This window comes from Nicotiana tomentosiformis, chromosome 4, assembly GCF_000390325.3.
Source record: "Nicotiana tomentosiformis chromosome 4, ASM39032v3, whole genome shotgun sequence".
In the NCBI taxonomy this organism is placed as follows: domain Eukaryota; kingdom Viridiplantae; phylum Streptophyta; class Magnoliopsida; order Solanales; family Solanaceae; genus Nicotiana; species Nicotiana tomentosiformis.
In genome coordinates this window covers 68,140,614-68,212,702 of record NC_090815.1, presented here as the reverse complement: position 1 = coordinate 68,212,702, position 72,089 = coordinate 68,140,614, and the positions used below count along the sequence as shown (strand labels likewise).

General features: G+C 40.3%; 5 protein-coding genes across 5 annotated transcripts; all 5 read left to right on the top strand.

The window, feature by feature from the left end:
• The first annotated feature begins 18,996 nt into the window (after positions 1 to 18,996).
• Positions 18,997 to 19,629, top strand: LOC138909871 (uncharacterized). The gene is made up of 2 exons (XM_070201087.1): positions 18,997 to 19,268; positions 19,341 to 19,629. The coding sequence occupies exons 1-2, from the start codon at positions 18,997 to 18,999 to the stop codon at positions 19,627 to 19,629; spliced, it is 561 nt and encodes a 186-aa protein (XP_070057188.1).
• A 13,988-nt stretch (positions 19,630 to 33,617) lies between these two features.
• LOC138909870 (uncharacterized) lies at positions 33,618 to 34,529 on the top strand. The gene has a single exon (XM_070201086.1). The coding sequence runs from the start codon at positions 33,618 to 33,620 to the stop codon at positions 34,527 to 34,529; it is 912 nt and encodes a 303-aa protein (XP_070057187.1).
• A 404-nt stretch (positions 34,530 to 34,933) lies between these two features.
• LOC138909869 (uncharacterized) lies at positions 34,934 to 35,566 on the top strand. Its single transcript, XM_070201085.1, has one exon. It carries the CDS (start codon positions 34,934 to 34,936, stop codon positions 35,564 to 35,566), a length of 633 nt encoding a protein of 210 aa, XP_070057186.1.
• Positions 35,567 to 42,948: 7,382 nt separating this feature from the next.
• On the top strand, positions 42,949 to 44,021 carry LOC138909868 (uncharacterized). Its single transcript, XM_070201084.1, has 3 exons — positions 42,949 to 43,277; positions 43,589 to 43,682; positions 43,785 to 44,021. Exons 1-3 carry the CDS (start codon positions 42,949 to 42,951, stop codon positions 44,019 to 44,021), a joined length of 660 nt encoding a protein of 219 aa, XP_070057185.1.
• Positions 44,022 to 44,075: 54 nt separating this feature from the next.
• On the top strand, positions 44,076 to 44,408 carry LOC138909867 (uncharacterized). Its single transcript, XM_070201083.1, has one exon. It carries the CDS (start codon positions 44,076 to 44,078, stop codon positions 44,406 to 44,408), a length of 333 nt encoding a protein of 110 aa, XP_070057184.1.
• Positions 44,409 to 72,089: the final 27,681 nt, after the last annotated feature.

Below are 72,089 nucleotides of genomic sequence, written 5' to 3'. Positions count from 1 at the left end.
GATTCTCGAATAATTCCAGCCAAACCTCGAACCTCGTTGTTCCTCCTTGTATTAAATCTATCGGGGTTGAAGGTTCAAACATGTCAAAGAAGAAGCATCATCCCGTGATCAAATATATGGGATAGGAAATTTTATCGTCATATTCATGCTAGCACATCTTAGAGAAATTGTTGGAGGACGCCAAAGGTTTAATTTGGGTGTTTGGCGTAGAGATTCAGAGTTGAAGAAAGTGAATGAGTTATTCTCAATATTCTCTCCATGAGGATGCTATGTGAATTGTTAATAAAGGTAAAGTATGTGTGGTCACATTAGGCCTTATGTAATCATGAAAGGAAAAAGGCCAAACTATGAGTATGATATTTCCCGATTATTGTTCTTCGTGTACTTGGTGTTTCATGTGTCTATGTGTAAGAAGATGAAGTTAATGTATAATTGGATTTCGAGAGGTACCTATTTGCCATCCTTGTTAGATAAGTTCGAGAGTTGAGATTGACTTAATTAATGTGTTATGACAAAGTCTGTAAGTCGAGGAGGCCACCTTGAGGGCCAAGAGTGCTAATGAAATAAAATGTTCTCACTTGAGTGTATAGTCAAATGATTGTGATTTGAAAGGTACTTTCTAGGTGTTATGATTTAGAAATATGCAGTTCCTGTCCAGATATCATTTTGATAATGCTGAGATTAGTGTTATTGATATATACATTTTGGTTCTTTATTGGGTTGTGGATGTATTGTTAGGAGTTGTTTTGGTGTTACTCTGACAGGTGGATGGGCCTAGTTACAAAGGAAACTCTGGCAAAATTTTTGGAAACTTGGGGAGTTTGTTAAATTTGGGGCTGCTGGTGTGGGGTATGAAAAAATTGAGTTGCATAAGGGGCTAATAGTGGACCCTGACCCTCATTTGAGGATGAAAGATCTTAAGTGGGAGAGGATTTAGGGCCCCGTAAAGTTTTTCCTAAAAACCCGAATTTTATGATACCGAAGTAGGCGTAGAGGTTAATAATAGTAGAAAGCGAACCATGGTTCAGACTTTTTGGATTGAACAGTGTCTGGGGAGTTGAAGGAAAATGTTGGGCATAAGTAGGCATTTCTTCGGCCCGTTCTGCGGCCGTAGAACCACACTACAGACTGCAAAATGGGCGCAGAGTGAGGTAGTTTTTTGGGGCGTTTTTGAAATCAATTTCGCAGCCAATTATGCGACCGCATAATAGTTTTGCGGGCTGCACTTTGGTCACATAGTCATCCTTAGACTTTTGCGGAGGGAGGTTCTGCGGCGCATTATGCGACCACAGAACAGGTCTGCGGGCCGCATAACGGCCGCAGAGTGAAGCAGGCCAACCCATCCCAGGGCCACCTTTTGTGGTCATTTTGCGGACTGCATAATTATTATGCGGTCGCATATGCCACCGCAGAACCTGTTCCGGAGCTTCATTTTTTGTATTTTTAAACCTGACCCTATTCCATTAAAACACATCCCATAGACCATTTTGAGCTTATTTCTTATATCTTTAGAGTGAGAGAACGAGTCTTGGAGGGAGAAAGTGATCTTCATCAAAAATAATTTCTCTTCAATTCTTGCTTAAACCTTTGATGATTATCAAGAGAAGCACCCTAGGACTTCATCCTAAGAGGTAAGATTCTATCACCAAGCTCTTAATTTCGAAATATAACAAGAATGGGCAATTAGTAAGGTAGTTCATGGAGATGGGAGTGCTTACCTTGCATGCATGTATTCTAAAGGTACGTGGGGAGGTTGTGAGTTAAAGATAGAAAAGAATGGGGTGTGGGATGGTGAAGTCTTTCATAAAAGGGCCATGAAACCTTAATACAAAAATAGTGTTTGATAAAATGCTCAAATGAGCTAGAACCATGATCATCCTCCTATGTTTGATTCAATTTGTTACATTTTCAAAATAGATTGACGTTTCTAAGATTTTCTGAATATTTGAGAGTGTAAGGAAGCTCAATTGAGGTATTTTGGCTAAACTTTCTCTCTTAGAATCGAATTCCATAATGTTCCCGTGAGTTTCAAGGTGTTGTTTGCGTATTAGAATGTTATGGCTTTGAATCATATTTCAAATGAAAGCTAGTATGCCTAATTGTGTGAGAAAATCTAAATATTCTTAGGACTCTTAGTTGCTCATATGTGTACCTAAAGTCTTGATTGGAAATGTCTTAATATTGATAACCTATAAAGATGGTTGGAAATGAAATAATTGAATTGGGCGTATAGTGTATGGCCAACGTGCCAAGAATTTAAGTTATGATTGTGGCTAGTAGAGCAAATGATTTGAAAAGATGCGATAAAGAATATGAAATGAGCCTCGACTCAATTGTTTAAAAATGATTTTGAAAATAGATTTGCCTAAAAGCTTTTGTACTCAATTCATGCTCATGAGTGGCTACTTTAACTAATGCTTTGCTTTACAAATATATCCAGTGTTATTTGAGTTCTTACATACTCAGGTGTTAAAGTTGTATATTGTCATTTCCGGGAAAGAGTATTGCAATAATAAATGGTGTATTGATTGCTTATGATTTTGATGTGTGCTTATATTGCTGGTCGGTATGCCCCATTAGTTGGGAAGAAACCTTATGTGTTTAAAGCTTCCATTACTAATAAATTTGAGTTATATGATTGCTGAAATATTCTATATGTTGATATTTGATGGTGATCTTTGAAATTGAAAGAGGTGAAAGTGTGAAATATGAAATACGGCCACCGTGCCACGAATAAAGAATCTTGTGAATGGCCAAATGAGCCAAGGAAATATTGTTGTTGTGAGTGACTGGAAATACTAATAAGAATTTATACAATGTGAAAATGTTGAGGTGAGTACAATTGTATTTATGTTACCTTTGTGTGCAAATCAAATAAAAACAAATGTTTTTGGGAGCATCATTCGCAAAACCGAGGAAGGGTGGGTCATAAGGCCCACACCTAAAACTACCCGTGCCGGTGAAGGAGTGGATTGTGAGTATTCTCCTTATTTGGGATGAAATTGAAATATTGGAGAAATTATGATATTATTTTTTCTTAATTGGGATAAAATGGTAACAATTGTGGTTTGAAAAAGTCAACCCACACAGCATATGTGGGAAAGCGACATAACTGATCGGGTGAAAATCGGACGCCATGTTACGCACATGGTGGTACTACTCTTTGTAACAACTTTCTTTCGCATCACTCATCAAACCACATTGTTCGTGGGGAGATGGCCTAGCCGATCGGGCGTGATCGGTCTCCATGCTAACAAAGACGGTGGTATATCGGTGCTAATGATCCTCCAACCAAATATTGTATATGAAGTTCGTATTTTAAAATTTTTTATGTTTTAACTAGACATTTGGATATTGTTGATTGTGGCTTGCTGTTTCTATGTGTTGTCTTTTGTTATATGGTCATTCTATTTTGAAAGTGGACTTTTAGCTTTACATACTAGTACTATTCGACAGTACTAACGTCTTTTTTGCCAGGGGCGCTGCATCTTTAATGGATGTAGGTGGATCCACAGTAGGCAGCATTGATCGGTGATAGTAGTATACTTTCTTCAGCTGACTTGGTGAGCCCCACTTCATCCCGGGGTCGCATATTGTATCTTCTGTTCATATTATTATCATGTCTCAAGGTATAGCCGGGACTTAGAGGCTATGTAGATAGGTTGTGGGTTATGGTAGCTGTTGGGAATTGAACTAGAAATGTTGGTAATTGGAAATCATGTGTTCATTAATTCAATAAACTCGTAATATTTGTTTTTGAAATTATGTATAAAGCTGCTAATGGGAATGAAATGTAAGTTGTTAATAAAATATTTTCAGGGTTTTATTAATGGAGTATATCTCCTCCTTATTCATAGATGAGTTTGGGTAAAAGGTAATCTAAGAGGCTTGCTCATCCGAGTTATCTCGGTTAAGCGCTGGTTGCGCTCCCCTAGTTAGGGGCGTGACAGCGAGACTGGCACCCGGTGCCTCACTTAACCGAGCGTACCAACCCGAGACTGAGGGACTCACAACATACAATGTTTTACTTTGACCATAGGGCCACACTACAAAAACAATTTGTAAAAGAAATTATAAAACTGAACGGAGACTAGCTATGACTGAACATCAAGATAAAGATGGGCCAAAAAGGCCGTCATAACTGCTACAACTAACAAACCCAAAAAATATACATACAAGGCCTACAAGCCCAACATACTACACTGACTAATAGGATATGTCTACAAGCCTCTACTGATGGATATACTGTGGTCGGAACAGGGCCCCGACATACCCACAATATATATATATATATATATATATATATATATATATATATATATATATACTCGATATACATATGTATACTAGACACGACAGCTCCGAAGGATATGGAGCTTAGTGATGAAGCTAAACTCGGACAACACCTACTGAGGAGGTCTACCTGTATGTCTATCTGGACTTGCATGCATGAAATGTTGCGTCCCCAGAAAAGGGATGATAGTACGAAATAATATACCGAGTATGTAAGGTAATAGAATAACTGAAAGCTGAAACTGAAATGATAATATAATAACTCCAAGTAACTGGGAGTCATAAATGATCTAGAGATATTCTTATCTATTGATACTGACTCAACTCTCACAATATAGTAAGTAAAATAATTATCCGGCCCTATAAGGCTCGGTACGTGTAACTGCTCGGCCGTAGAAGGCTCGTTCATAGGCGCTTGGCCATACTAGGCTTGGTATCTCAGCCATTTTGGTCTCGCTCATAGGATCTTGGCCACAGGAGACTCGGTATATAACTTACCATATGATCAGAGGTTGCCCAACCGGGGCCTGCCCACCTATTATAGCTCGATGGTGGTGAAAATACTGTAATACTGTATATATATAGACTCTCTGCTCTCTTGGCTGAAAGAAGACAATACTAAACTGAATATAAAGTCCCGATAAGGGAGAATATAGTAACTCATGAGACTAGGATAATCTACATATGTTCAGGAATATGAACTTCTCTTTGTCTCGTTATCAAACGCATGTAGTTACGGGATCATGCCAAAATGAAGGAAACGTTTAGCCTTAACATGCCTTATTACAATCTTTCCAATAACCACGTTGAACTCGTCCCTTCTCACCTTAATCTATAATAATGATAATAATACTATCATTAAGTTACGAAAGGTATAACTATCACACAACGAACGACATGCTTATTTTATATTAAAACGGGCAGCATCTCCCCGATAATCTTTACTTCATCCCAATTCGAGACAACACCAAAAATACAAGAACACAACAATAACAACATATATACATCATTTTCCAACCGTATATCCATCACAAAATACCACAAAATAGCCCAACATACCCTATCACTTCAAACACAAAACGACAACCATAGTAGTGTCAAACAATCCAAAAATGTTACGAAGAACGACCTACCCACCACCCGCATTTGTGTGGTGTTTCTCCATACCCTTTCTCTTCCAAAACTCCATAAAACAGTAGAAAAATACATAATCCAACAAAAACATGAAACAACCTACAAAGCAGTCCACTACAATTTGAATAACTCAAACTCATGGCTTCCGATCATCGTCCCGTGAGTTCTTACAATTATAGACCGAGTTTCTATAATTTTCCAGAAGAAAAAATGGTTGAAAGATAGCAAAATAGTTACCTTATTTGGTGAATATCTCAGCTCCTATCTTGGTCCTTCAACCCTTAGGTTTTCCTCCAACTAGAACTTGAAAAGAAGAGAAAATCATTTAGGGTTTGTGTTGAATTTTTGGGAGACTTTTGCAGGAGCTTATCTCTAGTTTTTAAGCTCTATAATGAGTGTGAAATATGAAGGAAATAATCCATTAAAAGGGCTCTCTAGCCGACCCAAAATAGCCAATTTTTTTGACATATTTAGTCCTCTCATTTAAGCAAGTAGGTGACACACCTGCTTGTCGCATATGCATTCTGCGCAGTCTCGCCAAAACACATATATCTCTATACTTCAATGTCGTATTCACAAACAGTTTAATGAATTAGAAACTAGACTCGTAGATCTTTAATTTGATGGTGGATCACCCCATAACTCTAAGTATATTGGGATAAAAGCTCAGTGACATTTGACAAAACTTTCAGTAAAACTTATGAACGTAACTTGTGATGACTTTCATCGACGTTTGTTCCATAACTCGCTTGACTTCAAAACTTAACACGTGACTATCGTACGATTAAAATAACTCATAACATAACCCTTTTATTATGTTAATATGTCACAACCCAAAACTTAACATGTCATGATGGCACCTATCATGGTACTAGGCAAGCCGAGTACTCAAACATTTCCAACACTTTCAAATTTAAAATATACTTAAACATGTTTAGATAAGTTAAAATCTCATGACAACTGATAAAAACCATCACAACTCGATACAGAAGTTTCCCAAAACAATGGTGTCCCTAAGTTCATGAGCATCTTTAAAAATACAAAGTCTAATACTCTGTCTAAGAAAGTAGAAACTGAATAAATAAAACTGAGGGATAGGGGAGCAGAGTCAAGGTCTGAGGACACAAGAGCAACTACCTCGAAAATCTATGAATGACTGAACAACTCTGAAAATCAACAACCACCGTGTCCGGAAACACCTGGACCTGCACATGAAATGCAGGGTGTAGCATAAGTACAACCAACTCAGTAAGTAACAAGTCTAACTATTGGGCTAAAAGTAGTGATGAGCTTCACATGGTACAGTTCAATTACAGAAATACGATACTGAAAGGTAGACATGCTTCAAAATTTAACAGATAAAGCCCTAACATGTAGGATATGCCAAATTCAACTGAGATAAGAAACGATGTATCTCGATATCTATATGTCAGTTACGTATGCCAACTGGAGTAAAAAACAGGGATGAAATCATATGCATACTCTCAGAGTATCAATCAATGAGTCATCTCATTCACTGCATCCTCACAGTCACTCATTCCTCACAGTCACTGAGCCCTCACAATCACTCAATCCTCCCAATCACTTGTTACTTGCACTCGGCACTCGCACACAGTAGGTACCTACGCTCACTGTGGGTGTGCAGAATCCACAGGGGCAAATCCAGCCCAAGCGCTATAATAAGCTAATCATGGCATGAATAAATAAAACATGTTGCGCCTTGCAGCCCAATCCCATAAATATCCTCACAATCAGGCCCTCGGCCTCACTCAGTGATCAATCTCTCACGTCTCTTGGGTTCACAAAAATCATGATAGTCAGCCCAAACAATGAGGATATGATGTATAAATAAATGGTAACAGAGACTGAGATATGATATGCAATAATAGCTATGACTGAGTACATAATTTCAAATTAAGAAAATAATTCAACATGTAACAAGACCTCTGTGGGTCCCAACAATACCAACATCCAGCCTAAGCATGATTTCTAACATGACTTGCAGCTCAATTTCTCTTACACATGGAGAATATACGGATAACGACAAGATTATACAACTATACAATTCCACGGAATCAACTAAGTCACAATTCCTACGGTGCACGCCCACACGCCTGTCACCTAGCACGTGCGTCACCTCAACACCAATCTTATAACACGTAATTCGGGGTTGCATACCCTCAGAACCAAGTTTAGAAGTATTACTTACCTCAAACCGTGCAAATCTCTACTCCAATAAGCCCTTTCCTCTTGAGTCGCCCTCTGAATATCTCGAATCTAGCCACAAACAATTCGATACAATCAACACGAGCTAAAGGAATCTATTTCATAAGAAAATACTATGTTCTTAATCAAAAGTCGACCCCCGGGCCCATATCTCGGAATCTAATAAAAGTTATCAAATTTGGAAGCCCACTCGACTACGATTCCAACCATACCAAATTTATAGAAATCCAACATCAAATCGTCACTCAAATCCCCAAATTACATTTTCCAAATCCCTAGCCTCAAACTCCCAAAATTCTTACTCAAAAACAAATAAACTAGGTGGGAAATTCAATAGGGAGATAATATTATTGAATAAAAATGATTACAAATGACTTACCTCAAGAAACCCCTCGAAATTCCTCTCAAATATTACCTCAGCCCGAGCTTGAAATGTCCAAAAATGATAAAAATCACGAAACCCTCGAGTTTTAAGCATCTGAAGTAATCCACCCGGTCTCTGATACTCATACTTCACCTACTGACAATTTAGACCTCGAGCTACAAACCCCACTATATCCTTCTCCATCCTCCTCCACCAATAGTGCTGCCTCAAGTCTTGGTATATCTTCACGGCACCCGGATGAATGGAATACCGCAAACTTTAGTCCTCCTCGAGAATCAACTCATGTAGCCCATTGACATTAGGCCCACAAATCCGAACCTGCATCCTCAACACCCCATCATATCCAATAGTAACATCCTTGGCATCACCGTGATGGACCGTGTCCTTAAGGACAAGAAAATGGGGTTCATCATACTGGCGCTCTTTGATGCGATCATATAAGGAAGACCGAGAAACCACACAAGCTAGAACTCGACTGGGCTGAGAAACATCTAATCTCACGAACTGGTTGGCCAAGGCCTGAACATCAACAGCAAGCGGTCTCTCACCAACAAGAATAAATGCAAGGCTACCCATACTCACCCCCTTTATACTCTATGTATCGGCCACCACATTGGCCTTCCCGGGATGTTACAAAATAGTGATATGATAGTCCTTTAGCATCTCCAACCATCTCCGCTGCCTCAAATTTAGATCTTTTTGTTTGAACAAGTGATGGAGACTCCGATGATCCGTAAATAACTTACAAGACACACCGTAGATATAGTACCTCCAAATGTTCAACGCATGAACGATGGCTGCCAACTCCAAATCATGAACAAGGTAGTTCTACTCATGAGGCTTCAACTGGCACGAAGCATAAGCAATCACTCTATCATCCTGCATCAAGACACACCAAATACAAATCCGAGAAACATCACAATACATTGTATAGAGCCGGAAGTTGAAGGCAAAACTAGAACTAGAGATATGGTCAAGGCAGTCTTGAGCTTTTGAAAGCTCTCCTCACACTCATCCGACTACCTGAATGGAGCACCCTTCTAGGTTAATTTGGTCAAGGTGATGCAATAGACGAGAAACCCTCCACGAAGCGATGATAATAACTGTCCAAGCCGAGAAAGCTCCGAATCTCAGTAGTTGAGGACGGTTTGGGCCAACTCTGAACCACATCTATCTTTTTTGGATCCACCTTCATCCCCTCACTAGACACCACGTGCCCCAAGAACGCCACCGAACTAAGCCAAAACTCACACTTGGAGAACTTGGCATAGAGTTTCTTCTCCCTCGACCACTGTAATACAATCCTCAAATGCTTGGAATGCTCATCCTGACTATGTGAGTACACCAGGATATCATCAATGAATACTACGACAAGCGTGTCGAGATAGAGCTGAAATACACTATTCATAAGATACATGAATGCTGCTAGGGCGTTGGTCAGCCCAAAAGACATCAGAAGGAGCTCATAGTGACCATAACGAGTCCTAAATACCGTATTTAGAATATCTGAGTCCTGAATATTCAACTAGTGATACCCAGACTTCAAATCAATATTGGAGAACACCCTCGCTCCCTGAAGCTGGTCAAATAGATCATCAATGTGCATCAAAGGATACTTGTTTTTGATTGTAACTTTGTTTAACTGCCTATAGTCTATGCACACCCACATAATACCATCCTTCTTCTTCACAAACAGAACTGGTGCAGCTTGCGGCGAAACACTAGGCCTAATAAACCCCTTTTTAAGAAGTTCCTGAAGCTGCTCTTTCAATTCATTCGACTCACCTGGTGCCATACGAAACGGAGGATTAGAAATGGGCTGGGTGCCCGGCACTAAGTCAATACCAAAGTCAATATTCCTGTCAGGCGGCATGCCCGACAGGTCTGCAGGAAACACATCCGGAAAGTCTCGCACCACCGGAACAGAATCAATAGTAGGGGTATCAACACAAACATCCCTCACAAAGGACAAATATGACAGACACCCCTTCCCAACCATCTATTGGGCCTTCAAATAAGAAATTACCCTGCTGGGAACATAATTTAGAGAACCTCTCCACTCGATCCTTGGCAACCCTGGCATCGCCAATGTCACGGTCTTAGCGTGACATTCCAGAATAGCATGACATGGAGACAACCAATCCATCCCCAAAATCACGTCGAAATCAATCATACTAAGAAATAAGAGATCAATTATAGTCTCTAATCCCCTAATAGTCACTACACACGACCGATATCCACGGTCCATGATAATAGTATCGCCCACCGATGTAGATACATGAACAGGTGAAACTAAGGACTCACGAGGCATATCCAAATGACGAGTAAAATAGGATAATACATATGAATAAGTAGAACCAGGGTCAAATAATGTGGAAGCATCTTTGTATCTATGGAATTTGGGATAGAACCGGAATAACTTCATGAGCCGTTCTCTGTATCTACTCCGGTTGGCGAGTCTATTATGGCCGCAAGGGTGTATAGGGGTTGTGTTGTCACGGTGCGTGGTCGGGACACCGGGGCCGATCTCACTGAATTGGGGATGGTCAATTTTGATGTAATTATGGGGATGGATTGGCTTTATTCATGTTTCCCTAAGCTCGACTGCCGAGCTAGAACTGTGAGGTTTGAATTTCCTAATGAGCCAGTTGTTGAGTGGAAGAGGGATAATGTGGTGTCGAAGGGTAGGTTTATTTCTTACCTTAAGGCCACGAACATGATTAACAAAGGGTATATCTATCACGTGGTCCGAGTTACGGACACCGCTACTGAGTCACCTACACTCGAATTTGTGCCTGTTGTGAATCAATTTCCAGAGGTCTTTCCTGATGAACTCCTTGGGATTCCGCCAGATAGGGAGATTGATTTTGTGATTGATGTGATTCCAGGCACGCGGCCTATATCTATTCCGCCCTATAGGATGGCACCAGCAGAATTGAAGGAACTAAATGAGAAATTTGAAGGATTTGTTAGAAAAGGGTTTCATCCGACCGAGTGTGTCACCACGGGGCGCACCGGTCCTCTTTGTGAGGAAGAAAGATGGATCACTGAGGATGTGTATTGACTACCGGCAGCTCAACAAAGTCACAATCAAAAACAAGTACCCGTTGCCAAGAATAGATGATTTGTTTGATCAGTTACACGGTACTAGATACTTCTCCAAATTGATTTATGATCCAGGTGTTGATATCCAATTTTGCCCTCATATTTTTCAAATAAGTGTATATACTTTCAAAAAATATCATTTTGCATCACTATTTAATGTACAAGATTTATGCAAGCATTTTCTACAATTTTCATAATTTTAAGGTTTTAAAATCAATTTTCTTGCATTTAAATTGTTCAAATATTTATTAATTACCCTTTAAATTATTTTGTGATGACTCAATCATTCAATTTATTATTTTGCACCCATATATATGCTTCATGATATTTTACTTTGTTTTACATAATTATATTTTGTATTTTTAGGCAATTTACATATTTTGCAATAATAGCCTATGCGCTATGCATAATTATATTTTTTACATTACTTGGGCTAAAATCACATTTTTATTTTTTCATAATGTTAAGTTATTATTGTTAATAATTTTATTGCATAAGTAGTATTTTATTATCTATTAATTATTTTTATAAATTATTTAAAAAATAATAATTTTCGTGTATTTAATTTATAGCCTAGTGTAAGGCCAATTCCGGACCAATTCAATGGCCCAAGCACCCAAATTCTGGCCCAACCCCCCTAAGCCCATTCCAAATGACCCTTTATGCCTCACCTAGTCCAATAACCCGCCTCAGCCTTTTCTTTCCTGGCCGTTGATCGTAAGAGAACAACGACCCATAATCAACCCCTCTTTTTAATTACCCTAGACCTGAAACCCTAACCCCATTATCCCTGAGACGCCGCCTATGTATCCTCACTCCACCCTCCCCTAGTAAAACCCTAGCCACCCTCTCGTTCTTCTCCGAATCTCTCTCAGTCATGGATTCCTTTCATGATTTTCTTGCCTTTTATGTATTATTTCAGTATTACCTGCAAGACCATAGTATCACTTAGTACTTGCCTAAACATGGCAAGTACTATCTCTCAGAATCTGGTCGTTCAACCTTAATCGCTTGAATCTGGATGATATCTCGTCCATGTGCATCATGGCCATGCTATATGAGTCCGATTAGCCAAGATTGCCTGCCAATCTTCGATTTCTGTCAACTAGTGTTTACCTTTTTTTTTTCCCCAATCTGATTTTTTATTGATTCTGTATGTTAATCACTTCCTTATTTGTGTTTAATTTTACAGTTTTCCTTGCTTACTTGTTCAATTTCTGTCAATATATAAACCCCTCCCCATTCCCCTTTGAGACAGACTTTGAATCGCTATTTTTTCACTAAAACTTGGAGCTTTGTTCTGTTATTCCCTCATTCTCTTGTTCTGTATTCTGTTTATGGCCAGCTGAAAGCCAAGGCCACAAAGATTTTATTATTCAACCTTTTCTTGGTGCGAGCATTGCCCGGGGTTCCCTTGAAGCTCTTGGGAAGTTTGACGCATTAAGATTCTGGGTTCTTGTGGAATTTTATTCTTTATTATTGTCCGTTTAACTAGTAAGTCACTTGACCTTTCGCAATTTCGTTTTTATATGTCCGTGATTTGCATATGTTCTCACTTTTGCAATTCATAGTTTAATGTGTTTCTGGGCTACTCTTGTGTGCAACTCTGCTAGCTTTACATTAGTTTTAAATCTCTTTAGCATTTAATTTCACATAATATTGGTAGCTCTAAAACATTCTTATGCCTAATTTGAATAATTTAGATTCTCTTAAGCTCATTTAGCCAATGTGTTCTGAGCTACTTCTGTGTGTGACCTTTACACTTATTTGAACCTCTTTAGTATTTAAGTCTACCTAAAATTGTCAATTCTGTTATTTGAATGTGCTTCTTCTAAATTATTTGGACTTTCTTTAGTTAATTAGTCTATTGTGTCAATACCTGAATGCCTACATTTACTATCTAACATGAATCTCTGTAATGGTAATCTTGCATATGTAGTGTATTCTAATCTGTGTTAAGACAAGTTTCTATCAACCATGACTGGCTCCCTTGTTAATATGTCCATCAACATGTTTTTGGCTCATTTGATTCACTATCTCTTCAGTAGTAATTGTCCTAATCTGTGCTTCCCTGCGATGTCTGATGCTATTTCTTAATGTGAGTTAACATGGCTATCTTGTAACATTAGGATGTATGCTTAGCATAATTTCCAACCATGTTTCAACTTGTTTGGTATCATGCACCTATGTATGGTAATCTTTTGTAATCATGCAAACTTGTTTCTCCCTTAACTCTTTCAATATGATTCTGCCTATGTGTTGTTTTGCTAAGTGATGAACCTGTTTCTAAGCCTTGTTGGCCTTTTGATTAACTGTTCTGTGTTTTAAAATTTGCTATGTCTGCTTCCTAAAACTAAATACAATTTTGTCCCTTAACCATTGTCCACTCTCCCTCACTTTTTACCTTTGCTATCTTGAATTTTTCATTCTTAGTTGGCTGAAAGCCAAGGCTACCAAGGCTCTTACTACTGACCTCCCTAGTGTGAGCACTACTCGGGGCCCATTTGAGACCCTTGTGAACTCTGACACGTTAGGATTTGGGTCTTTAGTCACTCTCTGAAACTTGAACTACCCCACTCAACCCTTTCTCCCTATTATCTACTAAATATCTAAGCTGGTTGGTTTAAGTGATTCCATGCTAGGTAATATGGTTATATGATTTGGCTTTGGGCTCTTCTATGGATTCTGGGTTGTGTTGATGAATAGGGCTCCTTGTCGGATGACTAGGTATGCTGCATGTAAATTGTTGAAGGTCTAAACAGTGCTGGGTATTCCTTTGGGCCTACTGTGGGCCCACTGTCATTATTTGTATATATTTGTAATCATATTCATTATTGGGCCTCTAATAACTTTGTATAAAAAGTTGGGGTGTTAGTAAAAATGGGGAATGGGTAGACTCTTAATATTTGCGTACAAAAGAGTAGACAATATGCCTATAGGACTCAATGATTTACTTTCTATATATGTTATTCAATCACTATGTGCACTATAGAAATCATGTCATTAGGGGAAGCACACACACACCTACTGTCTTCTAGCAAACGTGAATTCAAAGAATGCTGCAATTATGCTCACTGCTACGTGCTACTAGAAAATCTGCCTATAGGAATAAATGTCACTGATTTCAATTCGAATCAGCACATTCACTAGAAATCATGCCTATAGGATTCTGATTATCCTGTTTTCCACTGTTTACCTAGAAAATATGCCTATAGGGTTAAGGTTTGACAATAAAATTGGCTTTAAGTGCTAATCGTTAGAGATACTGCCTATAGGGTATAATTACTCGCCCTAATTTATTAATGTTGAATTGCTCAAACACTGTTTATTGCTTATTCATGCTATTGTTAGAAAGCATAAGTAATTATGGGGCTTTTTCTCCAATACATTTTACTGTCCTTTACTGCGTAGATCACTTAGGCATAGCACCTATAGGTTTAATAACTTGAAACCTGCGATCTCAATGATCAGCTTGTAACAACTGTATAATCTTGTCTATGGGCAGCACCTTGCATCTGAAATGGCCTGTATGTTTTAATTCAAAGTCACCAAGAAATCATATCTATAGGGCCTAAGGTTCTTAATTCTGAACTTCCTTACCTGAACATTTGTTTCTTGTGCATTTGTTGCTCAATTGTTGAGGCTAACTTGAGCCCTTAACTGCCCATATTTGAAGTCCAATGTGTTTTGTATGTCGCCTAGTTTTAACATTTTGAGCAGCGTAGGTAAAGTCTAGAACTACCTAAATAGAGGTCCAAAACCTCCTAGACCATAGGTATGGGACGAGTAATGCATGCATAGGGCTCGACTTAGAATTGAATTAGAGTGCTTTTAGGTAAACAACTTTAACATAGTAATCGCGTAGCAGGAGATGATAGTCTGTGCCCGCTGAATAATATGAGTAACTCCCTACCCCAAGGGAGTTGAGAAATATTATTTATGTTGCACAGGATGATCCTTTAGGCTAAAAAACTTAGGACCCCCTCTTTCCTTTCTAAGTTTGCTATTAGAATTGGAATGGTTGTATCTCTATATTCGTATTAAGATTTTTGTAATACAATTCTTTGACCTTTATATTCTCTTTCCTTATTTGATCACTTAGCCTAATACACATAATTTTATGTTCATCCGGGGCCCACGGTTGTGGACCTCGAAGAGTACCTAAAACCTTTTCTTTGAGGTAATTTGAGTCCTTACCCGATCTTTGGTGGCGTTGACTAGTTAAAATAGAGTTATCTTCACAATAGGTGCCCTAACGCACCTTAAAAATCATTTGGTGGTGACTCTTCTTTTAGCACTCTATCTCCCACTCTAAAAAAAGGAGTTATCACGACGTCGAAAACCGCTTTCGCGAGAAAACGGGGCACGACAACATGGCGACTCTACTGGGAATTTACACTTAGGCTCTTACCATAATGAACTTGGCTTATAGAGATTAGTTTTTTTTGTTATAAAACGCATATTCCTTTTCCATCTTTATTTGTTAAATTTTGCTATTACATGCACATCCCTTTCCCGTTCACCTTTACTTGTTTAAACCTGTTATAACATGCACATCCCTTCCCTTCTCCACCTTTATTTGCTTAAATTTGTTATAACATGCACATCCCTTTCACTATTCGCCCTTGTTTTCTCTAACTTCTCTTCATTTGTTTAAAGACTGCTATATCATGCCTCTCCAGTCCCTACTCCCTTGCTTGCATTATTATATTCTCATATATTCCACGAACTAATTTCTTCCCTTGTCTTTCTTTTATGCATTTCATGTTTGACCTTAATATTGTATTTACCGCTTTTACCTATTTACAATGCAAATACTTGACAATGTGTTATTATCTACGCATAAAGCATGCTCCACATCATACTCCACTAATGCCAATTATCAACGCGGCACTTGATGAGTGTCCGCGCTTTTCTAAAATTACCTTTTTAAATTGGAAAGGCTTATTTGCGGTAGACTAGTCGATCAGCGGTGTAGTCAACGGTCCCGTATGTTTCCCTCTCAAGTTGTCCACTTGAGAGTACCGGTCTAGGCCATCCTAGAAACCTTAGTCCAATATCAAATGTACATGCATCATGTTACACCTAGTACGGGTTAGAACATTGTTAACAAGATATTCTGCTAAGATAAGACTTTTCCAAAGTCCGATAGGATTTCCACAATCCCAATGGACACCGTCATATTATATGCATTACTTGGAGAAAATAGGCCAATATATTGATCATTAGTGTGTAAATAGTCGAATCCGGAGGGGGAAAGGGCTAACTTTATTTCTTTGCATAGAATGAAGCATGATGTCCCCAGGTTCGACATGGTCCAAAACATCCCACCTCTGTTGCTTGACTAGTGGAAAAATCTTGCGCTTAGCGACAAAAATCACATGAGAAGGGTGCTTGGTAATTTACCATCTTTGCTAGACATCCGGCTGAATAGAGTATTGATTGAGGCCGCCACAATGATTTGGGATGAGAAAAGGGTCGTCTTCCGCTTTGGTGACATAGAAATGACTCCTCTCCTAGAAGAAATAGGAGGCTTCGCTATGCTTCATGTGATAGTCCAGGTTTATTAGTGCCAGAGAATCGCACTCCCCGCAGTTTTCTGAAAATGTTGGGTTTCAAGAAAAATGATGAGTTGCTTTGTTTGAAGAAGTCATACATCCCATTTGAATTCCTTTATGAGCGTTATGGGCACATCGAGTCATATCACCTTCATCATGATGAACTTGTCATTACTTCCTTGGGTTGGATGCACCATCGAGTTTATGTATTCATTATCTGCTTCTTGGGGTTGCTAATATTTCCGATGAAAGGGGGAAGGATCCACACTCTCTTAGCCATGGTCGTCAGGACTCTAATGGAAGGAATCGAGGGAAAAACTTATACCATCATACCCACGATCCTAGCCGAAATGTACCGCGCTCTAGATCGATGCAAGCAGGGGTTTGGACACTTCGAGGGTTGTAATATGTTACTGCAGGTTTGGTTATTGGAACATTTTCAGAGGGGAGAGTATCGTCAGGGACTTCTACGACGACCATTAAACGGCTACATAGCTTACTATCAGCCAAAGAGAATGACATTTATCCCAGACAAGTTTGCACAACCAGGAAATGCAGTGAGCTGGGTGCTTTTCTTCTGCAATCTGACAGACGAGAAGGTACATTGGATGTTTGAATAGTTCCCTAGTAGTGAATTTATTATCAGGTCAAGAGAGACTACTCATCTAGTATTGATCGGGTTGAGGGGACTTTATCCTTATGCTCCTATAAGGGTAATGAGGCAAGTGGGAAGAAAACAGGTAATACCTCGGGTTTCCAACACAAAGCAGATTTTAAAGGGGACGTCATCCCATTCAAGTTCGAGGCACAACACATGTGGAACCAGAAGGTCATTGTGGAAAAGGATACTATCGAGCTAGACAGGTATCATGCCGTCCATGTGTACTTCTACCCATCATGGTTGGTAGATGACATAGCAGGAGACGTCAAGCCAGGGATCAATTTGGAAATTAGGATAATTGATGATGATGCCGAGGCACAAGTCAAGTATAGAAGGCTTCACAAAAGGGATTTTGAGTCTGAAGCTAGACATCTGGAATAACATAAAGTGTACATGGAGGCAATTAATGAATGGAAGGAAATCGCCACTAAGTCCACCTAGAGATTGGAATATTTGGAGCAAGGGTTGATGGAATTTGAGGGAAATACGAGGAAGAGGCTTTCAGGTTGTCAGAACACGGATGACAATGAAGGAAGGCATCTAGCAAAGGCTTACTTACTTTTGGATATGCGCGACCTGAGAAACCTGATTGATGGATCTAAAAGAGCCTGGCATAGGGAAGGTCCTTCTGGGGCCAAGTAGATTAGGAAACAATGTTCTTTACTGCTTTTCTAGATTTGTTTTAGATTTCGATTGTAATAAAGCAAATACCATTAGTAAATCTCTTATTAGTATCGATTTAGTAAGGATTTGATTCATTTTTTAGAGGACGCAATTATTGGTATCAATTTTCTCCAAGTCTATGTGTTGCTTAGGCCTACCTCGGGCACAACGAGATCCCCGAAATTAGGACGCAAATTTATTACATAATCTTGCAAAGCATGTTCAATATTGCAAGAATTATTTCAATATCCCTTACTGACTTGGTTACCTTTTGTTTTTCTTTCTTTTGATTATTCTCATCCCCCGAGGTTGGTTCGTGCATACTGGCATCATCAGCATATTACACTAGATCCAGAGGTCCTCCACCTCCTCCTCCACCAAGTGATCCTAAAGGCAGAAGCAAAGGGAAAGGAAAGATGGACAATTTAAGTGGTATCAGAAAGGTCAATGCAGAGAACGTTGAAACTTCGGATGGTCGGAGTACTCCAGCACAGAATGAATTGGTCCTACGCCTGGAACAGAAAATACTTGAGCTACAAGGAGAAGTAGAGCAGGTCCGGAACTTGGCAAACCTTTCCCTCACCCTAAACGTCCCTTATATCAACCAACAAAACACATACGCCCAAAACCCAGCGCCTCCCCAAAACACACAGAACCAAAATCCACCGCCAAAACCTCCCGCGCTACACCAATATGCCACAATTCCTCAGAACCATAACCCTCCACCGGTGCCTACTCCTCCACAACACCATCACCATCCAACTCAATATCCACAAACCACCACTTACCACACTCCTCGAAATGCACCGCAACCTACTCCAAATCCCCAAAACTCAACCAATGACCACCATTATGCCCAAATTCCTAGAGTCCACCAAACCAATCCCATATATGTGGAAACTTTACCCCACACCCCACAATAAACCCTATATATACCGGAATCCACCGAGAAGGACCTTCTCCTCAAGAACATGGCGGAAGAACTCAAGAAGCTCACTAGCAGAGTTCAAAGTGTCGAAGGTGGCAAGGGCATCAAAGGTTTGAATTATGAGGACTTGTGCATTCAACCAGATGTAGAACTGCCGGAGGGTTACAAACCTCTCAAATTCAAAATGTTCGACGGAACTGGTGATCCGAAAGTGCATCTAAGAAACTACTGTGACAAACTTGTAGGGGTTTGCAAAGATGAACGAATTCGTATGAAGCTGTTCATGAGGAGCATCACTGGAGATACTTTGTCTTGGTACATCAGTCAAAACCCAAAGACGGGGGTTAACTAGGTGAGCATGACATCAGATTTCATGGATCGGTTCAGGTTCAACATAGAAAATGCACCAGACCTTTTCTACATTCAAAATCTCAAGAAGAAACCAACAGAAACCTTCCGCGAGTATGCTACTCGATGGAGGTCTGAAGCCGTGAAAGTAAGGCAGGCACCTGAAGAAGAACATATGAATAAGTTCTTCGTCAGAGCTCAAGACCCGCAATACTATGAAAGGTTGATGGTTATTGAAAACCATCAATTTTCTGACATCATCAAGCTGGGAAAAAGAATAGAAGAAGGGATCAAAAGTGGAATGGTGACAAATTTCGAAGCACTCTAGGCCACAAATAAAGCTTTGCAGTGAGGAGGTATCTCCAAGAAGAAAGTAGTGGGTGCAGTAATGGTAGCCCAAGGTCCAAAGTCTCCTCTCACATACCAAACACCTCCACCCACATACCAGCCTTCACCCCCCATATACCAACAACCTGCCGCCACCTACCGCACTTATAAAACCCAACCTACATATTACCACTCACCACCAGCCCGCCAAAATTACCAAAAACCAAGACCAAATTTCGACCACAGACCACCCAGACAATACACTCTGATTGCTGAACCCATAGACCAACTATACGAGAGACTGAAGGCTGCTGGTTATGTCATTCTCATTCCCGTTGTTTCTATGGAAAACTTTTCTCAGTGGGTTAACCAAATAAAGACATGTGCCTATCACTCAGGCATTAAGGGTCATACCATTTATGAATGTCGCACTTTGAAGGACAAGATTCAGACATTAATTGACACCAAAGTCATACAGGCAAAGGAGACTACACCCAATGTTCCTAACAATCCTTTCCTAGATCACAGAGGTGAGTGAGTAAATGTGATAGAAACCGATGAAGAATAGGATTCGGAAGGTTCAATTGGACTCATTCGGACGGGGGATGATCCTAAAACATCTCCAGTCACCCTTACGCCGATTGTAGTCCAAACCCAGTCACCGATTAAAGTTGAGGTACCCGCACCAGTGCCATTTGAAGTTGAGGTGACCATACCCTTCATTGTAATGGTAACACCTATGCCATCTTATAAGTCTAATGCCATACCATGGGATTATGTTGCGGAATCAAGAAGGAAGGAAAAACGAAGATGGAAGAAACAGGTGCAGCACAAGGCATGACTAGAACCGGTAGGGTTTACACACCCGAGCACTTGGGAAGAACAAGCAAATAAGCTGCATCTAAGCCGCCTGTCATTGAGATCAGCCCGAACAGCCTTTGGAGAACGGTGCAAGCGAGAGAATACTCTATGGTTGACCATCTGAACAAAACTCCTACTCAGATATCCATTTTATCACTGCTACAAAACTCCGAGACACATAGGAATGCCCTGATGAAGGTGCTGAGTGAAGCCTATGTACCTACTAACATCACCAGTGGGGAAATGGCTAACATTGTGGGGCAGGTATTGGAAAGCCAAAAAATCACTTTTCATGAAGACGAGCTGCCACCGGAAGGACTAAGTCACAACAGGGCACTACATATCATAGTGCAATTTGAGGATAAATTCATCGCCAAAGTCCTGATAGATGGGGGCTCGAGTCTTAACATATGTCCATTAACTACTCTGAAGAGGCTGTTTAAAGGCCTGCAAGAGATACGAGCAGGAAGTATGAATGTGAAGCTGTTTGATGGATCTCAAAGGTCCACAATTGGAGAGGTCAACCTCAGCCTACAGATGGGCGCAACCTGGTTTGATGTCTAGTTTCAAGTGTTGGATATATCTTCTACCTACAATCTATTGTTGGGGCGACCCTGGATACATGTCACTGAGGCCGCAACTTCTACTCTACATCAGGCTGTGAAGTTTGAATGGAATTATCAAGAAGTGATCTGTCACGCCCCAAAACCGAGGAGCGCGACTGGTGCTCAATCGAGTGAACCCGACCGAACAAGCCTGTTAGATTTCATTCTACCCAAACTCATTCACGAATAGAGATATACATATTTTCATTAATTAGACGAAAATGTGTTCAGGTCTACAATACCAATTCATTTCCAATAGTTTCATCATTTTTAAAGTCTCAAATGGACAAGTAAAACAACCACAACATAACATAGTTTGTCTTTCCCCAGCACCAATACACAACCCACACTATGTCTACGGAGCCTCTATAGATAAAGAAGAGTACAATGATAATGCCGGTAACAAGGCCCCGGCTATACCTCAAACCGAATACACAAAGTACAAAAGATACATGATCCCGAAATGAAGTGGGGCTCACCAAGTCAGCTGGGAAGAAGGTGTACTGCTATCACTGATCAATATCTCCTGCTGTGGAACCACCTGCATCTATTTAAAGATACAGCACCCCCGGCAAAAGGGACGTTAGTACTGTCGAATAGCACTAGTATGTATAACTAAACAGCCTCTTAATAGAATGACAAATAATATAAACAAGATTATCATAAATATCAATGAAAGCCTTAATTAACATCAAATCTCAATTTACGATCAAGATACTGTTCAAATTAATTTTTATATCTCACATTGGGAGATTTTTAGTATCGATATTACCATTGTCCACAATACCATTATTCACAAAACCAGTACCACCGTACTCTTAGCACGGAGTCCGATCACGACCCGATCGGCTAGGCCATCTCATTAGAGAAGTCAACCACAATTTCTCTCAATATCAATACCACCGTCGTTAACACGGAGTTCGATCACGACCCGATCGGCTAGGCTATCCATTAGGGACATCCACCACAATTACCATCAATTACAATTTCCCGAAGAATCACCACCATGTGTGCGGCATGGTGTCCGATCACGACCCGACCGGCTAGGCAGTCTTATTTGTGACATCAACCTTTTTATATCAATCATCGCATTTCATAATACTTTCACATCTTTTCATTTCATTGGCACTAGTGGCCATATTTAGTATGTCATGCTCACATTATCAATTTCAAATATCATCCTCATCATCAACAACAAACATAATTCAAATCAAAGTGTGTAGTACACATGTGAGCAATTTAGAGTCTAAGGGATATAGAGATATTTCACAAAACTTGGCATAATAGCCTTCATTTGAACTTGACTTAAAGTCGAAATATTATTAATGCACAACCCATATTTTAACACATCCTCAATTGGTAACACAACATGAATAAAGCATCAGGGATGATTGTTGAACATATTTCTTTCAACCCAATCTTACTCGGAATAGCCAATTTCATAATGAATCACTCGGGACTAACATAATTTACATGAATATCGTCAGATTCAATTCTAAGAGAAGAGTTTAGCCAACATACCTCACTTGAGCTTCCTTACACTCTAAATGTTCTGAAATTCTTTGCAACTTCAATCTATTGTAGAAATATAACAAATTGAATAAAAATTAGGAAGATGATCATGGTTCTAGCTTACTTGAGCATTTTATCAAACACTAGGTGTGCATATAGTTTCAATGCCCTTTTTATGAAGGATTCAATCATCCCACAACCCAATCTTTACAATTTTTAGCTCAACAATTTTCCTACACCCTTTGATAACACATGCATGTAAAATAAGCAACTCTCATGCCCAAAAATTATCTTGCTAATTACCCATTTTCAGATGATTTCTAAATTAGGGTTTAAGGTGTAGAATCTTACCTCTAGGATGAAGACCTAGTGAGCTTCCCTTCTTAATCTTCCAAAACTTGAGAAAGAATTGAAGAAAAATTATTGCAGAACACCTTCTTACTCTAGGGCACTCTCTCTCACTCTAAAATATCAGATTATGTCTCAAAAATGGCCCAAAGAGTGTATTTGACAAAATAGGGTAGGGTTTTAAAAAAACCCAAAAATAAAGATCCGGAACAGTTTTGCGGTCATATATGCGACCGCATATCAGTCGCATAATTGCTGATAAAATGATCAAAAACGTTGTCTGTGTATGCGGTCACTATGCGATCCGCATAACTGTTATGCGATCGCATAATGCACCGCATAACATTTATGCGGTCGCATAGTCGACCGCATAATTGCTTCCAACTGACCCAATTAACTGCCTCACTCTGTGGCCATTATGCGTTCCACAGAGTGATTCTGCGGTCGCATAGTGGACCACAAAAATGCACATTTTTGCCAAAAAATTTCTTTTACTTTCCGGTGCATTGTTCAACCCAAAAAGTCCGAGCTGCGGCTCGCAAGCACGCCACGAAGAATTTCTACAATCCTCAAACACGCAAGCCTAGTCTGGCACCATGAAAAATTATTTTCTTTGCATATTTTACCGGGCTTTACACTTAAGTACTTCAAAATTTTTCGGGGTGTTACATGATCATCCGCTTAGGATCATTCATCCTTGAATGAGGGTAAAAATCCATCAATAGCATCTTATGCAACTCAGTTTGTTTCATACCACATTCGAGCAGCCCCAAATTTGACTAACTCCCAAGATTTCCAAAACTTTTGCCAGAGTTTCCCTTATAACTAGGCCTATCCACCTGTTAGAGAGCCCCAGAAACACATCCTAACAACATATATGTATGCCAACGACGTAACATAATACAAAACAACACCAACTGTGACCTCACAAGCAATTATATTACTAGCACAGAACACCCTTAACATCAAATGTACAAATCATACATAATTTATAGAAAGCAACTCTTAGATTTTTTCATAGATCACAACTTTATAAATACATGGTTATTCAAAAAAATAAGGATACTTTTTCTTCATTTCTTCCTCGGCCTCCCAAGTAGCCTCTTCAACCTGTTGTTTTCGCCACAACACTTTCACTGAGGCAATTTCTTTATTTCTTAATTTTCGGACTTGCCGATCAATAATAGAACAGAATATATTCGTAAGTCAATCTCTCATTTACCACAATAGTCTCGACCAGAACAATGAGTGTCGGATCTCCAACTACTTTTTTCAACATAGACACATAAAACACCGGGTGTACTAATGACATCTCAGGTGGTAGCTCAAGCTTGTACGCCACCACACCGATCCTCTGAATGATTTTGTACGGTCCGACATACCTCGAACTCAATTTCCCTTTCTTACCAAACCGCATTACACCCTTCATGGGGGAAATTTTCAAGAACACCCATACATCTTCTATGAACTCCAAATCCTTACGACGAACATCCGAATAGGATTTTTGACTACTCTGAGCAGTCTTCAACTGCTCCTTAATGACTTTAACTTTTTCCATAGCCTGATGCACGAGGTCTGGCCCTATCAACTCTGCTTCCCTGATTTTGAACCACCCAATGGGAGATCTACATCTCCTGCCATATAAAGCCTTGAACGGTGCCATTTGAATGCTAGCATGATAGCTATTATTGTATGCGAATTCTATAAGTGGTAAATGATCATCCCAGCTACCTTTGAAGTCTAGCACATAAGCACGCAACATATCCTCAAGCGTTTGAATAGTCCGCTCTGCCTACCCGTCAGTCTGCGGGTGAAAGGCTGTACTAAGATTCACCTGAGTACCCAAACCTTGCTGAAATATCTTCCAAAAATTAGCAGTGAATTGTGCCCCCGATCAGAAATGATGGAAACTGGGGTGCCATGCAACCTGACTATTTCTTTGATATATAATTGAGCATACTGCTCCGCTGTGTCAGTAGACTTAACCGGCAAAAAGTGTGCGGACTAAGTGAGTCGATCCACAATCACCCAAATTGAGTCAAACTTGCGCGGAGTGCGCGGTAATCCTACCACAAAGTCCATATTAATCATTTCCCATTTTCACATTAGAATTTCTATGTTCTGTGCCAACCCACCGGGCCTTTGGTGTTCGGCCTTCACTTGCTGACAATTCGGACATCTGGCCACAAAGTTCGCCACATTCCGCTTCATATCATTCCACCAATAGACTTCCTCAAGATCATGATACATTTTTGTAGAACCTGGGTGCACGTAATACCTAGTAGTGTGAGCTTCAGCCAAAATTCTTTCACAGAGACCATCCACATTTGGAACACATAGTCGCCCTTGGTACCTTAGTGTACCATCATCCATGCCAAGAGAAAATGCCATGGTCTTGTGTTTATGAATTCCCTCTTTCAATTGCACCAACAATGGATCGTTATATTGCTTCTCTTTAACTTCCACAACAAGCGATGATCCAGCCCTATTTTGCAAAATTACCCCTCCTTCACTAGAGTCCGTAAGACGAGCTCACAAACTAGCCAATCGGTGAACTTCTTTGGCCAATGACCTTTGATATGCCTCCAAGTGTGCTAAGCTACCCATAGATTTTCGGCTAAGAGCATCCGCCACAACATTAGCCTTCCTTGGATGGTATAAAATATCAATGTCATAATCCTTGAGTAATTCAAGCCATCTTCTCTGCCTCAGATTCAATTCCTTCTGTTTGAAAATATATTGAAGGCTCTTATGGTCCGTGAATATATCCACATGGACCCCATATAAATAATGACGCTAATTTTTCAATGCAAATACCACTGCTGCAAGTTCTAAATTATGTGTTGGGTAGTTCTTTTCATGATTCTTGAGTTGCCCAGAAGCATACACTATCACCTTCCCATGTTGCATTAATACACACCCAAGCCCGATTCTTGAAGCATCACAATATACCACAAATCCATCTATACCCTCTGGTAGAGTCAACACTGGTGCCGTAGTCAATCTTGCTTTCAATTCCTGGAAACTCTTTTCACAAGTATTTGACCATTGGAACTTAATTGTCTTCTGCGTCAATTTAGTCAATAGAGAGGCAAGAGTAGAAAACGCCTCCGCAAACTTTCTGTAATATCCAGCCAAGCCTAAGAAACTTTGAATCTCTATTGAAGTTGTAGGCCTCGGCCAATTTTTCACCGCTGAAATTTTCTGAGGATCAACCTTAATTCCCTCACTAGAAACCACATGACCCAAGAATATGACTGATTCAAGCCAAAATTCACACTTTGAAAATTTGCATATAATTGGTGCTAATGCAGGGTTTGCAGAACTACCTAAGATGGTCAGCATGGTCCTCCTGACTTCGTGAATATACAAGAATATCGTTAATGAACACTATCACAAAGGAGTTGAGGAATGGCTTAAAAACGCGATTCATAAGATCCATGAAGGTTGCTAGTTCATTTGTTAGCCCAAAAGACATCACCAAAAATTCAAAATGCCCATACCGAGTCCTAAAAGCTATTTTTGAAATATCCCGCTCCCTGATCTTCAATTGGTGATACCTGGATCTTAAATCAATTTTGGAGAAGTACCTAACACCTTGCAATTGGTCAAACAAGTCATCTATCCTTGGCAGTGGGTACTTATTTTTGACTGTTACCTTATTAAGCTGTCGATAGTCAATACACATTCTCAGTGACCCATCTTTCTTTCTTACAAAAAGGACCGGCGCGCCCCTAGGCGACACACTCAGCCAGATAAAACCCTTTTCTAACAAATCTCTCAATTGTTCCTTTAGCTCCTTCAGTTCTGTCGGTGCCATTCTGTATGGTGGAATAGATATAGGATGTGTGTCTGGTATCACATCAATCCCAAAATCAATCTCTCTGTCTGGTGGGATCCCAGGGAGTTCATCCGGAAAGACTCTCGAAAATTCATTCACAACAGGCGCAGACTCAAGTGTAGGTGCCTCAGCATCGGTGTCCGTAACTCGGACCAAATGGTAAATACATCACTTGTTGATCATTTTCGTGGCCTTTAGGTAAGAAATAAACCTACCCTTCGGCACTACATCATCACCTTTCCACTCAATAACTGGCTCATTTGGAAATTCGAACCTAACAGTTCTGGTTTGGCAATCAAGCTTTGGCAAAATAGGAATAAAGCCAATCCATCCCCATTATCACATCAAAATCGACCATTCTCAATTCAATAAGATCGGCCACGGTGTCTCGACCATGCAATGTGACAACACAATCCCTATAAACTCGCGCAGTCAAAATAGACTCACCAACTGGAGTAGATACATAGAATGACTCATAAAGCTATTCCGGTTCTATCCCAAATTCCATAGCAACATAAGGTGTGACATATGACAAAGTGGAACCGGGATCAATAAGAGCATATACATCATGAGATTGGATGGTTAATATACCTTTGACAACATCTGGCGAAGCCTTTGAATTCTGGTGACCCCTCATAGCATAGAAACGACCAGATCCTCCCGAACTCTGTGCTCCACCCCTAGCTGCACCACGCCCTGCGGGTGTTGGAGTGCCTCGAGCTGGAGGAGGTGCTGCGGATGTAGTAGCTACAGAATTGGCTGGCTATGCCATGCCCCTGCCCGTACCCTGGCGGGACGAATGACAATCCCTCTGAATGTGACCCCTCAATCCGCATCCGTATCATATGGCTAAGTCCATGTAGCATATTCCTAGGTGCATATTTCCACACCTAGGGCATGAGGGCTTCCTCTGCTGCTGGAATCTACCACCGTGACGACCCTGTTGATTGGATCCCCTGTTGCCCTGCCTAGGCCTGAAACAGCTCCACTGCTGCGGCTGACTAGGCCCTGATGGCGGTGCACTAGCCGAAGACTGAGCAAAGGACTATGATGGCCCTGACGACCCTCCTCTGAATGTTGACTTGCCACCACCTGAAGAACCACCAAAGTTGCCCGTAGACCGAGCCTTATTACCCTCTCGCTCCATTCTGTTCCTTAATTTGCGGGTCTCTGTGGCTTGAGCAAATACCACCATCTTTCCATAGTTCATATCAGAATTCAAGGCAGCTGTAGCAGCCTCATTAATTACCAAGGGACTAAGGCCCTGTACAAATCGGCGAACTCTAGCCTCCATAGTGGGCAACATGTAAATGGCATATTGAGACAGGTACGCGAATCTCATATGGTAATCCCACACACTCAGGCTACCTTGCCTCATGTTCTCAAACTTAGCAGCACGAGCTGCCTTAGTCTCGTCAGGCAAGAAATGATCAATGAAGGCATCGGTAAACTCACCCTACCTTGCTGGAGAGCTCCCTTCTCCACGGGACTCCTCCCATAGTTTAAAGCAAGAATATGCCACCTCTTTCAGGCGGTAGGAGGCCAATTCCACTGCCTCTGTCTCAGTAGCATGCATGACTCGGAGAGTCTTGTGCATCTCATCGATGAAATCCTGGGGATCTTCCTCTGGGTTAGTACCGATAAACACTGGACCATCCAACTGGAGAAACCTGTTCACCTTGGAACCAGTAGAATCCCCTGGTTGACTGGAAAAAGTGGGTGCAACATTTGACCTCTGTGTCCGGGAAGCCACTATTTGAGCCAACATCTGTATGGCTCCCCTAAGATCAACATCAAAAACACCAGAATCGGAAGCTGGAACTGGAGGTGGAACTTGTATATCAGTTGGAAGGACCGTTGCACCCTCAGTAGGCATAGGGATAGGTGCGGTCTGATCAATTGTAGTAGATTCAGGCAGTGTAGTAGCTAGAGGAATATTCTCGCTCCTCGGGTGCTCACCCGCATCATCAATTATAGGATCAACTGTCACTTCTGGGGTGACATTGGCTCTTTTGCCAGTTCTTCCCTTCTTCTTAGGTTCCATGTACTGAAAATTAGAGCAACTCAGGAGTTAAAGAAGGAACAATCTTACAACCAGCTTTATCGCACGATCAAGGACATGAAAGAAGGGTATTATTCCTAAATGCCCATGTAGCATCCTAATTATAGATTTGGTCGACAACACACCGATAATAAAGACTCTACTAGACACGGCTCCGAGATATCCTAGGACACTTTAAAACCTTAGGCTCTGATACCAAGTTTGTCACGCCCCAAAACCGAGGAGCGCGACCGGTGCTCAACCGAGTGAACCCGACCGAGCAAGCCTGTTAGATTTCATTCTACCCAAACTCATTCACGAATAGAGATATACATATTTTCATTAATTAGACGAAAATGTGTTCATGTCTACAATACCAATTCATTTCCAATAGTTTCATCATTTTTAAAGTCTCAAATGGACAAGTAATACAACCACAACATAACATAGTTTGTCTTTCCCCAGTACCAATACACAACCCACACTATGTCTACAAAGCCTTTATAGATAAAGAAGAGTATAATGATAATGCCGGTAACAAGGCACCGGCTATACCTCAAACTGAATACACAAAGTACAAAAGATACATGACCCCGAAATGAAGTGGGGCTCACCAAGTCAGTTGGGAATAGGTGTACTGCTATCACTGATCAATATCTCCTGCTGTGGAACCACCTGCATCCATTTAAAGATGCAGCGCCCCCGGCAAAAGGGACGTTAGTACCGTCGAATAGCAGTAGTATGTACAACTAAACAGCCTCTCAATAGAATGACAAATAATACAAACAAGATTATCATAATATCAATGAAAGCCTTAATTAACATCAATTCTCAATTTAGGATCAAGACATTGTTCAAATTAATTTCCATATCTCACATTGGGAGATTTTTAGTATCGATATACTATTGTCCACAATACCACTATTCACAAAACCAGTATTCACAAAACCAGTACCACCGTACCCTTAGCACGGAGTCCGATCACGACCCGACCGGATAGGCCATCTCATTAGAGACATCAACCACAATTTCTCTCAATATCAATACCATCGTCTTTAACACGGAGTCCGATCACGACTCGATCGGCTAGGCTATCCATTAGGGACATCCACCACAATTACCATGAATTACAATTTCCAGCACAATCACCACCATGTGTGCGGCATGGTGTCCGATCATGACTCGACCGGCTAGGCCGTCTTATTTGAGACATCAACCTTTTTATATCAATCATCGCATTTCATAATACTTTCACATCTTTTCATTTCATTGGCACTAGTGGCCATAATTATAAGTTCATTCTTGGCACGTTGGCCATATTCAGTATTTCATGCTCACATTATCAATTTCAAATATCATCCTCATCATCAACAACAAACACAATTCATATCAAAGTGTAGTACACATGTGAGCAATTTAGAGTCTAAGGCACATAGAGATATTTCACAAAACTTGGCATAATAGCCTTCATTTGAACTTGACTTAAAGTCAAAACATTATTAATGCACAACCCATATTTTAACACATCCTCAATTGGTAACACAACATGAATAAAGCATCTGGGATGCTTGTTGAACATATTTCTTTCAACCCAATCTTACTCGGAATAGCCAATTCCATAATGAATCACTCGGGACTTACATAATTTACATGAATATCATGAGATTCAATTCTAAGAGAAGAGTTTAGCCATCATACCTCACTTGAGCTTCCTTACACTCTAAATATTCCGGAATTCTTAACAACTTCAATCTATTATAGAAATATAACAAATTGAATCAAAATTAAGAAGATGATCATGGTTCTAGCTCACTTGAGCTTTCTATCAAACACTAGGTGTGCATAAGGTTTCAATTTACTTTTTATGAAGGATTCCATCATCCCACAACGTAATCTTTACCATTTTTAGCTCAACAATTTTCCTACACCCTTTGATAACACATGCATGTAAAATAAGCAACTCTCATGCCCAAAAATTATCTTGCTAATTACCCATTTTCAGATGATTTCAAAATTAGGGTTTAGGGTGTAGAATCTTACATCTCTGATGAAGACCTAGTGAGTTTCCCTTCTTAATCTTCCAAAACTTGAGAAAGAATTGAAGAAAAATTATTGAAGAACACCTTCTCACTCTAGGGCATTCTCTCTCACTCTAAAATATCAGATTATGTCTCAAAAATGGCCCAAAGAGTGTATTAAACAAAATAGGGTCGGGTTTTAAAAAAATCCAAAAATGGAGCTACGGAACAGTTCTGCGGTCACTTATGCGACCGCATAATGGATATGTGGACCGCATATCAGTCGCATAATTGCTGATAAAATGATCAAAAAAGCTGTCTGTGTATGCGATCACTATGCGTTCCGCATAACTGTTATGCGATCGCATAATGCACCGCATAAAATTTATGTGGTCGCATAGTCGACCGCATAATTGCTTCCAACTGACCCAATTAACTGCCTCACTCTGAGGCTATTATGCGGTCCGTAGAGTGATTCTGCGGTCGCATAGTGGACCGTAGAAATGCTCATTTCCGCCAAAAGTTTTCTTTTACTTTCCGGTGCATTGTTCAACCCAAAAAGTCCGAGCATATTTTCTTTGCTTATTTTACCGGGCTTTACACTTAAATACTTCGAAATTTTTTGGGATGTTACATGTTCATCCATAGAGACAGGAGTAATCCCATTTATACCAATCAGATTGTTCCAGTCATCGAGAACAGAAGGAAGCTGGGTGGAGCAACATACCATCGTATTGAGCGCGTCAATGCAATTGAAAAAAAACAAATGGTGGAGTAACAAGATAGAAAGCATATTGCTATGGACAGGGTATGAGCCTGGCAAGGGTCTCGGCAAGAATCTCCAAGGGATCACCAAACTGGTACAGCTAAATCGTCATGGTACAACTTTCGGGCTTGGGTATGAATAAACTTGGCAAGAGTACCAGGATTGGTCGCCGCTATGGCATGGTCCTTATTATCGGCTAGGCTATCCTTATGATGAAGACATGGATTGCAGTACGATAGTTGAGGAGGAGGAGGAGGAGTACCTTACTATTTAGACTGTGGAGAAAGAAGTTGTTCTCAAGAACTTGACTGCTGCACCATCGAGGGCTCGTCGAGTTCCTAGGTTGCCTGGCAATTAGCATCACTTATTTTTAAAGCAATTTTATGAGCATCTAATACATTTTCAATATCTTGTTTTGAACGTATTTTATTTTACAATAATTGCTCGAGTAATCGAGATGTACTTGTTTAACGTTTTCAAGATTTATTAAATGCATTGTTATTTTTAGTATTTATTATTATTCTTTACATTTTCTATCTACAGTGTTATTATTACTCATCACGATGAACCTACGACTGTGACATATAATGAGACAACGCAACATAAGGATAGTGATTCAGTAATACCTGAGGAAATTGTCAGAGAAGTGAAAAACTTTGAAAACAAGCCGAAGTCTAATTTGGACGAGACTGAGACAGTTGACTTTGGAGATTCCAAAACAGTCAAGGAAACACGTGTAAGCATTCATCTATCACCGTCAGATAAGGAAGAATATATCCGGTTCCTGAAAGAGTATGAAGATATTTTTGCATGGTCATACGATGATATGACTGGTTTGAGCACATCCATAGTGGATCACAAACTACCTACCGATCCCATGTGTCCACCTGTAAAACAAAATCTCAGAAAATTCAAGGCAGATATGAGTTTGAAAATAAAAGAGGAAGTCACTAAGCAAATTAACGACAAGGTTCTCAGGGTAGTTGAGTATCCGACTTGGCTGGCCAACATCGTGCCAGTCCCAAAGAAAGATGGGAAGGTCAGAGTGTGGGTCGACTATCAGGATTTAAACAGAGCAAGTCCCAGTGATGATTTCCCATTGCCCAATATACACATAATGATCGACAACTATGCCAAGCATGAACTCCAGTCTTTTGTGGATTGCTTCGCGGGGTATCATCAGATCTGGATGGATGAAGAGGATGCTAAAAGACAGCCTTTATCACACTATGGGGAGTGTATTGCTATAAAATGATGTCGTTTGGCCTGAAGAATGTTGGAGCCACTTACATAGGAGCTATGATAACTATTTTCCACGACATGATACACAAGGAAATAGAGGTGTACGTGGATGACGACATCATCAAATCCAAAAAAGCACAGATCATATAGCAGACTTAAAGAAATTCTTCGATCGACTTTGAAGATACAATCTGAAATTGAATCTCGCAAAGTGTGCCTTCAGAGTCCCCACCTGGAAATTACTAGGATTCATCGTCAGCCGCCGAGGGATTGAATTGGACTCGTCAAAGGTCAATGATATCCAGGACTTGCCACCTCCTAAGAATAAGAAAGATGTGATGAGTTTCTTAAGGTGTCTCAACTACATCAGCCGTTTCATAGCACAACCAACTGTGATCTGTGAACCGATTTTCAAAATGTTGAAGAAAGATGCTGAAACAAGTTGGACTGAAGAATGTAAGAAAGCCTTTGACAAAATCAAGGAATATTTATCTAAACCACCTGTTCTGGTCCCACCTGAACTAGGGAGACCTTCGCTGCTTTATTTATCCATACTAGATAGGGCTTTTGGTTGTGTTCTGGGACAACACGATGAGACGGGAAGAAAGGATCAGGCCATAAATTATCTGAGTAAGAAATTCACGCCTTGTGAAGCATAGTACTCTTTGCTGGAGCGCACCTGCTGTGCTTTGAAATGGATAGCTCAAAAGTTGAGGCACTATTTCTGTGGCTATACCACATATCTCATATCAAGGATGGATCCGCTAAAATACATCTTCCAGAAACCCATGCCTACGGGAAAGTTAGAAAAATGGCATATATTGCTGAGTGAGTTTGACATCATCTATGTAACTCAGAAGGCAGTCAAAGGACAAGCGTTGGCGGGTCATTTGGCAGAAAACCCGGTAGACGGAGAATACGAACCCTTGAAAACGTATTTTCCTGACGAGGAAGTATCATTCGTAGGAGAAGATATCACTGAAGCATTTGAGGTTTGGAGAATGTTTGTCGATGGAGCTGCAAACTTCAAAGGAGTGGGTATCGGAGTTGTCTTAGTGTCAGAAATTGGCCAACACTGTACGATATCCGTAAAACTCAAGTTTCCATGTACCAACAATATGACAGAATATGAGGCCTGCATCATAAGACTCAGGTTAGCCATTGACATAAATGTTCAAGAATTGTTGGTGATGGGAGATTCCGACCTTTTGGTACATCAAGTTTTACGAGAATGGGCTACACAGAATACCAAAATATTGCCATATTTGTACTGTGTACAAAAGTTGATCAAGAGGTTCACGAAGATAGAATGCAAACATGTTCCAAGGGTCCAGAATGAGTTTGTAGATGCATTGGCCACTTTATCTTCCATGATACCAGACAAGAATTTCATCAATCCTATCCCAATAGGAATTCATAAGCATCCAGCTTATTATGCTCATGTTGAAGAAGAAAGTGATGGAAATACATGGTTCCAATACTTGGCAAAAGGAGGGTACCCGGAGCATGAAAATCACACTCAGAAACGCACACTCCAAAGGTTAGCCAACCACTTCTTTCAAAGCGGAGGAATTCTGTACAGAAGGACTCCAGACCTAGGATTATTGCGATGTGTTGATGCCAAGGAAGAATCCAGATTGCTCGAGGAAATACATTCCAGAACTTAAGTACCAAACATGAACGGCTTTGTATTAGCCAAGAAAATACTAAGAGTGGGATATTTTTGGATGACTATGGAAACAGACTGCATCAAGTATGTCCAGAAGTGTCACCAATGCAAGATACATGCTGATATAATATGAGTAACACCCAATGAACTCAATGCAACAAGTGCACCCTGGCCTTTCTCCGCTTGGGGGTGGATGTCATCGGTCCTATCGAACCCGCTGCTTCAAATGGGTATAGGTTCATTCTAGTGGCCACACACTATTTCACAAAATGGGTTGAAGCCGCATCTTACAAGGCTGTAACTAAAAAGGTCGTTGCAGATTTTGTTCGGGATCGCATTATTTGTCTATTCGGGGTAGCAGAATCAATTATCACCGATAACACTGCCAACCTTAACAGTGATATGATGAAGGCCATGTGTGAGACCTTCAAGATCAAGCATAAGAATTCCACAGCATACATGCCACAAATGAATGGAGCTGTAGAAGACGCCAACAAGAACATCAAGAAGATATTGAGGAAAATGGTAGATAATTTCAAACAATGGCACGAGAAGCTGCCATTTTCTCTGCTCGGGTATCGTACCACGGTTCGCACATCAACAGGGGAAACCCCTTACCTGCTGGTCTATGGTACTGAAGCAGTTATTCCTGCCGAAGTACAAATCCCTTCTCTAAGAATCATACAAGAAGCTGAGCTCAACAACGCAGAATGGGTACAAAGCCGCTATGAACAACTGGCCCTCATTGATGGAAAGAGAATGAATGCAGTATGTCATGGTCAACTCTACCAGAACAGAATGGCAGGAGCCTTTAACAAAAAGGTCAGACCAAGGCAATTCAAACCGGGGCAGTTGGTGCTAAAACGAATTTTCCCGCATCAAGATGAAGCTAAAGGGAAATTTTCACCCAATTGGCAAGGTCCCTACATGGTTCATCAAGTATTAACAGGAGGAGCACTTATACTTGCAGAAATGGACGGAGAGATTTGGCCAAAACCTATGAACTCAAACGCAGTGAAGAGATACTATGTTTAGGATTATTTACATCTCTTCATTTGATGTAACTGAACTACGCTTTACATGATTCTCGTTTAAGAGGGGATACGTAGGCAGCCTTATGGGTTCGGTCACATCTTAATAAAATCCTCATTTTCGCCATGATCAGAAACTGGGGAAGAATTTTGAGGAAGACCCTCAAAATTCTAAATCAAGTCCAGCGAACTTCGTCATACGCAGAACCGTCAAAGGGTTGCATTTAAACTGGGCAAAGAGGTCGCAATGTCTCTAAAATATGTCGCAGTCATCGGTTCATCTAAATTACTTGATATTTCATAATACTATATTTCAAATAACTATGTTGATCAAATGCATGCATATTTTTTTGAAAACAGTATTTCTATAACAGCCAGATGTTACCCAGGGTAACTCAAATAGGATCTCAAGGTAGGAACATAGATAGAACAAGAAAACAAAAGCGCGAACCAACCTTCCCCCATAGAACTAACGATTTTTATTTGGATACAGGCACAATAAGACAACGATATCCGTAGACACATCAAGCCACTGCCTTCAAGACAACAAATTATCTAGCGTAAGCATCTCCAACTAAGAAATACTTTACTTCCTCACTATCACTCATTGTTTTCTTGCATGAGGCTAAGCACTGCCTCCCTTCTTGCATAAGGCTAAGCACTGTATTTCCCTGCATGGGACTAAGCATTGTCTCCTCTCTGCATGAGGCTAAGCACTCCCTCCCTTCTTGCATAAGTCTAAGCACTGCCTTTCCCACATGAGATTAAGTATTGTCTCTTTCTTTGCATGAGGCTAAGCACTGCATCCCTTCTTGCATAAGGCTAAGCACTGCCTTTCCCTGCATGAGACTAAACATTGTCTCCTCTTTGCATGAGGCTAAGCACTGCCTCCCTTCTTGCATAATGCTAAGAACTGCCTTTACCGCATGAGACTAAGCATTGTCTCTTTCTTTGCATGAGGCTAAGCACTGCCTCCCTTCTTGCATAAGGCTAAGCACTGCCTTTCCCTGCATAAGACTAAGCATTGTCTCCCTCTTTGCATGAGGCTACGCACCGCCTCCCTTCTTGCATAAGGCTAAGCACTTCCTTTCACTGCATGAGACTAAGCATTGTCTCCCTCTTTGCATGAGGCTAAGCATTGCCTCCCTAATTGCATAAGGCTAAGCATTTCCTTTCCCGCATGAGACTAAGCATTGCCTCTTTCTTTGAAGGAGGCTAAGCACTACCTCTCTTCTTGCATAAGGCTAAGCACTGCCTTTTCCTCAAGATTAAGTACAATCTCCATTACGCTATCTAAGACTCCGCACTATCCTCTATTTACTTGGGCTAAGCACCGCCCTCATCTTAAACAAGACTAAGCCTTGCGTTGTTTCATTTCACATATGACCAAGCATCATGTCTTTTCATTTCACAGGCTGAAACATCGCCATTTTGTCCAAAGGCATCATAGTCCGAAGGCATCATCCTCATAGCCGAAAAATACCATTCCATGGCCTGAGGATCTCAAAGTGCACATCATCATTCAAAGGCGTTATAGTCCAGAGGCACCATCTTCATGGCCGAGGATATCATTTCATGGCCTGCGAATCCCTTATTACATGTTTCATGGCCCAGGACGTCATAGTCCAAGGACATCATCCTCACCGTCGAAAGAAAACTTTCATGGTCCAAAGGGAATTTCCATCATGAGTAAATTATCGCAATAATCCATATATACTTGCATGAATCGTGTTTTAAGTTTTGCATGTAATCAAGGAAGTAACCGTTCTTCAAATGGGAGCAATCTTCGCTCCAGTTTTCATTCGTAACGTTCACATCCTGCATTCATTTTAACGTAACCAACCACCATCAATTACTCGCCTTTTACTCTATGACCGTTCAGATAATCGCTCTATGATACATCCGTAATGTTTCGGAAACATACGACCATTCCTATAATAATTCCATCGGTTTCGTTAACCGTTGGATCCAGAACTACACACGACCTGATTCCCGTAACACCAGGGATATGTAGGCAACTCAGGAACCAGAGTTCGGCCCCCATGTTTTCCAAATCACATCATCCCTCATTTAATTCTGCCAAAATTGGTCATTATTTTCTTTACCCGACAACTCTTTCATCATTCCCGGGTAAAGAGGGGCAGCTGTTAATACCTAATTTTGCCCTCATATTTTTCAAATAAGTATATATACTTTCAAAAAATATCATTTTGAATCATTATTTAATGTACAAGATTTATGCAAGCATTTTCTACAATATTTCATAATTTTAAGGTTTTAAAATCAATTTTCTTGCATTAAAATTGTTCAAATATTTATTAATTACCCTTTAAATTATTTTGTGATAACTCAATCATACAATTTATTATTTTACACCCATATATATGCTTCATGATATTTTACTTTATTTTACATAATTATATTTTGTATTGTTAGGGTATTTACATAATTTTGCAATAATAGCCTATGCGTTATGCATAATTATATTTTTTACATTACTTGGGCTAAAATAACATTTTTATTTTTTCATAATGTTAAGTTATTATTTGTAATTATTTTATTGCATAAGTAGTATTTTATTATCTATTAATTATTTTTATAAATTATTTTTAAAAAAATAAGTTTGGTGTATTTAATTTATAGCCCAGTGTAAGGCTAATTCCGGACCAATTCAATGGCCCAAGCACCCAAATCTCTGGCCCAACCCCCTAAGCCCAATCCAAATGACCCTTTATCCCTGACCCAAACCAATAACCCGCCCCAACCTTTTTTTTTAGCCGTTGATCTTAAGAGATCAACGACCCATAATCAACCCCTCCGTTTAATTACCCGAGACTTGAAACCCAAGCCACATTACCCCTGAGACACCGCCTCTGTATCCTCACTCCTCCCTCCCCCAGGAAAACCCTAGCCGCCCTCTTGTTCTTCTCTGAATCTCTCTCAATCATGGATTCTTTCTATGATTTTCTTGCCTTTTATGTATTATTTCAGTATTACCTACAAGACCATGGTATCACTTAGTACTTGCCTAAACATGGCAAGTACTATCTCTCAGAATCTGGTCGTTCAACCTTAATTGCTTAAATCTGGACGATATCTCGTCCATGTGCATCATGGCCAGGCTATATGGGTTCGATTAGCTAAGATTTTTGGCCAATCTTCGATTTCTGTCAACTAGGGTTTACCTTTTTTTTTTCCCCAATCTAATTTTTTATTGATTCTGTATGTTATTACTTCCTTATTTGTGTTTGATTTTATAGTTTTCCTTGTTTACTTGTTCAATTTCAGTCACTATATAAACCCCTCCCCATTCCCCTTTGAGACAGACTTTGAATAGCTATTTTTTCACTAAACATTGGAGCTTTATTCTGCTATTCCCTCATTCTCTTGTTCTGTATTCTGTTTTTGGCCGGCTGAAAGCCAAGGCCACTAAGATTCTGTTATTCAACCTTCTCTTAGTGCGAGCATTTCCCGGGCTTCCTTTGAAGCTCTTGGGAACTTTGACGTATTAAGATTTTGGGTTCTTGTGGAATTTTGTTCTTTATTATTGTCCGTTTTACTGGTATGTCACTTGACCTTTCACAATTTTGTCTTTATGTGTCTGTGATTTGAATATGTTCTCACTTCTGAAATTCATAACTTAATGTGTTTATGGGCTACTCTTGTGTGCAACTCTGCTAGCTTTATAGTAGTTTTAAGTCTCTTTAGCATTTAATTTCACATAATGTTGCTTGCTCTGAAACATGCCTATACCTAATTTGAATAATTTAGATTCTCTTAAGTCCGTTTAGACAATGTGTTCTGAGCTACTTATGTGTGTGACCTTTACACGTGTTTGAACCTCTTTAGTATTTAGTCTACCGAAACTGTCAATTCTATTATTTGAATGTGCTTCATCAAAATAATTTGGACTTTCTTTAGTTAATTAGTTTATTGTGTCAATACCTGAATGCCTACATTTACTATCTGACATGAATCTCTGTAATGGTAATCTTGCATATGTAGTGTGTTCTAATCTGTGTTAAGACCCTTTTCTATCAACCATGACTAGCTCCCTTGGTAATATATCCATCAGCATGTTTTTGGCTCATTTAATTCATTATCCCTTTAGTGTGATTGTCTTAATCTGTGCTTCCATGCCATGTCTGATGCTATTTCTTAATGTGAGCTAACATGGCTATCTTGTAACATTAGAATGTATGCTTAGCATAATTTCCAACCATGTTTCAACTTGTTTGGTATCATGCACCTGTGTATGGTATTCTTTTATAATCCTGCAAACTTGTTTCTCCCTTAACTCATTCAATATGATTATGCCTATGTGTTTTTTTACTAAGTGATGAACTCTTTTCTAAGCCTTGTTGGCCTTTTGATTAACTGTTCTGTGTTTTAAAATTTGCTATGTCTGCTTCCTAAAACTAAGTACAATTTTTTTCCTTAACCATTGTCCACTCTCCCTCACTTGTTACCTATGCTATCTTGAATTTCTCATTCTTAACAGGCTAAAAGCCAAGGCTACCAAGGCTCTTACTACTGACCTCCCTAGTGTGAGCACTGTTCGTGGTCCATTTGAGACCCTTGTGAACTCTGACACACTAGGATTTGGGTCTTTAGTCACTCTCTGAAAATTGAACTACCCCGCTTAACCCTTTCTCCCTATTATATGCTGAATATCTAAGCTTGTTGGTTTAAGTGATTCCATGCTTGGCAATATGGTTATATGATTTGGCTTCAGGATCTTCTATGGATTCTGGGTTGTGTTGATGAATATAGCTCCTTGTCAGAAAACTGGGTATGCTGCATGAAAATTGCTGAAGGTCTAAACAGTGCTGGGTATTCCTTTGGGCCTGCTGTGGGCCTACTGTCATTATTTGTATATATTTGTAATCATATTCATTATTGGGCCTGTAATAACTTTGTATAAACAGTTGGAGTGTTTGTAAAAATTGGGAATGGGTAGACTCTCAATATTTGCATACAAAAGGGTACACAATATACCTATAGGACTTAGTGATTTACTTGCTATATATACTATTCAATCATTATGTGCACTATCAAAATCATGCCATTAGGGGAATCGCACACACACCTACTGTCTGCTAGGAAACGTGAATTCAAAAAATGCTGCAATTATGCTCACTGCTACGTGCTACTAGAAAATTTGCCTATAGGAATAAATGTCACTGATTTCAATTCGCATCAGCACATTCACTAGAAATCATGCCTATAGGATTCTGATTATCCCATTTGCCATTGTTCACCTAGAAAATATGCCTATAGGGTTAAGGTATGACAATAAAATCGGCTTTAAGTGCTAATCATTAGAGATCCTGCCTATATGGTATAATTACTCGCCCTAATTTGTTAATGCTGAACTGCTCAAACACTGTTTATTGCTTATTCATGCTATTGTTAGAAATCATAAGTAATCCTGGGGCTTTTTCTCCAGTAGATTTTACTGTCCTTTACTGCGTAGATCACCTAGGCATAGCACCTATAGGTTTAATAACTTGAAACTTGCGATCTCAATGATCAGCTTGTAATAACTGTATAATCCTGTCTTTGGGCAGCACCTTGCATCTAAAACTGCCTGTATGTTTTAATTCAAAGTCACCTAGAAATCGTATCTATAGGGCCTAGGGTTCTAAATTCTGAACTTCCTAACCTGAACATTTGTTTCACGTGTATTTGTTGCTTAAGTGTGGAGGCTAACTTGAGCCCTTAACTGCCCATATTTGAAGTCCAATGTGTTTTGTATGTCACCTCGTTTTAACATTTTAAGCAGCCTAGGTAAATTCTAGAACTACCTAAATAGAGGTCCAAAACCTCCTGGACCATAGGTATGGGACGGGTAATGCATGCATAGGGCTCGACTTAGAATTGAATTAGAGCGCTTTTAGGTAAACAACTTTAACATAGTAATCGAGTAGCAGGAGATGATAGTCTGTGCCCGCTGAATAATATAAGTATCTCCCTACCCCAAGGGAGTTGCATAATATTATTTATGTTGCACGGGGTGATCCTTTAAGCTAAAAAACTTAGGACCCCCCCCCCCCCTTCGTTTCTATGTTTGCTATTAGAATTGGAATGGTTGTATCTCTATATTCGTATTAAGATTTTTCTAATAAAATTCTTTGACCTTTATATTACCTTTGCTTATTTGATCACTTAGCCTAATCCACATAATTTTAAGTTCGGCCGGGACACACATTTGTGGGCCTCGAAGAGTGCCTAACACCTTTTCTTTGAATTAATTTGAGCCCTTACCCGATCTTTGGTGGCGTTGACTAGTTAAAACAGATTTATCTGCACAATAGGTGCCCTAACGCACCTTAAAAATCGTTAGGTGGCGACTCTTCTTTTAGCACTCTATATCCCACTGTAAAAAAAGAGTTGACACGATGTCAAAACCCGCTTTCGCGAGTAAATGAGGCGCGACACCGGGTACCACCAATTGAAGATCAAGGAGCAGGATATTCTGAGAACAGCTTTTCGGACCCGGTATGGGCACCTTGAATGTTTGGTAATGTCTTTTGGGCTAACAAATGCCCCGGCGGCTTCCATGGATCTTATGAATCCGGTTTTCAAGCCTTTCCCCCGACTCCTTTGTGATAGTGTTCATTGACGATATTCTTGTGTATTCATGAAGTCGGGAGGACCATGCCGATCATCTTAAGGCAGTGTTGCAGACTCTTCCTTAGCACTAATTGTACACGAAATTTTCAAAGTGTGAATTTTGGCTCGAATCTGTCACATTCTTGGGTCATGTTTTCTCTAGAGAAGGAATTAAAGAGGATCCTCGAAAGATTTCAGCAATGAAGAGTTGGCCTAGACCTATAACGTCAACCAAGATTTGCAGTTTCTTGGGTTTAACAGGGTATTACCGGATGTTTGTGGAAGGGTTATCTACTCTTGCCTCTCCATTGACTAGATTGACTTAGAAAATGGTCTGATGCTTGTGAACGGAGCTTCCATGAATTGAAAACGAGATTGACTACGACGCCGGTGTTGACCCTGCCAGAGGGTACAGACGGGTTTGTGGTATATTGTGATACTTCAAGGATCGGGCTTGGGTGTGTATTAATTCAACACGGCAAGGTTATAGCTTATGCTTCTAGGCAACTCAAGAATCATGAAAAGAACTATCCAACACATGTCTTAGAACTTGCGGAAGTGGTTTTTGCATTGAAGATTTGGCTTCATTATTTGTATAGGGTCCATGTGGATGTATTCACTGACCACAGGAGTCTCCAATATATTTTCAAGCAAAAGGAGCTGAATCTAAGGCAGAGAAGATGGCTTGAGTTACTCAAGGATTAGGACGTCGATATTTTGTATCACCCGCGGAAAGCCAATGTTGTGGCAGATGCTCTTAGCCGGAAATCTATGGGTAGTTTGGCCCACTTGGAGGCATGTCAAAGGTTGTTGGTCAGGGAGGCTCACCAGCTTGCCAGTGTGGGAGTTCGTCTTGCGTACTCTATTGAAGGAAGGGTAATTGTGCAAAATAGGGCTGAATCATCGCTTGTTGTGAAAGTCAAAGAGAAGCAATACAATGATCCATTTTTGGTGCAATTGAAGGAGGGGATTCAAAAACTTATGACTATGGTGTTTGCGCTTGGCATGGATGATGGTACACTAAGGTACCAAGGGCGACTATGTGTTCCGAATGTAGATGGTCTCCGGGAACGAATCATGACCAAGGCTCACGCTTCCAGGTATTCCGTGCACCCAGGTTCTACAAAGATGTATCACGATCTCAAGGAAGTCTATTAGTGGAATGACATGAAAAGGAATGTGGTGGACTCTGTGGCAAGGTGTCCAAATTGTCAGCAAGTGTAGGTCGAACATCAACGGCCTGGTAGGTTGGCACAGAACATAGAAATTCCAATGTGGAAGTGGGAAATGATTAATATGGACTTTGTGGTAGGGTTACCGCGCACTCAGCGCATGTTTGACTCAATTTGAGTTATCGTGGATCGACTCACGGAATCATCACACTTCTTGCCAGTTAAATCCATCGACACAGCGTAACAATATGCTCAGTTGTATATCAAGGAAATAGTCAGGATGCATGGTACTCTAATTTTTGGATGAAATTTCAGCAAGGTTTGGGTACTCAGGTAAGTCTTAGTACAACCTTCCATCCACAGACCGACGAGCAAGTAGAGCGGACTATTCAGACGCTTGAGGACATGTTGCGTTCTTGTGTTCTTGATTTCAAGGGTAGCTGGGATGATCATTTGCCACTCATAGAGTTTGCTTATAATAACAACTTTTATGCGAGTGTTCAGATGCCACCATTTGAGGCATTGTATGGTATGAGATGTATATCTCCCATTGGGTGGTTTGAGATTGGGGAAGCTGAGTTGATAGGGCCAGACCTCGTGCATCAGGCTATGGAAAAGATTAAGATCATAAAGGAGCAGTTGAAAACTGCCCATAGTCATCAAAAATTCTAATCGGATGTCCGTCGTAGAGACTTAGAGTTCAAAGAATATGATTGGGTATTATTGATGGGTTTCCTTATGAAGGGTATTACGCGGTTTGGGAGAAAGGGGAAATTGAGTCCGAGGTATGTCGGACCATACAAAATCATTCAGAGAATTGGCCAGGTGGAGTACAAGCTTGAGCTACCACCCGAAATGTCATTAGTCCACCGGGTATTCCATGTGTCTATGTTGAAGAAGGTAGTTAAGGATCCGTCATCCAATGTGCCGGTTGAGACCATTGAGGTTAATGAAGAATTGTCATATGAAGAAATTCCAGTTACCATTCTTTATAGACAAGTCCAAAAAATGAGGAATAAAGAAATTGCCTCTGTGAAAGTGTTATGGCAAAACCAGTAGGTTGAAGAGGCCACGTGGGAGGCCGAGGAAGAAATGAAGAAGAAGTATCCTCACTTGTTTGAATAGCTGTGTAATACCTTATTTTTATGAACTTGTCGCCTATGAATATTTGTATCACTTGTTCAGTTGATGTAAAGGTGTTCCTTTTGATTATATGTTGTTTACATGAGGCCACGATTGGTATTGTTATGAGTTATGCTACATCGTTGGATTGCGTACACATTTTTAGCATGTGATTCCGGGGTTCTATGATAGGTGGATAGGCCTAGTTACAAAGGAAACTCTAGTGAAAGTTTTGGTAATTTGGGGAGTTAGTTAAATTTGGGGGCTGCTGGTGTGGGGTATGAAACACTGAGTTGTATAAGGTGCTAATAATGGACCCTGATCCTCATTCGAGGATGAATGATCTTAAGTGGGGGAGGATGTAAGGTCCCGTAAAATATTTCCTAAAAACCCGGATTTTTCGTGATGCCGAAGTAGGCATAGAGGTTAATAATAGTAGAAATTGTTCGCGGTAAGCTTGCAAGTCGCGGTTCGAACTTTTTGGATTGAATAGTGCGCTAGGGAGTTGAAGGAAAATGTTGGGCAGAAGTAGGCATTTCTGCAGTCTGTTCTGCGACCACAGAACCAAATGGCCGCAGAGTGGAGCAGTCTTATGGGCTATGTTAATGTCATTTTGTGGCTCATTATGCGACCGCATAACCATTTCGTGGGCCGCACTCTTGTCGCATAACCATATGCGACCACAAAACTGTTCTGCGGTGCATTATGTGACCGCAGAACAGGTCTGCGGGCCGCATAGTGACCGCAAACCTGGTCAGTTCCTCTCCAGTTTTGGCACCCCAATTTCGCGGTCATTTCGCGGATCGCATAACCATTATGCGGTCGCATATGAGACCGTAGAACCTGTTCCGGAGCTTCATATTTGGAGTTTTTAAACCCGACCCTATTCTATTAAAACACCTACCTTGGACCATTTTGAACTTATTTTTTGATATTTTTAGAGTGAGAGAGAGGGTCCTAGAGGGAGAAAGTGATCTTCATCAAATTGCTCTTCAATTCTCACTTAAAACCTTGAAGCTTATCAAGATAGGCACCTAGGTATGCTTCCTAAGAGGTAAGATTCTATCACCCAAACTCTTAATTTCAAAATGTAACTAGAATGGATCATTAGTAAGGTAATTCATGGGGATGAGAGTGCTTACCTTGCATGCATGTGTTCCTAATGTATGTGGGGAGGTTGTGAGTTAATGATGGAAAAGAATGGGGTGTGGGTTGGTGGAGTCTTTAATAAAAAGGGCCATGAAACCTTAATACGCGCATAGTGTTTGATAGAATGCTCAAGTGAGCTAGAATTATGATTGTTTTCCTTTTTGGGTTCAATTTTGCTATATTGCTAAAGTAGATTGAAGTTTCTAATATTCTGGAACATCTTAGAGTTTTAAGAGGCTCAATTGAGCTATGCTGGCTAAACTCCTCTTCTTAGAATTGAATCCCATGATATTCATGCAATCGACGTAAGTCCCAAATTGAACGTCCTAGAAATTGCTATCCCGAATGTGCTTGCTTTGCAAATATATGTGTAATATGTATTCCCATACTTTCATCATGTTATCTCATCATCCGAGGAAATGTTCAAGACTTAGAATATGTGCTAAAATGCCTAGACTTCATGTCAAATTGGACTAAAGACTGATATGCCAAATTGTGTGAATAGCCTCTATGTGCCTTAGATTCTAAATTGCTCACATATGAAATCAAAAGTCTTGAATGAAAAAAATGTGTTGTCATTGATGATAATAATAATGTTGGAATGAGGAAAAGAACTTGAATCATGAAATACGACCAAGCGCCAAAAATAACCTTATAGTTAGGGCCACTCGTGCCATTGTATTGGAAAGATGGGAAAGAAATATGAATTGAGATGACTGATTGAAAAGGGGTGATGTCTCAAATGAGATGGCCTAGCCGATCGGGCCGAGATCAGACTCTGTGTAAGAACACGGTGGTATTGTGTATGAAATTGTGAATATGGTTGATGTCTCAAATGAGATGGCCTAGCCAATCGGGCCGAGATCGGCCTCCGTGTAAGACGACGGTGGTATTGTGGATGAAATTGTGAATATGGTTGATGTCTCAAATGAGATGGCCTTGCCGATCGGGCCGAGATCGGACTCCGTGTAAGAAGACGGTGGTATTGTGGATTGTGGCATATTGTCATTAAAAGCCATCCAACCTAATAATGCGAGAATTGACTTAAAAGGCTATGTGATCCTTAGCTTGATGTTTTAATGTTATTTGAAGCTCTTATCGAATTCGTGACTGTTCCTCTTGTATTATTATTCATCCTATTGAGATGGTGTTTATCTATACATACTAGTGATGTTCGACGGTAATAACGTCCCTTTTGCCGGGGGCGCTGCATCTTTAAATAGATGCAGGTGGTTACATAGCAGACAATGTTGGTCACATATAGTGCTGCATCCTCTTTTCAGCGGACTCGGTGAGCCACATTTCATTCCGGGGTCATATATTGTACCTTTTGTTTATATTGTGGTCACTTTTTGAGGTATAGCTGGGGCCTTGTTGCCTTCACCATCTTTACTCTCTTTTGTATCTTTAGAGGCTCCGTAGACACTATGTGGGATGTATATGGGTGTTCGAAAAGTCAACGGATCATGTTGTGTTTTGGGCTTTTGTTCCACTCGGACATAAGGATCTATGTATTTTGAAACTTAACGATGATGTAACAAAATGAAACGACATAGTAATATATACATGTATGAAATTTATACTGCCTAACTAATGAGAGCATGCCTTATCTGGATCATAGGTGAGTTGGGTAGATAGTGTCTAGCAGGCTTGCTCGTCCGTGTCCACTCGGTTGAGCGCCGGTTGCGCTCCCCGAGGTTGGGGCGTGACACATGACTCGTGAGACCTATGTAGCCTAGGATGATAATATAATAACTGAAAGTAACTGGGAGTCATAGATGATCTGGAGATATACTTATCTACTGATACTGACTCAACTCTCTCAATATAGTAAGTAAAATAGTTGTCCGGCCCTATAAGGTTCGGTACGTATAATTGCTCACCCGTAGAAGGCTCGCTCATAGGCGATCGGCCATACTAGGCTCGGTGTCTCAGCCATTCTAGGCTCACTCATAGGCGCTCGAGCATAGGGGGCTCGATACATAACTTTCCACCTAATCAAAGGTTGCCCAATAGGGGCATGTCCACCGATTATAGCTCGATGGTGGTGAATATACTGTAATACTACATATATATATAGACTCTCTTCTCTCTTGGCTGAAAGAAGACAACACTAAACTTAATATAAAGTCCCAATAAGGGAGAATACTGTAACCTATGAGACTAGGATAATGTACATAAGTTCGGGAATACAAACTTCTCTTTATGTCTCGTTATAAAATACATTTAGTTACAGGATCAGGCCAAAATGAAGGAAAGGTTTAGCCTTAACATACCTTATCACAATCTTTCCAATAACCACGTTTAACTCGTCCCTTCGCACCTTAATCTACAACAATGATAATAATACTATCATTGAGTTACGAAAGGTAAAAATATCATACAACGAACGACATGCTTATTTTATATTAAAACAGGCAGCATCTCCCTATAATCTTTACTTCCTCCCTATTAGAGACAACACTAACAACACAAGAACACAACAATAATAATATATATATATATCATTTTCCAACCTTATATCCATCACAAAATACCACAAAATAGCTCAACATACACCTATCACTTCAAACACAGAACGACTACCATAGTAGTGTCTAACAATCCAAAAATGTTATGACGAATGACCTACCCACCACCCCGCATTTGTGTGGTGTTTCTCCACACCCTTTATCCTCAAAAACTCCATAAAATAGTAGGAAAAAACATAAACCAACAACAACACGAAACAGCCCACAAAACAGTCCGCTACAAGTTGAATAAATCGAACTCACGACATCCGATCACCGTACCGTGAGTTCTTACAATTATAGAACGAGTTTCCATACTTTTCCAGAAGAAAGAATGGATGAAAGAGAGCAGTATAGTTACCATATTTGGTGAATATCTCAGCTCCTATCTTGGTCCTTCAACCTTTAGGTTTTCTTCCTTCTAGAACTTGAAAAGAAGAGAAAATCAATTAGGGTTTGTGTTGAATTGTAGGGAGAATTTGGCAGGGGCTTATCTCTGGTTTTTCATCTCTATAAGGAGTGCAATTAAGGAAATAAGCCATTAAAAGGGCTCTTTGAACGACTCGAAATAGCCCCTTTTTGGACATATTTAGTCCTCTTATTTAAGCAAGTAGGTGACACACCTAGTTGTCACCTATATAGTCTGCGCAGTCTCCCCAAAACACATACATCTCTCTCTACTCCGATGTCGTATTCACAAATGGTTTAATGCATTAGAAATTAGACTCATAGATCTTCAATTTGATGATGGATCACCCCGTAAATCTAAGTATATTGGGAGAAAAACTCAGTGACATTGGACCTAAATTTCAGTAAAACTTATGAACGTAACTTGTGATGACTTTCATCGACTTTTGTTCCACAACTCACATGACTTCAAAATTTAACACATGACTATCGTATGACTAAAATAACTCATAACATAACCCTTTTATCACGTTAATATATCACGACCCAAAACACAACCTGTCGTGATGACGTCTATCATGGTACTAGGCAAGCCGACTACTCAAACATTTCCAACACTTTCAAATTTAAAATATACTAAAACAAGTTTAGATAAGTAAAAAACTCATGAAAACTGATAAAGAAACGTCACAACCCGATACAATAGTTTCCCAAAACCAGGGTGTCACTGAGTTCATGAGCATCTATACAAATACAAAGTTTGATATTTTGTCTAAGAAAGCAGAAACTAAATAAATAAAACTGAGGGATAGGGGAGGAGAGTCAAGATCTGCGGACGCCAGAGCAACTACCTCAAAAATCTCCGAGTGACTGAACAACTCTGAGAATCAGCAACCACCGTGTCCGGAAACAAATGGATATGCACACGAAGTGTAGGGTGTAGCGTATGTACAACCAACTCAGTAAGTATCAAGTCTAACTATTGGGCTAAAAGTAGTGACGAGCTTCACATGGTACATTTCAATTACACAAATACGATACTGAAAGGTAGACATGCTTCCAAATTTAATAGATAAAGCCCAAACAGGTAGGATATGCCAAATACAACTGTGATATGAAATGATGCATCTCGATATTTACATGTCAGTTATGTATGCCAACTGGAGTATAAAACAGGGATGAAATCATATGCATACTCTCAGAGTATCAATCACTCAGTACTCCCATTCACTCAATCCTCACAATCACGCATTCCTCGCAGTCACTCAGTCCTCACAGTCACTCCATGTCATAGTCACTCAATCCTCCCAATCGCTTGACACTCGCACTCAGTAGGTACCTGCGCTCACTGTGGATGTGCAGACTCCGAAGGGGCAAATCCAGCCCAAGTGCTATAATAAGCCAATCATGGCATGAATCAATAAAACATGTTACAGCGTTCAGCCCGATCACATAAATATCCTCACAATCAGGCCCTCGGCCTCACTCAGTCTTCAATCTCTCCGGTCTCTCGGGCTCACAAGAATCATGATAATCAGCCCAAAGAATGATGATATAATCTATAAATAAATGGCAATAGAGACTGAGATATGATATGCAATAATAGTTGTGACTGAGTACACAGTTTCAAATTAAGCAAATAATTCAACATGTAACACGACCTATATGGGTCCCAACAGTACCAACATGTAGCCTAAGCATGATTTCTAATATGACTTATAGCTCAATTTCTCTAACACATGGAGAATATACGGATAATGACAAGATTATTCAACTATACAGTTCCACGAAATTGACCAAGTCATAATTCATATGGTGCACGCCCACACGCCCATCACCTAGCACGTGCGTTACCTCTGCACCAATCACATAACACGTAATCCGCGGTTTCATACCCTTAGAACCAAGTTTAGAAGTGTTACTTACCTCAAACTATGCAAATCTCTACTCCAATAAGCCTTTGCCTCTTGAATCGCCTGAATGCCTCGATTCTACCCACAAACAATTCGATACAATCAACACGAGCTAAAGGAATCAATTCCATAAGAAAATACTAAGTTCTTAATCAAAAGTTGACAGTCGGGCCCGTGTTTCGGAATCAAATAAACGTTACAAAATCTGAAAGCCCATTCGACTACGAGTTCAACCATACCAAATTTACCAAAATCCAACATCAAATCGTCACTCAAATCCCCAAATTAAACTCTCTAAATCCCTAGCCTCAAACTCTCAAAATTCCACCTAAAAACACACAAACTAGGTGGGAAATTCAATGGGGAAACAATATTATTGAATAAAAATGATCACAAGTGGCTTACCTCAAGAAACCGCTCGAAACACCTCATAAAAATAGCCTTAGCCCGAGCTTGAAATGTCCAAAATGTTATAAATCACAAACTCTCGAGTTCTGCCCAGTGCTTTTGCACCTGCGGGCTAAAATTCCGCTTTTGGGGGACCGCATCTGCGGTGAATTCTCCACACCTGCAGAGTTCACTTAAGTCCCCAGACACTGCACCTGCACAGCCTTCTTCGGATCTGCGCTCTCGCACGTGCGGCAATACCATTGCACCTGCACAAGTCCCCCAGCTGACCAATCTCTGCTTCTGCGCCCAATGCGCCGCACCTGCGACCACCGCCCACTTCCTTCTAGGCCGCTTCTGCGATCTCCTGCTCGCTTCTGAGAGCTCGCGCCTGTGATCAAAACTTTGCAGGAGCGATCGCACCAGACCTGGTGCACTTCAGCAGTCCTTAAATTCAAAATGTTGATTCGTTAATTATCCTAACTCCACCCGAGGCCCCCGGGACCTCAACCAAACACACCAACAAGTCCTAAAACACAATACGAACTTAAACGAGCCCTCAAATCACATAAAACAACATCAAAAACACGAATCACATGCCAATTCAAGCTTAATGAAAATAAAGGAATTCCAACTTATACAATCGATGCCCAAACCTATCAAATCAAGTCTGATAGACCTCAAATTTTGCACACAAGTCAAAAATGATATAAATAACCTACTCCAACTCCTGGAACCAAAATCTGAGCCTGATAACCAAAAAATCAACTCTCGGTCAAACTTATAAATTTCCAAAGCTTCTAATTTTCAAACTTTCGCCATTTCAAGACTAAATCAACTACGGACCTCCAAATTACTATCCGGACACACTCCTAAGTCCAAAGTCTCCCAATAGAGCTATAAGAACCATAAAAACTCCGATCCCCCAATAGTCACTACACACGACCGATATACACGGTCCACAACAATAGTATCGCCCACTGGCATAGATACATGAACATGTAAAACTAAGGACTCATAGGGCATATCCAAATAACTAGTAAAATAGGATGATACATAGGAATAAGTAGAACCAGGTCAAATAATGTGAAAGCATCTCTGTGGCAAACTAAGACAATACTTGTGATCACTACATCTGAAGCAAAGACATCTAACCTTGTAGAAATAGCATAAAATCCGGCCTGATCACCAGTTGATCAGCCTCCACATCTAAGGCAACCCTTATCTACCTGAGCCCCACCCTGGCTGGCTGGGCGGGTAGTGAAGTAACTACTGCTGAAGTCATAGCTTGACCCCTCTGCTGAACTAGACCTCTCGGGCGGCGAGGACACTGCCTCCACAAATGCCCAAACTCTCCTCACTAGAAGCAACTCCCCGTTGGTGGTGGGGACTGCATCGAGGCTTGAGTACTAGAATAGTAGCTAGAAGAACCTGGTGCAGATGAACCCTGAACCTAAGGTGCATGAGATGAACTATGAGTTGGGAGTGCATTGAGAGATGACTGACCCGGTCTAGCACTTTATGATCCATGGCTAGCTGTTGCACCACGATGAACTAGGCGAGCCATCTGAGCGGGCCTATAAGGACGACCCCTACTGTGGTAGAACTGACCCCCAAAAGGAACACCGATGAAACCACCCGAACCACAAGGCCCCTTAACCTCCCTCTCCTCACACTCCTGACTAGGGACCATCTCTAACTGTCGAGAAATATCAACCACCTCATCGAATCGAGCACCAGATACACTCTGCCCAATCATAACAAAACAGAACTGATACTGGAGGCCATCAATGAACCTTCTAATCCTCTCCCTCTTGGTGGGAACCAACCAAACTACTTGACGAGCCAATTCCAAAAATCTCATCTCATACTAGCTCACAAACATGCCATCATGTCATAGCTGCTGGAATTGCCTGCGCAGCTCCTCCCTACGGGTTTGTGGCACAAACTTCACCAAGAATAGAATGGAGAACTCATGGCATAAAAGTGGTGCAGCACCGACTGGTCTGCTTCTCTCGTAGGCCTCCCACCATGTGAAGGAAGCCCAGTATACTGGAAGGTAGTAAATGATACCCCACTGGTTTAAAGAATACCGTCGTACGAAGAATCCGTTGGCACCTATCCAAGAAGTCTTGGGCATCCTCTGACTCAGGCCCACTGAATGATGGAGGCAGAAGTCTCCCAAATATGTCTAGTAGTACCCCCGGTGGCTGAAGTCCCTACATTACCTGCTCTGGAGTATGGCGGTAGGAGTCTGAGTACCTCCCCCGGCCTGAGAAGTGACTGGCGCGGTCTGAGTACCTCCCCCAGCGTGTTATTGCTCGGCCTTAGAAGGCTCCCTTATATGTGCTCGACCATACTAGGTTCGGTATCTAAGCCATTTTCGGCTCGCTCATAAGTGCTTGGCCACAGGAGGCTCGGTATATAACTTACCATCTGATCTGAGGTTTCCCAATAGGGGCCTACCCACCGATTATAGCTTGATGGTGGTGAAAATACTGTAATACTGCATATATATAGACTCTCTACTCTCTTGGATGAAAGAAGACAATACTAAACTGAATATAAAGTCCCGATAAGGGAGAATACTGTAACTCATGATACTAGTATAATATACATAAGTTCAAGAATACAAACCTCTCTTATGTCTTGTTATCAAACACATGTAGTTACGAGATCATGCCAAAATGAAGGAAAGGTTTAGCCTTAACAGACCTTATCACAATCTTTCCAGTAACCACGTTAAACATGTCCCTTTGCACCTTAATCTAAAACAATGATAATAATACTATCATTAATTTATGAAAGGTACAGTTATCACACAACTAAAGACAAGCTTATTTTATATTAAAATGGGCAGCATCTCCCCTATAATCTTTACTTCCTCCCAATTCGAGACAACACCAACAACACAAGAACACAATAATAACAATATATATATGCATCATTTTCCATCCTTATATCCATCACAAAATACCACAAAACATCCTAACATACCCCTATCACTTCAAATACAAAACAACAATCATAGTAGTGTCAAACAATCTAAAAATGCTACGACAAATGACCTCCCCACCACCCCACATTGGTATTCTGTTTCTCCACACCCTTTCTCCTCCAAAACTCCATAAAAGGGTAGCAAAATACATAATCCAACTACAACACGAAACAACCCACAAAACAGTCCACTACATGTTGAATAACTCGAACTCATGGCTTCCGATCACCGCCCCGTGAGTTCTTACAATTATAGAACTAGTTTCTATACTTTTCCAGCAGAAACAATGGATGACATAGAGCCGTATAGTTACCTCATTCAGTGAATATCTCATCTCCTATCTTGGTCCTTCAACCCTTAGGTTTTCCTCCAACTAGAATGAGTGAGAATATGAAGGAAATAAGCCATTAAAAGGGCTCTTTGGCCGATCCAAAATAGCTCCTTTTTGGACACATTTAGTCCTCTAATTTAAGCAAGTAGGTGACACACCTACTTGTCACCTATGCAGTCTGTGCACTCTCGCCAAAACACATATATCTATCTACTCCGATGTTGTATTCACAAACGGTTTAATGCATTAGAAACTAGACTCATAGATCTTCAATTTGATGATGGATCAATCCGTAACTCTAAGTATATTGGGAGAAAATCTTAGTGACATTTGACCCAAATTTTAGTAAAGCTTATGAACGTAACTTGTGATGACTCCCATCGACTTTTGTTCCACAACTCGCTTGACTTCAAAATTTAGCACATGACTATCGTATGACTAAAATAACTCATAACATAACCCTTTTATCATGTTAATATGTCAAGACCCAAAACTCAACTTGTCGTGATGGCGCCTGTCATGGTACTATGCAAGCCAACTACTCAGACATTTCCAACACTTTCAAATTTAAAATATACTAAAACAGGTTTTTACAAGTACAAATCTCATTAAAATTGATAAAAACCGTCACAACTTGATACAAAAGTTTCCCAAAACAAGTGTCATTGAGTTCATGAGAATTTATACAAATACAAAGTTTGATACTCTGTCTAAGAAAGTAGATACTGAATAAATAAAACTGAGGGATACGAGTGGAGAGTCAAGGTCTGCGGACGCCAGAGCAACTACCTTGAAAATCTCCGAATGCCTGGAGAACTCTGAAAATCAGCATTCACCGTGTTCGGAAACACCTGGATCTGCAAATGAAGTGCAAGGTGTAGGGTGAGTACAACCAACTCAGTAAGTAACAAGTCTAACTATTGGGCTGAAAATAGTGGCGAGCTTCACATGGTACAGTTCAATTATAGAAATACGATACTGAATGGTACACATGCTTCCAGATTTAACAGATAAAGCCCAAACAGGTAGGATATGCAAAATACAACTGAGATAAGAAATGATGTATCTCGATATTTACATGTCAGTTACGTATGCCAACTAGAGTACAAAACAAGGATGAAATCATATGCATACTCTCAGATTATCAATCACTCAGTCCTCCCATTCACTCCATCCTCACGGTCAATCATTCCCCACAGTCACTCTGTCCTCACAGTCACTCCATCTCACAGTCACTCAAACCTCACTATCACTCAGCACTTGCGCTTGCACTCAGTAGGTACATGCACTCACTGTGGGTGTGCAAACTCCAGAGGGGTAAATAGCCCAAGCGCTATAATAAGCCAATCATGGCATGAATCAATAAAACATGATGCGGCGTGTAACCCTATCTCATAAATATCCTCGCAATCAAGCCCTCGGCCTCACTTAGTCATTAATATCTCCAGTCTCTCAAGCTCACAAGAATCATGATAATCAGCCCAAACAATGATGATATGATGTATAAATAAATGGCAACAGAGAATGAGATATGTTATGCAAAAATAGTTGTGACTGAGTACATAATTTCAAATTAAGCAAAAAATTCAACACGTAACACGACCTTTGTGGGTCCCAACGGTACCGTCATGTAGCCTAAGCATGATTTCTAACATGACTTGCAACTCAATTTCTCTAACACATGGAGAATATACGTATAATGACTAGATTATATAACTATACGGTTCCACGGAATCGACCAAGTCACAATTCCTACAGTACACGCCCACGCTCCTGTCACCTAGCATGTGCGTCACCTCAGCACCAATCACATAACACGTTATTCGGGGGTTCATACCTTCATAACCAAGTTTAGAAGTGTTACTTACCTCAAACCGTGCAAATCTCTACTCCAATAAGCCCTTGCCTCTTGAATAACCCTCTGAATTCCTTGAATCTAGCCACAAACAATTCGATACAATCAACACGAGCTAAAGGTATCAATTCCATGAGAAAATACTAAGTTCTTAATCAAAAGTCAAAAGTCAACTCAAAAGTTGACCACCGGGCCCAAGTCTTGGAATCCAATAAAAGTTAAAAATTTCGGAAGCTTATTCGACTACAAGTCCAACCATACCAAATTTACCAAAATTCAACATCAAATCATCACTCAAATCCCCAATTTAAACTCTGCAAATCCCTAGCCTCAAACTCCAAAAATTCAACGTAAACAATATACAAACTAGGTGGGAAATTCAATGGAAAAACAATATTATTGAATAAAAATGGTCACAAGTGACTTACCTCAAGAAACCCCTCGAAATCCCTCTCAAATATCGCCTTAGCCCGAGCTTGAAATGTCCATAATGATAAAAATACCGAAACCCTCGAGTTTTAAACTCTGCCCTGTGCTTTCGCACATGCGGGCTAAAATTTCGCTTCTGCGGGACCGCATCTGCGGTGAATTCTCTGCACTTGCGGAGTTCACATAAGTCCCCAGACTCCGCACCAGCACGACCTTCTTCGCATCTGCACTCTCACAGGTGCGATTATACCATCGCACCTACACAAGTCCCCCAGCTGACCAATCTCCGCTTCTGCGCTCAATGCACCTCATCTGCAACCACGCAGGTGCGGAAAATGACCTCGCACCTCTGACCATTGCCCACTTCCTTCTAGGCCGCTTCTACAATCCCCTGCTTGCTTTTGCGGGCTCTCACCTACGATCAAAACTCCGCAGGTGCGATTGCACCAGACCTGGTGCATTTTAGTAGTCCTTAAATTCCAAATCTGATCCGTTAACCATCTGAACTCCACCCGAGACACCCGGGACCTCAACCAAACATACCAACAAGTCCTAAAACATGATATGAACTTAGTCGAACCCTTAAATCACATCAAAAATATAAATCGCACTCTAATTCAACCCTAATTTAAACTAAGGAATTCCAACTTCTACAATCGTTGCCGAAACCTATCAAATCAAGTCTGATTGACCTCAAATTTTGCACACAAGTAATAATGTCACGCCCCATACTCGGGGAGCGTGACCGACGCTCAACCGAGTGAACCCGGCTGAACAAGCCTATTAGATTTCCTTCTACCCAACTCATCCATGAATAAGGATAATGCATATTTCATTAATTAGGTAATAAAGTGATCATGTCTACAACACCAATTGATTACCATTATTTACTCTACTAATAAGTCTCAAAAAATACCCACACCTTCATGGTTCAAAGTGGAACAAGTGATTTAATCACAACACAACTTGTTTACCATTCTCAACACCCATACACAACCCACACTTAGTCTATGGAGCCTCTAAAAATACCAAAGAGTACAATGATAGTGCCGACAATAAGGCTCCAGCTATACCTCAAAACACGATAACTCATACGAAACAAAAGATGCACAACCCCAGAATGAGATGGGGCTCACCAAGTCAGCTGGGAGGAATGAGCACTGCAATCACTGGCCAGTATCTTCCGTTGTGGAAATACCTGCTTCCATTAAAGATGTTGCACCCCCGGCAAAAAGGACGTTATTACATGTCGAATAGTACTAGTATGAAAACCAAACACCAATTTAAGAACTCGAAAATACAATATGAACATGATGAACCAGGGCGACAATAGAATAGCATAGGTAGCCGGTTAAACCAAATCAAGCTTATCAAGAGCTGTCATTAACATTTATAGAATTTAAGATGAGGCCCTCTGTAACCATTTTCACACAAAGCGGCCCCGCCGTCTCGCCCCAATGTATGCGGGTGGAGGTGTAAACATAATACCAAAACTCTACTCAAGCGGCCCTGCAGCCTCACCCCAATGTATGCGGGTGGAGGTGTAAACACAATACCCATTTTCACACAAAGCAGCCCCACCGCATCACCCAATATATGTGGGTAAAAATGCATTAACGATACCAATACCTACACAAAGCGGCCATGCTGCCTCACCCCAATATATACATGTGGGGGGTGGTGTAACAATAATACCAAAATCATACAAAAAGCAGCCATGCCGCCTCACCTCAATATATGAGGGTGGAGATGTAACCCCAATCACATTCTCTACACAATTTGGCATAATAGATTTCCACATAAATTACGACTTGGAATCATAACACGTAAATACACAATCCATAGTTTGGAACACATCCTTAGTTTATAATACAAAATCCTGAGAGCATTTGAAACACAAATTAAACATATATCTTTGTCCCAAAAATTTATCCAGAATACTCAATTTGTAATAAATATCTTGGAACTTACAAGGATATTGGGGTTCCAATTCTTAAAGAAGAGTTTAGCCAACATACCTTAATTGAGCTTCCTTTAAACTTTAAAACGTTCCATAATTCTTAGCACTTCGATCTATTTTAGAAATATAACAAGTTGGACCAAAATTAGGAAGATGGTCATGATTCTAGCTCATTTGAACACATTATCAAACACTAGGTGTGCATTAATATTTGTAAGGCCCTTTTGTGAAAGATTCCATCATTCCCCAATACATTCTCTACCATTTTTAGCTCACAACCTTCCCACATTCTTTGATAACACATGCATACAAGATAACAAGCCCCAACACCCAATAATTGTCTTTCTAATTATCCCATTTTTAGTAGATATTCGAAATTAAGATCTAGGGCATAGATTCTTACCTTTAAGATGAGGACTTTCTTGATAATCTTCAAGGATTGAGCAAGAATTTTTGGATATTAGATTGAAGGTTACTTCCCCACTCTAAGAACTCTTTCTCAATCTAAAAATATCAGAAATATGCTCAAAAATGGACTATGGCATATGTTTTAACGAAATAGGGTCGGGTTTAAAAACCCAAAAAATGAAGCCCGCAAAATTTGGTGCCAAAAACTGGAAAATAAATCTGCATAGGTCTGCGGCCCGCCGACCTGTTCTGCGGTCGTATAATGCACCGCAAAACCTCCCTCCGAAAAATCTCAAAGCCGGATATGTGATCAGAGTGCGGCCTGCGAAATGGTTTTGTGGTCGCATAATGGGCCGCAAAAATGACATAAAAAATGGCCCAAAAGACTGTCTCGCTCTGCGACCATTATGCGGTTCGCAGAGTGATTCTGCGGCCACATAGGGCCGCAGAAGTGCATCTCTTCTACCCAGATTTTTCCTTCACTTTTCATTGCATTATTCAACCCAAAAAGTCCAAACCCCGGAACCCCTGTTTCCAGGAAATATTTCATGGGGCCTTACACATAAATGACACAATGGACCTACTCTAACCGATACAAAAATCTGAGCCCGGTAACCACAAAGTCAACTCTCGATCAAAATTCTAAATTTTCAAAGCTTCTAATTTTCTAACTTTTTTCATTTCAAGCCTAAATCAACTATGGACCTCAAAATCACCATCCGGACACACTCATAAGTCCAAAATCACCAAACAAAGCTATCGGAACCAATAAAACTCCATTTCGAAGCTATTTACACATAAGTCAACATCCGGTCAACCTTTTCAACTTAAGCTTCCATCCTTGAGACTAAGTGTCTCAACTCATTCTGAAACATCTCCGGAACCGAACTGACTACCCCGTCAAGTCACATAACAACAATTTAGCATAGTATAAGTAGTAAATGAAGGAATGAGGCTACAACACTCAAAATGACCGGCCGAGTTGTTACATAATAACCCTAGTCTCACCCCAAGGTACGGGTTACAACATTCCCAACTTGTCAACTTTCAACGAAATATTATTTTCTTCAATTCCTTTAGCTTCTGAACCTTCCAACCCTCTCCATACTTGTTTTCATGGTCTTCAATATTTGTAACCTCCAAGGTAACATGATTAACTTACTTTATATACTTTCAAAGATGATATCATTTTTGGTCTAACTTTAGTTTGCTTATGATGTACTTTTACGTACGAAAATATAGGGTGTAACATCATTACCCCCTTTGGAACATTCGTCCTCAAATTTTGACTCTTAGAAACTTGGGAAAATTTTGCCAATGTCTCCTCCATACACTAGACTAAAACCAACCTCCACGCAGCCAGAAACCATACTATACATGACAAACATGGCCAATGTCTATAAATAGCAAAACATGGCCTCACGCGACCGCCAATCATAAATACTGCAAGTCAAAAATAAGAGCTTACCCAATGACCTACTGGTCGGACTCGGGATGTGCTAAAGTATCCCATCCTGAGCCATATCTTCTGTTTGAAATAGGTGGGGGTATTTAGACTTCATTTCTTCCTCTGCTTCCCACGTCATCTCCTCCACGTTCTTGCTTTTCCATAAAACCTTTATGTAGGCTACCTCCTTATTTCGTAGCTTGCAGATTTGTCGATTTAGGATGGAAACTAGAACTTCCTCGTACGATAATTCCTTTGTGATTTGTACATCATCAGTGGGCACCACTGGGGTAGGATCCCCAATGCACTTCAGTAACATAGATACATGAGAAAATGGATGGATAGACCCCAATTCCGAGGGCAAATCTAACTCACAAGCTACTCGGCCCACTCATCCAATAATCCTATAAGGCCCAATATACCGCGGGCTAAGCTTTCATTTCATGCCAAACCTCATCGCGCTCTTCATAGGAGACACCTTTAAAAATACCCAATCATCAACCCCGAACTCTAAGTCTCATCGCCACACGTCAGAATATGACTTGTGATGACTTTGAGATAATAACAGTCTCTCCCGGATAATCTTTACCTTCTTTACGGCCTACTGAACTAAGTCTGGCTCATTTAACACAGATTCTCCAACATCAAACCACCCTATAGGAGATTGCACTTACGCCCATACAAAGACTCATACGGAACTAGCTGGATACTGGAGTGGTAACTGTTATTATATGCAAATTCGATAAGAGGTAGATGTTCATCCCAACTTCTTTTAAAATCCAACACACATGCCCGTAACATATCCTCGAGCGTATGAATTGTGTGCTCGGCTTGTCTATCAGTCGGTGGATGAAAAGTTGTGTTAAGATTCACCTGAGTCAGATATAATAGATACGTTGTAATCACCTCCAGAAATACGCTGCAAACTTGGCCCCACGGTCCGATATAATTGATACGGGTACTCTATGTAACCGCACTATCTCCTTAATATATAACTTCGCATAATCTTCGGTTGTATATATAGATTTGACAGGTAGGAAATGGGCTGATTTTGTGAGCCTATCGACTATCATCCATATAGAATCGAACTTACAATGAGAATGAGGCAAGCCCATGACGAAGTCCATGTTTATCGCCTCCCATTTCCATGTTGGGATCTCTATAGTATGCATTAGCCCTCTGGGCTTCTGGTGCTCTACCTTCACCTGCTGGCAACTAGGACATTGGGTGACAAACTCTACAATGTTCTTCTTCATATCGTTCAACCAGTACACATCCTTAATGTCATGATACATCTTCGTCGACCCAGGATGAATCGAGTACCACGAATAATCTACCTCTGACATAATCCTATCACGTAGCCCTACTAGATCTAGGACACACAGATGACCCCTGTATTTGAGAACCCCTTCTTCCTTGAGCCCTAACAACGGTTTCTTCTGGTGTGGAACTCTCTCTCTCAACTCGACCAACTCTGGTTCCTCGTACTTCATTTCCTTTATTTCAACTATGAGAGATGATTTTACAGTATTTTTGAGTTCATCTCCACCATCATTAGAATCTACTAAACGAACACCCAAACAAGCCAATTGATGAAGCTCTCCAGCTAATTCTCTTTTCTTAGTCTTTAGATGTGCTATGCTACCCATAGATCGGTGACTTAAGGGATCAACTACAATATTAGCTTTCCCCGGATGGTACAGAATGTTAACGTCGCAATCTTTCAATAACTCTATCCATCACCTCTGTCGCAAATTCAACTTCTTTTGCTTGAAGATATATTTCAATCTTTTATGATCTATAAATACATCCACATAAACACGACATAAATAATTCCGCCATATCTTAAGTGCATGGACAACTGCAGCTAACTCGAGGTCATGGGTCGGTTAATTCCTCTCATGCTTTCTCAACTGCCTTAAAGCGTATGCAATTACCTTTCCATGTTGCATCAGGACATATCCTAAGACCACACATGAGGCATCACAACACACTGCATATCCCTCTAGATCCTCTAGAAGTGTTTGAACTGGCGCGGAGGTCAATCTATTCTTTAGCTCTTGGAAACACCGCTCGCAAGCCACTGTCCACTGAAACTTAGCTGCTTTCTAAGTCAACTTCGTCAATGGTGCCGAAAGGGAAGAAAAACCCTCTACAAACCCCTGGTAGTTGCCTGCTAAGCCTAGAAAGCTACAAACCTCTGTCGGAGTGGTATGTATAGGCCAGCATTTCACGGCCTCAATCTTCTGAGTGTCTACCTTTATACCTTCATCGGATACCATATTCCCCAAGAATGCTACAGACTTAAACCAGAACTCACATTTAGAAAACATTGCACATAACTTACGATCACGGAGGGTTTGGAGTACTGCTCATAGGTTGTCCGCATGCTCCTCCTCTGAACGTGAATAAACTAGAATATCATCAATAAATATTATCCCGAACAGATCAAAAAATGGCCAGAATATGATATTCATCAAGTCCATAAATACGACAGGTGCATTTTTCAACCACAAGAACATGATAAGGAACTCGAAGTGGCCATATCGGGTCCTGAAGGCTGTCTTCGGATTATCGTTCTCCTGAAGTATTACTTGGTTGTACGTCGACGTCAAATCTATCTTTGAAAAGTATCTAGCACCCTGGAACTGATCAAATAAGTCATCGATCCTTGGAAGTGGATATTTATTCTTAATAGGTACCTTGATCAGCTGCCTATAATCGATACACATCCTCAGCGAGCCGTCTTTCTTCCGCATAAAATATACTGGTGTACCCCAAGCTGAGTTATTGGGTCTGATGAAACCTTTCTCCAGCAAATCTTTTAAGTGTTTCTTCAACTCCTTCAATTCGGCAGGTGCCATTCTATAAAGAGGGATTGATATTGGTTGAGTTCTCGGAAGCAAATCGATGCTAAAATCAATCTCTCGCTCTGGGGAAATACCTGGAAGCACATTTGGAAACACATCTGCATACTCTCTGACTACTGGAATAGACTGGAGTGTATGTATCTCAGAATCTGCTTCTCTAACTCGCACAATATGATAAATGCACCCTTTTGCAATCATTTTCCTTGCCTTCAGATAAGAAATAAACCTACATCTGGGTGTCACTGTATTACCTACCCATTCAAGGAGTGGCTCACCTGGAAAATGAAATCTAGCTGCCTTTGCTCGGCAATAAACTATGGCACAGCAAGCTGCCAAATATTCCATGCCCATGATAGCATCAAAATACATCATCTCTAGCTCAACCAAACCAGCTAAGGTCTGATGACCACAAACTGTCACCGTATAACCTCGGTAAACCCGTCTAGCAATTATCGATTCTCCGACCGGTGTAGAAACCGCAAAAGGATTACTTAGTATTTCAAGCACTATACCAAACTTCCCCGCAACAAACGGGGTAATATATGATAAAGTAGATCCTGGATCTATCAAGGCGTAAACATCGTGAGAGAAAATGGTCAATATAACTGTCATAGCGTCTGGTGAAGACTCCTGGTCCTGTCGACCCGCTAAATCATAGATACAGTTATGATTACTGCATAAACTGGAACCTCTACCTCTGTCTCGACCTCTACCAGTCAAAGACTGAGACTCGCACCCTAAAGGATGCACATGCGTAGATGATCCTGCTACTGAATTCGTTGGTTGTTCCATACCCCCCCAGAATCTTTACTTGGGAAATCTCACATCATATGCCCCGGACGCCCACATATATAAGAAGCATCGGAACCTGCTCGACATTGGCCCAAGTGTCCTCTACCACAAATATAACACCCCGGCGGAAATGACCATGCCTTCCCTGAACCTTGTTGCCGCTGCAAACCCGATACTCGTGAGCTCTCACCTGGTACTGAGCATATCGGTCAAATCTGTAACCCTGTACTGAGGCGGTATGAGCCGAGGTGGCCATCCGAAGTACTAGGTCCTATAACTACCTTGAGTCTTCTCCTGGGACCTGGTAAATATCATCCTCTTACACTGCCCTTGCTTACTCCTTTCTGTACCCTACTACCGACACTTGCCCTTTTCTATATTCTAGGTGAATGCCTGAATCCGGAAGATATCCATACTATCTTGCAATGCAACGGTAGCACATGACTTGGTCAACTTTGGGGCCAACCTTGCTATATACCTGTGGATCATGTCCCGCATAGTAGCAACTATGGATGGAGCATATCTGGCGAATGAGTCGAAACAGAGACTATACTCTCGAACGCTCATATTACCCTGCTTGAGGGCTAGAAACTGATAGACTCGAGCCTGTCGTATCTCCCGCGGTAAGTACTGGTCAAGGTAGGCATCTGAAAAATTCTCCAAAATAGCTTCAGGTGCATCACGTCCCCTAGACCTCTCCCCTCCCTCGTACCAAAGGACGACTATATATCATAGTCGAAGAGCTACCATCTCAACTACCTCTTTCTCTATGGCATGCATAACCCGAAAGATCCTGCGAAGCTGATCTATGAAATCTTGCGGGTCCTCCCTCTGATCTATCCCCGTGAACTCTGGGGGAATCAAGGCAATAAACTCTCGGACCCTTGAACTCTCAAACCCCTCAGAAGATCTTGCACTAGCTGATGCCCTAGCATGTTGCTGGGTAGCTACCAATTGTGTCAACAAATGCACTACACTCCTCAAGTCCTGATCTAATGGAAGTGTAGGGGGAACTGGATGTGCGGTATCCCTATGAATCTCCTCAGGTGGTGGAGGAGCCGGTAGTGGTTGAGTAGGGGTCTCTCCCTGGGCCTCAAACTAGGCCCCATCTACTGGGGGTACCCTGCTAGTCACCTCACTCGCTATTATATCTCTCCTTTGACTAGCCGTAGTCTTCTTAGTCATCGTCATCTCTATATGCAAACACAAATATGTAAGTTCAACTCAAATTTCCTATAACTCAGTTCTACAGCACAATTTAGATTTGAAAGAAGGGTAACCAACTCCTAAATGCCTTGTAGTTTACTGCTTATATAATGTGGTGCACAACACATCTATAAGAAAAACCTTACTAGACACGGCTTGTAGACACCCCAGGATATAACTGCTCTAATACCAAGTTTGTCAAGCCCCAAACCTGGGGAGGCGAGACTGGCACCCAGTGCCTCACTTAACCAAGCGTAACAAACTGAGACTTAGGGACTCTCAACATACAATGTCATACTTTGGCCATAGGGCAACATTGCAAGAAAATTTGTAAAACAAAATATAAAATTGAACGGAGACTAGCTATGAATGAACGTCAATATAAAGTTGGGCCGATAAGGTCGTCATAACTACTACAACTGACAAAACAAATTACATACAAGGCTGACAAGCCCAACATACTGCACTAACTGACAGGATATGTCTCCAAACCTCTACTGATGGATGTACTATGGTCGGAATAGGGCCCCAACCTACCGATATATATACACAATATGTACTCAAAGCCCTATATCGGAAACTCCGAAGGATGTGGAGTGTACCGATCAAGCTGAACTCGGATAGTGCCTAATGAGGAGCTCTACTTGTCTATCTATCAAGACCTGCATGCATGAAATGCAGCGTCCCTAGAATAGGGACATCAATACAAACTAATATACCGAGTATGTAAGGAAATAGAATAACTGAAAGCTGAAACTGAACTGATAATATAACAACTGAAAGTAATTGGGAGTCATAGATGATCTGGAGATATACTTACCTACTGAAACTAACTCAAATCTCTCAATATAGTAAGTAAAATAGTTGTCCGGCCCTATAAGGCTCGGTACATGTAACTGCTCGGCCGTAGTAGGCTCGCTCATAGGCGCTCGACCATAGTAGGCTCTGTATCTTAGCCATTCTGGGCTCTCTCATAGGCACTCGGTGATAGTAGGCTCGGTATATAACTTACCATCTGATCAGAGGTTGCCCAATAGGGGCTTGCCTACCGATTATAGCTCGACGGTGGTTAAAATACTGTAATACTATATATATATAGACTCTCTGCTCTCTTGGCTGAAAGAAGACAATACTAAACTAAATATAAAGTACCTATAAGGGAGAATACTGTAATTTATGAGACTAGGATAATATACATAACTTCAGGAATATGAACTTCTCCTTATGTCTCGTTATCAAATGCATGTAGTTACAGGATCATGCCAAAATAAAGGAAAGGTTTCTCATTAACATAACTTATCACAATCAATCAAATATCCACATTGAACTCTTCTCTTCACAACTTAATCTACAACAACAATAATAATACTATCATTAAGTTACGAAAGGGACAACTATCGAACAACGAATGACAAACTTATTTTATATTAAAACGGGCAGCATCTCCCCTATAATCATTACTTCCTCCCAATTCGAGACAACACCAACAACACAAGAACAAAACAATAATAACATATGTACATCATTTTCCAACCTTATATCCATCACAAAATACCACAAAATATCCCAACATACCCCTATCACTTCATACACAAAACGACAATCATAGTAGTGTCAAACAATCCGAAAATATTATGATGTACGACAAGCCCACCACCCCACATTGGTGTGGTGTTTCTACACACACGTTTTCCTCCAAAACTCCATCAAACAGTAGAAAAATACATAATCCAACAACAAAACAAAACAACCAACAAAACAGTCCACTACAAGTTGAATAACTCGAACTCATGACTTCCGATGACCTTCCCGTGAGTTCTTACAATAATAGAACGAGTTTCTATAATTTTCCAGCAGAAAATAATGAATGAAATAGAGCGGAATACTTACCTTATTTGGTGAATATCTCAGCTCCTATCTTGGTCCTCCAACCCTTAGGGTTTCCTCCAACTAGAACTTGAAAAGAAGAGAAAAATAATTAGGGTTTGTGTTGAATTTTTGGGAGATTTTTGCAGGGACTTATCCCTGGTTTTTAAGATATATAATGAGTGTGAAATATGAAGGAAATAATACCTTAAAACGTCTCTTTGTGTGACCCAAAATAGCCCATTTTTGGACATATTTAGTCTTCTCGTTTAAGCAAGTAGGTGACACACCTACCTGTAACCTATGCAGTCTGTGCAGTATCGCCCAAACATATATCTCTCTCTAATCCGATATAGTATTTAAAAAAGGTTTACTGAATTAGAAACTAGACTCATATATCTTCCATTTTATGGGCGGATCACCCCGTAACTCTAAGTATATTGGGAAAAAAGTTCAGTGACATTTGACCTAAATTTCAGTAAAACTTATGAACGTAACTTCAGATGACTTTCATCGACTTTTGTTCCACAACTCTCTTGACTTCAAAACTTAACACATTACTATCGTACAACTAAAATAACTCATAACATAACCCTCTTAGCATGTTAAAGACCCTAGTCACACCCTAAGGTACAGGTTACAACATCCCAACTTGTCAACTTTCGACGAAACATTATTTTCTTCAATTCCTTTAGCTTCTGAACCTTCCAACCCTCTTTGTATTTGTTTTCATGATCTTAAATATTTGTAACTTCCAAGGTAACATGATTAAATTACTTTATATACTTTGAAAGATGATCTCATTTTTGGTCTTACATCAGTTTTGTTACGGCGTACTTTTATGTATGAAAATATGGGGTGTAACACTCTGACACTCGTAACACTTATTGTCTCCCTAGTGGCACTCTCTTTTATTTTTGTAACACTTATACAATACCTTTATCTACCCCAACTCCTATCTAAATATTTCTCAAGATTTTGATGACATATCTGCGAGATTGAATTCCCTATGTTGCGGTTCACTACGTTTATCTTTCACGATCTGATGATTTATCTGTATCCTCTTGTCTAGAAATAACTAGGCTCTTCCTAAATCAACTACTAACTACTCGTTGGTCCATTCTCATATCTATATTCCACGTAATCTCTCTTAAGTTTCGTCTTGTGTCTTAACTTACCACTCACACTGACTCCTTATGTATCAAGTGTTCATTCGCACTTATATATCAATATCATCCTGGGCGGGAACCCTTACTGCCTCTCCCCGGCGTTATGCTTGTATAATATTCTGAAGTCATAACATATTTGTAGGATCAAAATAAATTCAATCTTATTCCTTTTACCTGTTTACTACATTCTTCCTTTACAATTCCATAGTTACCTGAGCCACTTAACTTTGACCTAATACCATATCACACCATCTTCCCGCCATTTAGGGGAGTACTAACATTTAATTCTATAAATATTTACCTATAGATATTTTACCTCTTCATTTTTGGCGACTTTTCACATCTTCACGGACTATTACTCGCCTTGTGGTAACCCTTCTGTATCAAGGATAACTAAATTTCATGCGCACGAGGGTGACATATAGTGTAAGTGGAACACTTAGTCCCTTAAGCTTAACTCTGCTGATAGTGCTTACTTTAGGGAAACGTCTTCCTGAATGACCTTTAAAGGTTATTCTTATGTTTTCCATTCTATTATTGCCGGAACATGATCTCTGAAATTTTCTTGATGTCGATTATTATCACATCTTCCGATCCCTAATTCATGTTCAGTTTATATTTTTCCCTAGCCCATACTTATTTTTATTAATCCAGAGGTCTAACATAGCCTTATGGCAATCACGTTGGAGTATCACATGCATTTCTCGAAATGAGGATATGACTTTATGGCTTATACTCTTTTATTGTCTCAAGGCTTGTCACCTCTTATCTTATCCTTTACTTGACGATGGACTCTATCATCCTCTCCTATTTTGATTTACCGTTATCACCATTTATCACACCTTACTGATAATGATTCATTTACTCTCTTCTTATTCTCCTGCTAATATCTATGTCTATTACCTTATTCTGAAAACTTCAACAAAACATTCTCTCGCCTTCAGCTCCCCTTGCTCCATCCACTGGCTCTTCGAGTCTCCTAACATTCTCTCTTTACTAGGGATGGGAGACATACTAAGGTAAATATTTATTCCTTATACGATTCCAATGCCTATCTTCTGAACATTCTATTATTCATATCTAATTGTACTATTCTAGGATGTACCATCTGGGTGTCTCACAAGGAGAACTATTACAATGTTTGCAATATCCTTCGGAAATGTCATCTAACGCTCAAATTCCATCCACCATTTTGGGTTACTCTATCCCCAACTGGATCCTGATATCCCAACCTTCTCTTAAACTATATATGTTAGCTCCCATAGGGCATAACTGAGATGGGTGTGGCCAATTGTACATACCTTTGTTATTATTGAAGGTAACTCAAAATGCATATATTTCTTTTGCCTGAATTGTAAATACTAATAATCTTAACTAACTAGGTACCTCATACCCTCCTTTACCTTTCTTATGTTACATGTTAAAACTTATACTTTTACCTTCTGATATTCCCATGGCATGCTATTCATGGGGTGTGTTTAATATTCCCATCTTAGGGTATTAAGCTAGAATTTGCACATCTGGTATGCACAATCTAATAGGGCCTCAAATAGGGCCACATCATCTAGAACTCTCTCTATTAGTGCCCTTCCTGTTGCTGTACTAGCCCTCCGGCTAGCTGTAATCTTTCTAATTACAAGTATCTCTATATCATTAGCAAACATAAGTCATGGCTCAAACTCTTATGACTCAGCTCTATAGCATGATTTAGAAGTGAAAGAAGGGTAACAGACTCCTAAATGCCTTGTAACTTCCTGTTTATATAATGTGGTGCACAACACTTCTATAAACTAGGCTCTACTAGCTATGGCTTGTAGACTCTCTAGGATAGAACTGCTTTGATACAAGGTTTGTCACGCTCCAAACCTTGGGAGGCGTGCTCAGAACTCGGTGCCATACTCGGCTCGAGCATACCACTCATTAACTGTGAACTCTAGAGGGATAGCCCTCAACTTAGGCCAACGAGGCCTACTTGCAAGCTGACAATACCAATCAAGGCCGACGAGGCCACCATGAATGTCTACAACCAGCAATACCAAACTAACATGTACACAGGGCTGGCAAGGCCACAATACTGATATACAAAATAAATAGGACTAGTCTACAAGCCTCTAGAGATAAATGAAATGTGTCATGGTCGGCACAGGCCTATATATTTATATAATGGACTCCTAGGTCTAGACCTGGTAACTTCGGGGAAGTGGAGCTTACCAACCAAGCTGATGTTTTGCTCTTTCTACTAGGAAGGTCTATCCAGCTCTCTATCAGGACCTGCGTGCATAAATACAGCATCACCGGCGAAAGGGACGTCAGTACGAAATACTGTACCGAGTATGTAAGGTAATATAATAACTGAAAGTTGAGACTGAAATGATAATATAATAACTGAAAGTAACTGGGAGTCAAATATGATCTTAAGATATGCTTACCTGCTGATACTGACTCAACTCTTTCAATATAGTAAGTAAAATAGATGTCCGGCCCTATAAGGCTCAGTACGTATAATTATTATGCCATAGTAGGCTGTCTCATAGGCACTCCGCCATACTAGGCTCGGTTTCTCGGCAATTATCGGCTCTCTCATAGGCGCTTGGCCACAGTAGGCTAGGTATATAACTTACCATCTGATCAGAGATTGCCTAATAGGTTCCTGCCCTCTGATTATAGCTCAATAGTGGTTAAAATACTCTAATACTACCCAATAGGGGCCTGCCCACCTATTATAGCTCGATGGTGGTAAAAATACTATAATGTTATATATATATATATATATATATATATATATATAGACTCTCTACTCTCTTGACTGGAAGAAGACAATACTTATCTGAATATAAAGTCCCGATAAGGGAGAACACGTAACTTATGAGACTATGATAATGTGCATAAATTCAAGAATACGAACTTCTCATTATGTCTTGTTGTCAAACACATGTGATTGCGGGATCATGCCAAATTGAAGGAAAGGTTTAGTCTTGACATACCTTATCACAATCTGTCCAATAACCATGTTGAACTCGTCTCGTCGCACCTTAATATACAGCAATGATAATAATACTATCATTAGGTTACGAAAGGTACAACTATCACACAACGAACAACAAGCTTATTTTATGTTAAAACGGGAAACATCTCCCCTATAATCTTTACTTCCTCCCAATTCGAGATAACACCAACAACACAAGAACACAGTAATAACAATATATATATACATTATTTTCCAACCTTATATCCATCACAAAATACCACAATACACCCCAACACACCCCAATCACTTCATACACAAAATAACATGCATAGTAGTGTCAAACAACCCAAAAATGTTATGATGATCGACCAGCCTACCACCCCGCCATTATGTGGTGTTTCTCCACACTCTTTCTCGTCAAAAACTCCATAAAATAGTAGCAAAATAGACAACCAAACAACAACACAAAACATCTCACAAAATAGTCTACTACAAGTTGAATAAGTCGTACTCACGGCTTCCGATTACTGTCCCGTGAGTTCTTACAATTATAGAACGAATTTCTTAATTTTCCAGCAGAAAAAATGGATGCAAGAGGGCAGTATACTTTCCTTATTTGATGAATATCTCAGCTCCTATCTTGGTTCTTCAACCCTTAGGTTTTCCTCCAACTAGAATTTAAAAAGAAGAGAAAATCATTTAGGATTTTTTGTTGAATTTTTGGGAGAAGTTTGCAGGGGCTTATCTCTGGGTTTTATTCTCTATAATGAGTGGAATAAACGAAGTATATCATCCCTTAAAAGGTCTCTTTGGCCGACCTCAACTAGCCGCTTTTTGGACGTATTTGGTCCTTTCATTAAGCAAGTAGGTGACACGCCTACTTGTCATCTATGCAGTCTGCACAATCTCGTGAAAATACATATATATCTCTACTACGATGTCGTATTGACAA

Excerpts from the sequence above, each read along its gene's own strand:
- LOC138909870 (XM_070201086.1), top strand. The coding sequence starts at position 33,618 with ATGGATCCGCTAAAATACATCTTCCAGAAACCCATGCCTACGGGAAAG.
- LOC138909871 (XM_070201087.1), top strand. The coding sequence starts at position 18,997 with ATGGCGGAAGAACTCAAGAAGCTCACTAGCAGAGTTCAAAGTGTCGAA. Across the intron at positions 19,269-19,340 it reads ACTGGAGATACTTTGTCTTG|GTTCAACATAGAAAATGCAC; the intron begins GTACATCAGTCA and ends GGATCGGTTCAG.
- LOC138909868 (XM_070201084.1), top strand. The coding sequence starts at position 42,949 with ATGGGTAGTTTGGCCCACTTGGAGGCATGTCAAAGGTTGTTGGTCAGG. Across the intron at positions 43,278-43,588 it reads ACCAAGGCTCACGCTTCCAG|CGTAACAATATGCTCAGTTG; the intron begins GTATTCCGTGCA and ends CCATCGACACAG. Across the intron at positions 43,683-43,784 it reads AGCAAGGTTTGGGTACTCAG|GGTAGCTGGGATGATCATTT; the intron begins GTAAGTCTTAGT and ends CTTGATTTCAAG.
- LOC138909869 (XM_070201085.1), top strand. The coding sequence starts at position 34,934 with ATGATGAAGGCCATGTGTGAGACCTTCAAGATCAAGCATAAGAATTCC.
- LOC138909867 (XM_070201083.1), top strand. The coding sequence starts at position 44,076 with ATGGGTTTCCTTATGAAGGGTATTACGCGGTTTGGGAGAAAGGGGAAA.